The 72,089-nt window shown below is 40.3% G+C and overlaps 4 protein-coding genes across 7 annotated transcripts; 3 read left to right on the top strand and 1 right to left on the bottom strand.

Annotated features, from left to right (window-relative positions):
- The first annotated feature begins 16,518 nt into the window (after positions 1 to 16,518).
- On the top strand, positions 16,519 to 23,600 carry LOC124151489 (cysteine-rich PDZ-binding protein-like). Its single transcript, XM_046523979.2, has 4 exons — positions 16,519 to 16,567; positions 17,999 to 18,119; positions 21,039 to 21,121; positions 23,466 to 23,600. Exons 1-4 carry the CDS (start codon positions 16,552 to 16,554, stop codon positions 23,546 to 23,548), a joined length of 303 nt encoding a protein of 100 aa, XP_046379935.1. The 5' UTR covers positions 16,519 to 16,551; the 3' UTR covers positions 23,549 to 23,600.
- A 6,199-nt stretch (positions 23,601 to 29,799) lies between these two features.
- On the top strand, positions 29,800 to 38,627 carry LOC124151487 (sororin-B-like). The gene is made up of 6 exons (XM_046523978.2): positions 29,800 to 29,985; positions 31,857 to 31,942; positions 33,057 to 33,083; positions 33,980 to 34,769; positions 36,880 to 36,953; positions 37,668 to 38,627. The coding sequence occupies exons 1-6, from the start codon at positions 29,928 to 29,930 to the stop codon at positions 37,749 to 37,751; spliced, it is 1,119 nt and encodes a 372-aa protein (XP_046379934.2). The 5' UTR covers positions 29,800 to 29,927; the 3' UTR covers positions 37,752 to 38,627.
- A 5,097-nt stretch (positions 38,628 to 43,724) lies between these two features.
- On the bottom strand, positions 43,725 to 50,204 carry LOC124151486 (enhancer of rudimentary homolog). 4 transcript variants are annotated; one of them, XM_046523974.2, is made up of 4 exons: positions 50,125 to 50,204; positions 47,253 to 47,343; positions 45,672 to 45,795; positions 43,725 to 44,763 (listed from the first exon to the last, which is right to left on the bottom strand). In XM_046523974.2, exons 1-4 carry the CDS (start codon positions 50,125 to 50,127, stop codon positions 44,670 to 44,672), a joined length of 312 nt encoding a protein of 103 aa, XP_046379930.1. In that variant the 5' UTR covers positions 50,128 to 50,204; the 3' UTR covers positions 43,725 to 44,669. The 4 variants fall into 4 exon arrangements, with proteins under 4 accessions (XP_046379930.1, XP_046379932.1, XP_046379933.1 ...); XM_046523976.2 differs by having other exon boundaries at positions 47,253 to 47,340; positions 50,125 to 50,200; XM_046523977.2 differs by having other exon boundaries at positions 45,672 to 45,792; positions 47,253 to 47,340; positions 50,125 to 50,200.
- Positions 50,205 to 50,349: 145 nt separating this feature from the next.
- On the top strand, positions 50,350 to 68,262 carry LOC124151485 (zinc transporter ZIP9-A-like). The gene is made up of 7 exons (XM_046523973.2): positions 50,350 to 50,524; positions 59,043 to 59,145; positions 60,257 to 60,478; positions 64,097 to 64,174; positions 66,419 to 66,504; positions 67,048 to 67,182; positions 67,546 to 68,262. Exons 1-7 carry the CDS (start codon positions 50,429 to 50,431, stop codon positions 67,789 to 67,791), a joined length of 966 nt encoding a protein of 321 aa, XP_046379929.1. The 5' UTR covers positions 50,350 to 50,428; the 3' UTR covers positions 67,792 to 68,262.
- The last annotated feature ends 3,827 nt before the right edge of the window (positions 68,263 to 72,089 follow it).

The raw sequence follows: 72,089 nt of genomic DNA, 5'->3' as shown, positions 1-72,089 counted from the left end.
TTTTAATTCCTTTTTTTTCTGTCATAGCACTCTTTAGTTTTTTCCGGCGGTGGTTTGATTTCATCTCTAGTGTACAGAAGAACCACACCTTGTAAGAAACGCATAGCTGAAATCTGTTTTTCAAACTTGACTGTTATTAAAGACGAAGGCTTGAAATTCAATATAAATGTCATTGCTTACTATGAATATTGACCTTACACTAACTTATTGCACCCGAACACAACATTTGGTGACTTGTCGCCAAAATACAGCATCTTGAATCCAAACTGGGAGAAATTTCATGGAGAAAAAGCTGTAAGCATGCTGCACGTGCAAATATTGCTACTTAACCTTTATACCGATGGATATAAAAAATTGGCAGTCCTGCTGCGAATCACTCTCCGATGTTCTGTATACGTGACTTTCATGATGCCAAGACTGAATGAAGACTGTAGAAACAGAGCCATTGGACGTCTGGAAGCTGGAGAAAGTCAGACATCAGTAGCCAGGCACTTTAACGTGAGGCAGAGTACCATTTATCGTCTGTGGCAGCGCTACAGACTCAACAACTCTACAAGAGATCGACCAAGAAGTGGAAAACCCAGGGTCACAACTGCGGCGCAGGACCGCTTCATCCGGGTGTTGCATCTTCGCAACCGGACAATCAGTGCAGCATACACAGCTGACAATGTTCCTGGTCTTCGTAGAGTCTCAGCGCAAACCATCAGAAATCGTCTAAGATGGCATGGGATACGGCCAATGAGACCATATACAGCGCCCGTTCTGCGGCAACATCATCGTCGTGCACGTCTGCAATGGAGCAGAAATGTTCGACCATGGACCATAGTGCACTGGAGAAAGATATGGTTCAGTGATGAGTCGCGGTTCAAGCTGTATCGCCATGATGGTAGGATGCGTGTCTGCAGACGGGGAAACCAACGCTACACTCGACACTGTATTCATGAAGTCGACCGATACGGCGGTGGAAGTGTCATGATGTGTGCAGGCATATCCGTGAATTGTAGGACAGATCTGGTGCACGTGCAGGCTGTACGCTACCGTGATGAAATCCTTCAACGTCACCTTATTCCCGCCATTGACGTCAGAAAAGAGATTTTCGAGCAAGACAATACAAGACCGCACACTGCACGTGTTACCGTGGATTATCTTGCCCACAACAACGTTACTGTGCTGCCATGGCCCTCCAAATCGCCTGATCTAAACCCCATTGAACATTTGTGGGATCTGCTAGACAGACGTGTACGACGCCGACAGCCTCAACCACAGACGCTTCAACAGCTGAACCATGCATTGCAGGATGAGTGGAGAAGGATTCCACAACGCCAGATTCGACGACTCATACAGTCCATGCCCAGGCGGTGCAGAGCTGTGATCGATGCTCGTGGTGGTTACACCCGGTACTGACTTTGGCACAGTGCCATCACAGACACAGACGTCCGTTAGAACGTTAAAAGACTGTTTGTAGTGTAAGAAACATGTGCCTCATCCTGTGTAAAATTTGGTTGTTGTATCTTCATTATTTATTGTGTAATCCTATTTCATTAAACATGTAATGAAACACTGATTATTCTGTTATGCGTTTCTTTTTTTGGCCAGTGTATTTCTTTTGAAGAAATATAGAATAATAATGTATAACGTATTGTAAAGTGGGTGGGTGAGTATGGTTTTACGCCGCTTTTAGCAATATTCCAGCAATATCACGGTGGGTGACACCAGAAATGTTCTTCACACATTGTACCCATGTCGGAATTGAACCCGGGTCTTCGGCGTGACGAGCGAATGCTTTAACTACTAGGCTACCCGACCGTATTGTAAAGAACAAGTAGTTTATTTTTTCCATTGTGTTTCGCTTTGTGGCTCTGTTAGCTTGGTTTTACGCCGATTTAAGCATTATTCCGTCCTTTTCTCGACGGGTGCACCCAAACTAGCTTCACACATTGCACGCATAGTCGGAATACAACGCCCTTCTGTCTGTATAATTTACATAATGTTGTCGTTAATCAATAGTTTACATATAATATTCATGTATTGTGAACTGCCGGGCAAAAGAAAGTATACACCCCGTCTATATAATATATAGTGAGTGAGTGAGTGATTGAGTTGTGTTTAACGCCGCTTTTAACAGTATTCCAGTTATATCACGGCGTGTCAGCTTAATGTGGGAGGAAAGCCCCAAGTGATGCAAGTCTCAGACGTTTACCACTTCGGTGAAACCCACAAGCAGGGGTATGGTGCTGACAAACATAGAAACATAATTGGGGCGAACCGGGATTCGAACCCACAATCATAGGTTTCTGGTGTGCCCAAGGGACACAACTCTACACAGCGAATCGCGGCGCCTAAGACGACCCCTATATAATGTATAGACATGAAACTAGAAATGGTTATCAATAGTGATGTATTTGATGCGGGTATGTATCCAAGTGTTTTGGGCCTTACGGTTGCGGTGTTTCGGCGACTGTTTTCAACCAAGAAACGTCTTAATAACGTTTGTAATGTTTTGGTAAAACCCAATTTTCAAGTGTGTACTTTCTTTTGCACGTCGGTTTCGTTGTTTTGACCACGGTATACATCAGATACAATATTTATATAGATGTATCTTTCATTTTTATATCCCCAAAAGATAGAGCTTTCGGGAAACGCTTTAATACAGTTTGTAATTTTTGGTCAAGTCTGGTTTTTAAGTGTATACTTTCTTATGCCCGGCAGTTTATGTTCATGTCAGATCATTCGTATGGGGGCGGTGGGGTAGCCTAGTGGTTAAAGCGTTCGCTCGTCACGCCGAAGACCCGGGTTCGATTTCCGACATGGGTACAATGTGTGAAGCCTATTTCTGGTGTCCCCCGCCGTGATATTGCTGGAATATTGCTAAAAGCGGACTAAAACCATACTCACTCACTAACTCATTCGCATGGGGCTGCTATAGCCTCTATATCTAATATAGTTGTGGGTTATGTACACTGCTTTTGTCTGTCTCCGCACACCTCGTAAAACAACGCAATATGTAATACAGTAAACTACGGTTATAACGAACTCGAAGGGACTACTAATTTTAGTTCGTTATAACCGTAATTCGTTATAAGCATATATACAGCACAGCTACAGCATATAGTCGGGACTAAAAAGTTAGTTCGTTATATCCGTTAGTTCGTTATAAGCGTGTTCGTTATAACCGTAGTTTATTGTATATCTTCGTTTGTTCGTTGTTTAACGCTGCACTCAATAATATGACGGCAGCCTGGAAACACCTAAGACCATTCTTTATATATACAACAAGTAACTGTGCTTCATATAAAGTTAAATAAAAATATACCTATTCTGAAATTTAATAATGCACTTTTGAATACATATTCACGAAGACATCTCGACTTTAAGGTCGTGATTCACAATGAGCACGTGCATGTTCATGCACGGCGCACACTTTGGATGTTGGGTGGTATGTGATACTCCTATACGTGGTTTTTGGATGTGAACAGCACACAATGATTGTTTAGCTATTAGGTGCTCTAAAACACTTTTGTTTAACTGTAAATAACGCTTACGCAATTTCAAGGCTTATTGAAAATCAACGTCCCCGCGCTGTGGGTATGCTGCAAACGGAGATGGCGCAAACGAAGCTGCCAGACACTTTGATGTTCACCGAAACAAAATACTATCTCTCTGGAGACGTTATCTACAGCAGGGCAACACTCATTACTTGCGACGGGCCGGTCGTCCACGTGTGACGTCACGTCAACAAGACAACCATATTCGGTTGGTGCATCGACGGAATCGACACCAAACTGCAAAAGTTCGGACATTTCCTGGATTGAGACCAATGAGTGGCAGAACCCTACGTTACCGCTTGAGGGAACACAACATGCGCCCCGACGTCCAGCGACACGCCAAATGTTGCTTCCACATCACATATAGGTACGCCCAGCTTGGTGTAAACAGCATCTGAGATTCAGAAACACGACTGGGACAATTTCCTGTTTACAGATGAGTCCAGGTTTCATCTGGACAACTCTGATGGTCGTGCAAGGGTCGTACAGGCGTTCAGGAGAAGGTTTCAGCGACGCTTGCGTTACTCAACGACGTCAGTTTGGGGTGGAGTGTAATGGTATGGGGTGGCATCACAACTCATGGGAGAACACAACACATCAGTACAGTAAAGTACGGTTATAACGAACTCAAAGGGACTACTAATTTTAGTTCGTTATAACCGTAGTTCGTTATAAGCATACATACAGTATAACTACAGCAAATAGTCGGGACCAAAAAAGTAAATTCGTTATATCCGTCAGTTCGTTATAAGCGTGTTCGTTATAACCGTAGTTAACTGTAATTTGAATGGCTTACGTTACCGGGACGAAATCGTTCCCGATCACGTTCTACCCTTTTGCCAACTGCAGAGACGTAACGTGACGTTGCAGCAGGATAATGCCCGCCCACGTTTTGCACGTGTTGTAACAGACTTTTTGAGGCAGCATAACACTGCTTTACTGCCGTTTTATTTTCTCCAGACCTCTCCCCAATAGAACCTGTCACGAATGAGATGGACGAACGCCTACAACAGGTTTGGTTTGGTTTGGTTGGTTTGTTGATTAACGCCGCACTCAGCAATATCCCAGCTATATGACGGCGGTCTGTAAATAATCGAGTCTGGACCTGACAATCCAGTGATTAATATCATGAGCATCGATCCACGCAATTGGGATCGATGACATGCATCAACCAAGTTAGCGAGCCTGACCACCCGGTCCCGTTAGTCGCCTTTTACGACAAGCAGAGTCACCTGCCTACAACAGGACCACAACCAGTAGGTAACGCTAGCTCAATTTGACACATATTTGGTTGACATTTCTAAAATATGACAAGCGTAGGGAGGGTCATTATTTTCAGCACTTTAGTGCATCAAAAACGTCTGCCTGACGTTTAAGGGGAAACAAGGACTGGTCGAGTGGAGAAATCATGCTATGCGACGAAATGTCAAAGCTACATGTTAATATTCGCTAAAATTATTTGTAAACTTGTCTTTAACGAACTGGACAAACGTTACTATAACTAACGAGGTGTGTTTGTTCCAATCCACTGCTAGTTTCCAATCCAGTGAACAATGCTCCAAACCATTCGCTGGGTTTCTAAACTGACGTCTGTTTCAGATAGGAGAACGTCATAGGCGTAAAACTTGTACATTCTAAGCGAGATGTTCAAATCAACCAAGATATTCTACCTCCAAATCCGTGTGACTGGATAGTCTTTCGACATTACCATGATAATTTGCAGTGGTGGTACGCGCAATTCTGAATATCGGAAGACAGATGTCGCGTCCAATCAAAGTCTCAATATTCCAGAACAGCGCTTGAAAGATGAATGCACTTCTTGCAGAGCTGTCCAGCATCAATATCAACATCTTACATTCTTGTGTAGTTTCTTCTACTGAGGTGATATAACGTGTCAAGGTGAAATATTGATTGTTTGTTTTGTTTTGTTTTTGTTTAACGCCACACTCGGCAATATTCTAGCTATATGACGGCGATCTGTAAATATCCTAGTCTGGACCTGACAATCCAATGATTGACATCATGAGCATCGATCCACGTAATTGAGATACGATGACATGCATCAAGCAAGTCAGCGAGCCTGACCACCCGATCCCGTTCGACGCCTCTTACGACAAGCATGGTCGACTTTTACGGCAAGCATGGGTTGCTGAAGACCTATTCAACACCGGATCTTCCAAGTAATTGGGATCAATGACAGGTATCAACCAAGTCAGCGAGCCTGACCACCCGATCCCGTTAGTCGCCTCTTACGACAAGCATGGTCGCCTTTTACGGCAAGCATGGGTTGCTGAAGACCTATTCTACCCCGGATCTTCACGGGTCCGGATAAAATAAGGCATACATATATTACACAAGGTATATTTATGAAATATTGTTTAACGCCGATATTCCAGCTGTTTGACGGCAATCTGTAAATAGTCGAGTCTGGGCAATCCAGACAATCCAGTGATTGATATGACCACCGAGCAACGCAATTCAGATACGTTGACATACATCAACAAGTCGCCGGTCCTAACCGCCCGGGCCATTTAGACGCCTCTTACAAGCAAAGGTTGCCGGTGCCTATATTCTCACCCGGGACCCGTACCGAGTGCACGTCACAAGCTCACCTGAACATTTGGTTCACCTGAACTCGAATGTGAAAACTTTCAGTAGTTCGCTACTTATAAAACCACCCGTGAAGATCCGGGTTTGAACTTGTCTTCAGCAACCCATGCTTGTTAATGCTTCCAAATTGAGTAGATCGATGCTCATGATGTCAATCATTGGATTGTCTAGTCTCGATTATTTACAGATCCTCGTATGACAGCTGGAATTGCTGAGTACGGCGTAAAAAAAGCAAACAATACAATAAACTACGGTTATAACGAACTCAAAGGGATAAAAAAAATGTGTTCGTTATATCCGTAGTTCGTTATAAGCGTTTCAACTAAAGGTTATCGCAAATGACCGGAACCAAAAACAACAGTTCGTTATAAGCGTGTTAGTTATAAACGTAGTTTACTGTACTTTTAAACCAGCGATGCTGAATTAAATAATCATTGGTATTTTCATAGCGTTTTGATGCGCGTCAGGAGAATGGTCCTAATGGGCATGAAATATTTGTATTATGCTTTTGGGGAGTGCGAGATTACGATGACGGGAAGATCAGAGGATGTTTAATGCATTATAATGCACTAAATACGTTCGAAATTGTTTTCGTTGCATAAAAAGCACACATCTATACATAACCGTAATTGTGAATTGGAGATGATGCGTTGTATATGTCAATCGGATTTCCACCGTGTGTTTGCCCATCAGATGCCGGTGTCCGTTTCAAATCATCACCAGAGACGTAATTCTATCCGTCTGATTGTGTCCGAAAGTATACACGCTTCCTGGGTAGAATAAATATTATTCTGAATGCAAATTCATGTGATATCGAAATCAAAATCGCCATACGAAAGGGCAAATAAAACCTTAAAAAACACAATGCATGGCTTTTCTTACTGTTTTGTTCTTTATCCGTTTGATTAGTTGAACATAGTTTTGACAGATCCGCATGTCCTCAAATATTTGCTTTAGATCAGCCTCGGCGGGAATTCTATTAAAGTCAACACACCAAACAGGCGAGCAGACGACAAGCGCCGCCATTTTGATTACAAGATCAAGTCCTGAAATGGAGAACAATTCCAGTAATGAACTGGATCTGCCCATGGTGATTGCAGGACTTGAAATGATTGGAAAGGGGGGTTGAAGGCATTATGCTGTAATTTAGAAAGTACTTGATGTGCTGGGGTGAATTCAGTCGCTTTATATCATTAGGCATACCTTCAATCGTTTGGTTTCCACAGGTATAAAACTTCTTGGCATGAAAGGATGCGATTATGCGTAATTTTGCGTACAGTATGCGTGGCCATTGCTCGAATGCGTGTGCGTCTGTTCGGGCTTATCAATGTCGGGCTTTGATATGCATTTGAATACAATCGTTATCAGCCCCTTGCCTCTGACGGTCTCCATTGGTGGATGGTCCGGTGCTGTCTGGAAGCTGTCGATGATCGCATCAAAAAGTTATGATTATTATGGTTGTTTTGGATGATGCTAAGTTTTTCGGTTGGAGTGGTGATGATTGGTTTGGTTGGTTTGTATACCCCAGCTATATGACGGCGGTCTGTAAATAATCGAGTCTGGACCAGACAATCCAGTGATTGATATCATGAGCATCGATCAACGCAATTGGGATCGATGACATGCTTCAACCAAGTCAGCGAAACTGACCACCCGATCCCGTTAGTCGCCTCTTACGACAAGCATAGTCGCCTTATTACGGCAAGCATGGGTTGCTGAAGACCTATTCTACCCCGGATCTTCACGGGTTTGGAGGTGATGAGGTGAGGTGGGGTGAAATGGGGTTTAACGTCGCGTCCAAGATTATTGCACTTATATAGCGAGGTGCATGCACGTGTGTGTGTGTGTGGCTGTTTGTACTAGTCCGGACTGATGCCGATTTATAGTGCTAGCACACTGAGTGAGTGAGTGAGTGAGTATGTTTTACGCCGCTTTTAGCAATATTCCAGCGATATCACGGCGGGGGACACCAGAAATGGGCTTCACACATTGTACCCATGTCGGGAATCGAACCCGGGTCTTCGGCGTGATGAGCGAACGCTTTAACCACTAGGCTACCCGACCGCCCCGCTAGCACACTGAGATACCATGCCGCAGTTTAACATGAATACCCCACTCAGACACAGTATACTGACTCCGAGCCGACCAGTCCTTGTTTTAGCCCCTTAATGCCGAGCGCCAGACAGGGTAAAAACAAGTACCATCTTTTAACGTCGTTGGGTATGACGCGGCCGGGGATTGGAGGTGATGAATGTGACCTTGGGGTAGACACCTATAATTATTATATTTTCATAACGCTTCTTTCGTGACACTCCGTAAGCCGAACGAAGGCCTTTGTTATGGAATGGCGCATGTGGTCCCAAATGAAATAGACCTCCTCCGTGGTCTAGTGGTAGAGCGATCACCCGGAGAGAGGAATGTCGGGGGTTCGATCCCCGGACACGTCATAACAAAAGACGTTAAAATATGGTACTTGTTGTTACCCTGCCTGGCGCTCGGCATTAAGGGGCTAAAACAAGGACTGGTCGGCTCGGAGTCAGTATACTGTGTCTGAGTGGGGCATACATGTTAAACTGTGGCATGGTATCTCAGAGGGCTAGTTCTATAAAATCGGCATCAGTCCGGACTAGTACAAGCAGCCCCCCCCCCCCCCCCCCCCCCCCCACACACACACACACACACGCGCACGTACATGCACGTCGCAATTTAAGTGTAATAATCTTGGAAGCGACCTTTAACCCCATTTCACCTCACTTCACCAAATGGAAAAGTGCTATCGCATTCATGACCACTTGAATCACCAGTCTTGTCCTGACAGGAGTAGGCAAGAACGTAGACGCCAGTGCAGCGTCCAAACCAAAGCCGTGATGACCACATTGAAACATATCGTGACATTCAATTCTCTCTATTGTCTTTAAAAAAAACCATCCTTACTATTTTTTGATCGGGTATTAGACCCAACTGCCATCGAAGACGTGTAACATGTAAACTGGTTCGAAGCAGCCACGGACCCGTGAAGATCCGGGTTAGAATAGGTCTTCAGCAACCCATGCTTGACATAAAAGACGATTATGCTTATCGTAAGAGGCGACTAACGGGATCGGGTGGTCAGGCTCGCTGACTTGCTTGATGCATGTCATCGTATCCCAACTGCGCGGATGGATGCTCATGATGTCAATCACTGGATTGTCAGGTCCAGACTCGATTATTTACAGACCGCTGTCATATCGCTGGAATATTGCTGAGTGCGGCGTAAAACAACAAACAAACAAAGCAATCAGTTATGATAATCCGCGTGAGTCTTGGTAATGTGATCTACTCTCTTCCCATTCAATACCGGTGTGCGTGGATACCAAGCTGGAATATTGCTGAGTGCGGCGTTTAACAACAAACCAACCAACCAACCAACCAACCAACCAAGATTCCGTATGATCCATTTTAACGCCCCTTCTTCTCTTCTCTGAAGCCAAACGAATTTCTCTTCGGGGTCACCGTGACAAACCGTTTTCAAATCCAGTGTAGTCATTTTCAATTAAGGAAGTGTATGGTGTGTGACGTTCGCCACGTGTCATTCCTACTGAAGGCCGGTATCGACTGACAACATGTGGCTGTCGTCCCAACCAGAACATGATCAAGGTGAAGGGTTCGTGCCTCCAGTAGGATTTTGTGTTGCAACTCGTCAGCACTTGAGTCTGATTGTCTGAACTCAAGACTGAAATAACCTTGGCTCTGTTCAACAAGGCGACCTTAGTGTTTTATTTCTAACAATCAATGTGATTGAGTGGAGAATGTTTTACGAAGTAGACTATCACGATGACCGGAAATATACAAGCCTGTGCCAGGCAAACCAGTGGTTGATAACATGAGCAACGACCCACTCCGTGATACACAAGGCATACATTGCAACATCGACGACTGCGACCTCTTCTGCGACTTACAACTGCGGTTGATGCTTCTAAAGCTCTGACTACCACGAATATTTCTACTCTACCACTGCGACCTGTACTTCCACTACTGAGACAAAAACTTCTACAACAACGACGAATACTACTACCACTACGACTAATACTTCTACTACTACTACTACGACTAATACTTCTACAACTACGACGAATATTTCTACCACGACAAATACATGTACTACGACAAATACTTCTACAACGAATATTTCTACCACTACCATGACGAATACTATTACCACTACGACACATATTCTTCTACTACGACTAATACTTCTACTGCAACTACGACCAGTACCTCTACAACTACTACAAATATTTTAACTAATACAACTAATACTCCTACTACTACGACAAACACTTCTACAACTACGACGAATATTTCTACCACGACAAACACATGTACTGCGACGAATACTACTACAACTACGACAAATACTTCTAAAACGAATATTTCTACCACTACCACGACGAATACTTCTACAACTACGACGAATACTTCTTAAACTATGACGAATACTACTACGACAAAAACTTCTCCAACTACGACAATGTACTATGTACTATGACGAATTCTTCTGCAACTACGACGAAAACGTATTCAATATTCAACTACGACGAATACTTCTACAACTACGAGTGATACTTCTACAACTACGCCGAATACTTCTACAGCTATGATGAATACTACTACAACTACGACAAATAATTTTACAGTAACGATAAATACTTCTACAGTTACGACAAATACTTTTACAATTACGACAAATACTTCTACAATTACGACAAATATTTTTACTAAAGCTACTAATACTTCTACAACTACGACAAATACTTGTACTACGATGAATACCATGTCACACTCCCGTCCACGACACAAACATGGCGGCATCGCATCAACTAATTACCATGTTTATTCGGTGAACTTTGATTCAATGCAGGCACGTGGTGGTTCACTGGAGGTCATGGAGACAATATCGGCCCAGTGACCTCATTGTCAGATCAGCGAGGAATGGTAAAGCAATGAGGTTTACTGACGATCTCACTGGAATCTTCATTAACGCCACAATCTCCGTTCCTGGAGGGGAAAGCCAATTAGTGAAGTGGCACATCGCTGACATTTCGGCCGGGGGTTGAGATACCAGCAGCCCCGAGCATGGGGGTATTTCCCGATAATATTTCGTATCTGGTATCACGTGCTGTAATATTTGTCATTTCCAACGTTAATCTTCCGTTGCTTTCACAGAGACGAGGTTTCAAAGTGGTAAATGATGGCACGGCTCGCGTTTTGTATGCTCATGTTAAAATAAAGGATTAAGGTGGATGCACGCCACTTCTATTCAGGTTGAAATAAAGGATTAGGTCGATGCGCACCTCTTCTGTTCCTGTTGAAATCAAGGATTGGGTGGATGCACCTCTTATGTTCATGTTGAAATCGACCGCCTCCGTGGTCTAGTGGTAGAGCGTCCGCCTGGAGAGCGGAAGGTCCGGGGTTCAATCCCCGGCCGCGTCATACCAAAAGACGTTAAAAGATGGTACTTGTTGTAACCCTGTCTGGCGCTCGGCATTAAGAGGCTAAAACAAGGACTGGTCGGCTCGGAGTCAGTATACTGTGTCTGAGTGGGGTATTCATGTTAAACTGCGGCATGGTATCTCAGTGAGCTAGCACTATAAATCGGCATCAGTCCGGACTAGTACAAGCAGCCACACACACACACACACGTGCATGCACGTCGCTATATAAGTGCAATAATCGTGGACGCGACGTTAAACCCAATTTCACCTCACCTCACCTCATGTTGAAATCAAGGATTTGGAGGATGCGCACCTCTTCTGTTCCTGTTGAAATAAAGGATTTGGAGGATGCGCACCTCTTCTATTCATGTTGAAATAAAGGATTTGAAGGATGCGCACCTCATCTGTTCCTGTTGAAATAAAGGATTTGAAGGATGCGCGACTCTTCTATTCATGTTGAAATAAAGGATTTGGAGGATGCGCACCTCTTCTGTTTCTGTGATGGATGCGCGCCTCTTCTATTCACGTTGAAATAAGGATTTGAAAGATGCGCGCCTCTTCTATTCATGTTGAAATAAAGGATTTGGAGGATGCGTGCCTCTTCTGTTTCTGTGATGGATGCGCGCCTCTTCTATTCACGTTGAAATAAGGATTTGAAAGATGCGCGCCTCTTCTATTCATGTTGAAATAAAGGATTTGGAGGATGCGTGCCTCTTCTATTCATGTTGAAATAAAGGATTTGGAGGATGATCGCCTCTTCTATTCATGTTGAAATAAAGGATTTAGAGGTTGCGCGCCTCTTCTGTTTCTGTGATGGATGCGCGCCTCTTCTATTCATGTTGAAATAAAGGATTTGGAGGATGCATGCCCAACGCTTAGGATAAGCGTCTTTTGTACGGTAATGGAATGTATGGATGCACCCATGTGTCATAAACTTACCCCACCTTCACAATCTCATCAACATCGGATAGTTTACTCCGATACATGCATCCGTCAAGATCTACCAACCCACCCAGTAGATGTTGAATCGAAGAAGAAAAACTTATCTTAATTAGATTAATTAAACCACGAATGTATTAAACGTCCTTCAAACAAACAGCGTTTGTACAGCAGGTGTGCATCATCCGCCCCAAGTATCAGCATCATTCCAAACGAAGCTGACCTGGCCTGGGAGATATAGGGCTAATTCCATGTCATGGCCCGGGGGCCCGGGCGAGGCCGTAATGATGTGACAAACACCCCCGGGCCCGCTCCGCCCCGGGGCCAAGGGGATCACAGGGCCGTGTTGTATGCAGCGGCTGGTGGGAGACCTGCCTAGGCACTGCTACATGTTTAGTGCTTCTTTCCTTAATTAACTTATTTCGTAAATGACACCGCCAACGTGTGAATATCTATGTAATTGGCGACACTTTCATCGCGTGGTGAAACGGTCACATCACTAAAATGGTTACTATGACGGCGATCACGATAATGATGACGACGACGACGACGACGACGACGACGACGACGATGATGATGATGATGATGATACAACGAACTTTAAGTTACTTTGAGTGAGTGAGTTGAATCATGAAAATACAAGTTGGGGACAAGTGATACTTGTACAAATATCCAACTGGATAGGATTTAAAATGTGAATTTTTCCATCTGTGTAAATTCTTTATTTTCATTGTGCAACATTATAAACATCAGAATGCTCGTATGATTTCAAGTTCTTCGTCAAAGAATCCCTCAGAAACATTTTTTTTATTTAGATATGTCTTACATCTAACAATATGCCCAAGACACAGTTAAATGTGTTCAATCATACTGTATAATTCCGCATGTCCCGATGTGCTTTAAATTGCATCTGAAATATATATAATATATGGGGAAATATATGTGAACCATTTTGCCAAGTAGTACAATTTGTTCGAAATATTAGGGCTGCTTGCATTTTCGTATTTTAGTTATAGGACTTTTTTCTTTACACTTTTCCTTTTGAAATCTTTCAAGGATTATAATGTAGGATAGAATTACTGAGAGTTTGCGACTGTGGTGTCATACTGGATCTTTTTCTGAGTTTCTTTACCATTGGCCCCCGAACAACCTGTGCCCGTCCCCGTGAAGATTCGGGGTAGAATGGGTCTTCAGGAAACCCATGCTTGTCGTAAGAGGCGACTAACGGGATCGGGTTGTCAGGCTCACCGACTTGGTTGATACATGTCACCGTATCCCATTTGCGTAGATAGATGCTCATAATTTCAATCACTGGATTGTGTGGTCCAGACTCGGTTATTTACAGACCTACGTCATATAGCTGGAATATTGCTGAGTGCGACGTTAAACAACAAACAAAACAACCAAACTATGCTTGTGGTAAGAGACGACTAACAGGATCAGGTGGTCAGACTCGCTGACTTGGTTGATGTATGTCATCGTATCTCAATTGCGTGGATCGATGCTCATGATGTCAATCACTGGATTGTCTGGTCCAGACTCGATTATTACAGACCTCCGTCATATAGCTTGAATATTGCTGAGTGCGGCGTTAAACAAAAAACAATCAATATTTCATCCGGACACGTTATATCACCTCAGTAGAAAAAACTACACAAGAGTGTAAGATGTTGATATTGCTGCTGAACAGCTTCGAAGAAGTGCATCCATCTTTCAAGCGCTGTTCTGGAATATTGAGACTCGGATTGGACGCGACATGTGTCTTCCGATATTCCGAATTGCGCGTACCACCACTGCAAATTATCATGGTAATGTCGAAAGACTATCCAGTCACACAGTTTTGGAGGTAGAATCTCTTGGTTGATTTGAACATCTCGCTTAGAATGTACAAGTTTTACGCGTATGACGTTCTCCTATCTGAAACAGACGTCAGTTTAGAATCCCGGCGAATGGTTTGGAGCATTGTTCCCTGGATTGGAAACTAGCAGTGGATTTGAACAAACACACCTCGTTAGTTATAGTAACGTTTGTCCAGTTCGTTAAAGATAGGGTTTACAAACAATTTTAGCGAATATTAACATGTAGCTTTGACATTTCGTCGCATAGCATGAATACTCCACTCGTTACTCCGAGCCGACCAGTCCTTGTTTCGGCGTTAAATAACAAGCAACAACTTTTACCGAAGAAAACTTGAAGCGTAGATCTAGTCTAAGGGGCGTAACTCTTGATAAAACGTCACAGATGTCGAGGCGAATATTGGAATGCGATTTACGTCGCTGTTCAGTATTATTCCGGCCAGAAAGCCGTAAACCTCACGCAGCACGGATGAACGAATAACATTCTTTAAAACTAATTATAAGCCACATGCTTAATTTAGTTCCCTTTTATCTCACCAGGGTTGGAAATAAAATGAAGTTATTCTTGCGTCTGCAGCTGTAAAATACTCACCCGGAAGTAATCCATACAATAAACCCGAAACCACCACTCATGCTCAATCCACGGGGTGTGCATTAGCCTGAGCCATACTGAAAAATATATTCGATGCCGTTATATTCCGTATAGAACAATGACATGAAACTTGGTATGGTATGTTCCTAAGTATCAATAAATGTGTCACCAAAGTATGTTGAAATTGCTCTTAGTGAGTGAGTGAGTTGGGTTTAACGCCGCTTTTAACAGTATTCCAGTTACATCACGGCGTGTCAGCAATGTGGAAGGAAAGCCCGAAGTGGTACAGGTCTCAGACGTTTACCACTTCGGTGAAACCCACGAGCACGGGTATAGTGCTGAAAACCCTAGAAACATAATCGGGGCGAACCGGGATTCGAACCCACAATCATAGGTTTCTGGCGTGACCAAGAGACGCAACTCTGCAAGCGAACCGCGGCGCCTTAGACGACTGGGCCTCCCGTGCCCCCAAAATTGCACTGATCAATATATTACTCTGTTGAAAATGGTGAAAACTATTTATGAATCTGAAATAAAGTAGCGAACCGAAACTTTCAGTCAGGTGAGATAAAAATGAAAGTTTCGATTTTGTTAACTGGAAAAGTGTGACAGTTTTGAACAACAACATTATACTTTCTTGCAAATCAACAATTGTTTCAATTAAGTTGTTGATATCAGTCTTTTAGGAGCAAAATGATTATTTATTGTGTGATTGGTGATGAAATACTTTCTTCGTGAAAATATCAACTTTGTCAGATCCCTGACATGTTATTTGGCCAAATATTATGTACATATCGTCTATTTTTAATAAAGATATTAACATAGAAGCATGACTGGATCGGTTATCAGCTAACACATTGACAGAGAACCCTAATGATATGTATAACGAGGCGGTTCACGTTTGTTATATAATAGATCTATTATTTTAACTCAAAATAACTTAACACACATGTCCTTAATAAACCTTTTTGAAATATGTCGAAATATTCGGTCGTTCATTATCTTAGTTCAGCGCCTGGTGAAAATGATGCCATGGTCGATAAATATTGCCTTTCAGAAAACGAACAGCAGCCATGCAGCTTGCTTTTGATGTTGACAAATGTTGTAAGAGGTACTGATTTGTTCAAAGCAAAAACGACTGGACGTAATGAGCTTTTTTCTTTCTTTGTCGTATTAATTTGTAATATGTTCTAAATCTAAATCGTAAAGTCCCTTATTAAACACTAAAAATCCACTGTCCAACAACCCATGCAAGTCTATAATAGTTTAGCAAGTCTAGATCTTCTGCATAGGTCTGAACATAAAGAGATTCTCTGGACTCCTTTCCATTATATTGTCAGACATTTTTCCATTATATGTTATAAGACAATTCAACGAAATTAAAAAAATCTATTTTCATTTCAGAGTCTAAATATGCAAGCATATCTAAAGAAAATCCGTTTTAGTTTACGACATTGGCCGCTATGAGAATATTACGACATTACCACTTCCGGAAATGCGACTGCTTCACGATACAAACAGTTGTGAATAACAAAATGGTCTGCGAGAAATGTAAGCATTTAGTTTTTGAGAACTTTTGCGTATGTGTCAACACAACATTCATGTTCATATGGTTTGATTAATGGTAACATAAATAGGTAGCAAATAGACTGGAGTAGGCGTTGGAATATCCTGTGCATGTTGCGATCCAATGTCGTTTGTGAACAGTACTTCGCTCAACATCCTTCTGTAGACTAGTTCTCAGTGAATGGGCCTTCCGAGTGAATCTCACAACATGTAACTAACATTCTAGGTCTGTACTAACAGGCGAGGCCGCTCCTCTTCGACACTGCTGGCGAGTGTGTTCGTATGTGCGGAAAAGGCCCAGAATATTATCTGTATAGTCCGGTGTTCTTACTGGGTTGTCGTCAAAACGGCCTCAAAACACAAAAGTCAAAACGTCCACAAACCCATAGTCAAAACGGCCACAAAAAAGTCATAAGGGCTACAACAAAAAATAATAATAATGTGAGCAGGATGTGTACAGAGTATACATGTAAGATATTGTTGTTATTAATAACAAATGAATATCCAATATGAGTAGGGGTTGTTATATAGAGAATCTCACCCGAGTGTCTTTTGATATCAAATATATCAACACTCGTTGATATATTTGATATCAAAAGACACAAGGTTGAGATTATATTTATCATCCAACATCATTCTTCCAACTTTTTCCGTTTGTAGACAGTAATAAGCAGTGTCTTAGTGTAAAATGTACTGCTTACAGCTACAGTAGCAGATCCATTAGTGATGTAATTTGATTGTAACGTCATTGTAACCAATGACATCACAATGGTCTGCAAAGCATTGTGATGCAAATTCATTGCAGCGATATCTACAATGTAGATATCGCTTGATCTCACCCAAGGATATCTACTGTGGGAGCCAGTTTTGGATGATAAAACAATGTATTATCTTCCAGTAGGGTTCACATGTTTTAATGTGTGATATGTGATGTGTAGTTAGTGCTGAAGATCTGTGTGTATAAATTAATATGATCTGATCTGATCTATGAACTGTTTTACAATGAATAGAATACATTTAATGCATAGGGTCAGCTGCAGGTTTTGAGTCCCGACTTCGGGGGTTTCCGTAGTATATAAGCAGCACGCGTAAATACCCAATGACATTTTTTCAGCATGCGTACAACGGAGCTAATTTCTGAAACACAACTACGAGGTTTTCTTTCTGAGTTAAGCCTATGAGTAGAACAATTTTATCCTCCAAAATTATTTCATTTTTTTTTTAATTTTAAAATGTTTACTCATTTGGGGAAAACTCAACAGAGGGATGAATAGGTATGAGAAAATATATTGGTTACCCAATGAAAAATGTAATAACTCGATTCAAATAGAAACCGTCGAGTAAAAACTCAATTGCTCAAAAAGTTATTTGGAGCTCTGCTTATGTTGTATATATTAAATGTCTGACTGACTTCAGGCCAGAAGAAGCTGGGGAAGGTGATAACTCCTGATCCCTGGAAGAGTGGAGCGCGGAACACGACTGAAGGCGGGGGTCGCAAAGTAGGGGAGAACAAAGCTTTGACAGCAAAGAAAAACAGGTAAGTGTGTATGTATGTGTGAAGTGTGAACATCATGTTTGTTTGTTGATTAACGCCGCACTCAGCAATATTCCAGCTATATGATTTTAGTCTGTAAATAATCGAGTCTGGACCAGACCAGTGATTGATATCATGAGCATCGATCCATGCAAGGAAAACAAACCATTTGTTATACATGTGTCTATCTCCGGCAACAGAGTGAATAAAAAACAGAAACCATCTTCATGAGAAAGTTATTGAGTATGTTGATAGGGAATCTAAAATACTTGTAGAGGTGTGATAAGCTGATACACATGATATTATCTATCATGATAGTATCACTATTTATTATTTATAGTGTTATTCCACGGTTGAATAACCCTCTTCTATTCCCATGACACTGTCATCAAAGTCAAATGAAGTATTGGTTTAAGCAATAATATTTGTTTTGCTCATATCACATGCATTGATTTGTTCATAACATGAGTATATTTATTTTCCAATCATGAAAGCAAATAATATGATGTAAATAAGGCTAGATTGAGGAAGCGTAGTTTTCACTGTGTTGTGATTTATACCAATATTGGATGCAATTATGGTTATTGTTCAGAAAGCTGTTATGGATGCTTTGAACAACTTGCTCCCTTCTGTCCATCTTCTTGAGGCAAGGGAGTTAGCTGACTGTTAAAGTCCAGTTTCCACCCTTGCAGAACTAGGCTGGAATTTCTGGGCTCGATCATACCGCCATCACTGGCTATTATGAGTTATTTTCCTTATATGGCCCTCCTTTTGACCAATCAGATTCCACTTCTATTATCACTTGCATTTGCTTCAAACAAAATGACAGCACCCAGTCAAGACACTCTGATCGATAATCAAGATCTATGTTGTAATAAAATGGGTCTTCTTCCCGGAGTGCATCACATCACTAAGCACCTTGATTAAAAACATTAAATATTTGGAAAATATAAGTTGACGCCGAGTTGGCAGTACACATGCTTTGCAAATCCTGCAATCAACCCAAATCTGCATGGCAGTTGACGAACGGGATGTTGATTTTGTAACACAATTTTTATTAGACTAGTCTTAGACTCCTTAGTCCAGCCAAAATATGACTCCATAATTCCAGACTAGTTCAGCAAGGGTGGAAACTGGACCTTTACTGTCAGTTAACTCCCTTGCCTCAGGAAGATGCACTCTGTCTCATTCGTTATGTTCATAGCGTTTAAAAGGAGAGAAGATACTTTTACATACTGTCCAAGCAGCTGCTTGTATGTCTGTTTTCCTACCATGCTATATTTTCTGTTAGATTACCGGTAAGGTATTGGTGCAGTGTCTAGTATTTGCCTTACAACGACACTACAAATATTCAGTGATTTCCTTTGCTCTGTCTAGTTCCTAGTCCAGGGGACTTTCAGTCACTTTTGGGGTCTGAGTCTGCCAACATGTGAAACACTTTACTTGACTTCCTAGAAATGCAATCATAGAAATGTCACATGGGTAATCACCATTGGTCATGTCCAACTAGTCGTCAGCTCATTCCGGACGCAATGTAAAATAACTAGATATTGGAATATAACACCTAGTCAGACTAGATTGTTACTTGTCTTGGAGTAGTGGCCGTATCTATCCATGCTGTCTTATTGTTGCACATGCTTAGGCGCCTTAAGTCTTTTTTAGATGCGGATGTGGGGGCACGGATGGCACAGTCGTCTAAGGTGCCGCGATTCGCTGTGCACAGTTGCGTCACTTGGGCATGCCAGAAACCTATGGTTGTGGGTTCGAATCCCGGTTTGCCCCAATTATGTTTCTAGGTTTGTCACCACCATAGCTGTGCTCGTGGGTTTCACCGAAGTGGTAAATGTCTGAGACCTACATCACTTCGGGCTTTCCTCCCAGTACGCGTTATAACTGGAAAACTGTTAAAAGCAGCGTTAAACCCAACTCACTCACTCACTACATGAGGACGTAAAGAAGAATATCACCATTGACCCAGTGTTCGAAATAAAAACATGCCAGGCGGCCATCAGGACCCACAGACTTTAGAAGCTTCAGGCCCTGACTAAATCTTCAGGTCCTCATTAACAAACTGCAGCCTCTTGTAACAAATAAATCAACACGTAAATTTACTGCAGGACATAAGGACCCATACAGATTTGAAGCTAAGGGTCCGACTCGTACTCCACCTGCCTCGGGCCTATAAGCAGGCGCTTATTTTGAACACTAGACCACCTCTGTGGTCTAGTGGTAGAGCGTCCGCCCGGAGTTCGATCCCCGGCCACGTCATACCAAAAGACGTTTAAAGATGGTACTGGTTGTTACCCTGTCTGGCGCTCGGCAATAAGGGGCTAAAACAAGGACTGGTCGGCTCGGAGTCAGTATACTGTGTCCGAGTGGGGTATTCATGTTAAACTGCGGCATGGTATCTCAGTGGGCTAGCACTATAAATCGGCATCAGTCCGGACTAGTACAAGCAGCCACACACACACACACGTGCATGCACGTCGCTATATAAGTGCAATAATCTTGGACGCGACGTTAAACCCAATTTCACCTCACCTCACCTCTTTCGAACACTGCATTGACCCCCTGATACGGAATAGAACAGTCACTTACATGTAACATGCAATCTACAGTTTGGATACATTTTGTATTTAAACCCCGATACTTTTTTGCGACCCACAGAACAATGTGAATTAATTGTGTCAATCCTCGATTTGTACATGTTGTATGCTTGCATTACACAATTGTGTGCCCTGAATATTTATCTATGGTGATATGCTCATTAATAAGACATTCTTAATTTGTTTTGAAACAATTCTGAACTTGTCCAATAACATGTACAACAGTATTTTCATGCAATGCAAGTTATCCAGTTCACTAGTTTGAATCATGTGTGTTTTTGTAGACCCCGAGTAAGATGGGAGATTTGTGTTTCAGGTTCAACCCCTATTCTACAGGATTTGACAAGTGCCGCATCTGTAAATCCTTCGTCCACCAGCCTGGCTCTCACTACTGTCAAGGTGGGTTCTATGTTACACAGCCACGTGGACATTCCCAGACGGAACCCATGTTTGCCTACTTCTGGGTGTTCCAGGGCATAACTGGTCATAAGTAGCCCATGTATGTCTTCGTTTTGGAATTCTGGGCAGAATAGGTACCCAGTACTTCATGCTTGTCATCTTCCCGAGGCAAGGGAGTTAACTGATGATTAAAGTCCAGTTTCCACCCTTGCCGAACTAGGCTGGTATTATGGAGTTATATTTTGGCTGGACTAACGAGTCGATGCATAGCCATATGAAAATTGTGTAACGAAATCGATATCCAGTTCGTAAACTGACGTTCAGATTTCAGTCGATTGCAGGATTTGCCAAGCATGTGTACCACCAACTTGGCTTCAACAGATATTTTCCAAATCTATTCATGTTTTGAATCAAGGTGTTCATGTGATGTGATGCACTTCATGAAGTAAGGCTTGTTTTATCACAATATAGATCTTGATTATCGATCAGATCGTCTTCCCAGGACGCTGCCATTTTGTTTGAAGCAAGTGTAAGTGATATGAGAGGTGGAATCTGATTGGTCAGCAGGAGGGACATAGAAGGGACATAACTTGTAATAACCACTGGTGGCGCTACAGTTCAGCAAGGGTGGAAACTGGACTTTTCTGTCAGTTAACTCCCCTGACTCATGAAGATGTGTGCTTGTCACCTGGTGGAGATTCCGGGGCTGGACGGGTCCCAGTGCCCAATGGTTTGTCCCATGGGGTTTCTGGGGCAGAGTATGTTATCCAGTGCTTTTTACCATGTGGACATTTCAAGACAGAATACAAGTACTTGAAAAATACATTCTTAAAAGCATTGTGATTTATCAGCACCTCTGTAACCTTGTGGTACACTCACTGGGAGACAGATACGTGTTCGATCTGCGGGAATATAAAGAAAACATTTGTAATTTGATTTTACATTTCATTACTTTGTGTTCAAAAGCAAAATAAAAATCTAGCGAGAAGCATTTATTCGTTACATTATAAACGTAATTTGTATTAATAAGATCCCTGTTAATGAGATTTAACCCGACTGGAGAACAATAGGATGACATCACTGGAGGTGTATAATGGCAGCTTTGAAAGAGCCAGATTCTCTCACGACACGACCGCCTCCGTGGTCTTGAGGTAGAGCTTCCGCCTGGAGAGCGGAAGGTCCGGGGTTCGATCCCATACCAAATGACGTTAAAAGATGGTACTTGTTGTTACCCTGTCTGGCGCTCGGCATTAAGGGGCTAAATCTCAGTAAGCTATCACTATAAATCTTGATCAGTCCGGACTAGTACAAGCAGCCCCCCCCCACACACACACACACACACACGCTATATAAGTGCAATAATTCTGGACGCGAAGTTAAACCCAATTTCACCTCCCCTCTCACAACACATCCTGTGCTTACATCATGTTCTGACTGACGGTGCTTGTGATTCCATATTGAATATTGAGGGTTTCACCTGTGAGGTGAGCTATGGAGAATTCCAGATGATCTGTCCTGAGTCAATTATTATATCTGTCCCGAGCCTTGGCGATGATTACTGAAAATCATTGCACCAGTATTCTTCCTGTGGGTAATATTGATGTCAAATACTTATCAAGAAATGTTTTTGGTATTTTTCAACTCGGTTACTTCCTCTGCTTGTTTTGGTTTGAGGCATCTTCCCGAGGCAAGCGTGTCCACCAGCCTATACCAAAGTCTAGTTTCTACCCATGCCACATCAAGGACACTTTTCTTGGCTTGACCCTGGTGCCACCTCTTGTAATAAAAACACGATATCCAATCAGATCACTTTTCTTATGTCGTACAGCTTCCAAAAAATGGCGACTACCATAGGCATGATAGGGGACGACCTCATTGATCAGATAACAAAAACTTTTGCGATTTCATCCCATAGGCAGTCGTTGGGAGGATTAAATGATGAAATTGACATTCGTCAACAAAGACAGGCAGTGGTAAGTCACTGTCATAAGAAGGTGTTCCAGTCGTGGATGTTGATTTTGTGAAACATTCTCTGATTGGACTATCGATGTGTGCGAACGTCCAATCATATTCAGCAAAGGAAAGGGGGCTTGATGGGGCAAGGGTGGAAACAAGACTTTGATAACAAGGCTAGTGGATGCTCTTGCCTCGGGAAGATGGGTTGGAGGTGGCTTAGATACAAATTATAAACATAGTGAACATGGTTAATAAAATATTAGAATTCACTAAACTGTTTCTACTCTAACATACACTGATATATATGTGTCTCAAGCGCAGAGAGCATTGATACTGTAAACCAGTAATGAAAGCACTACAGTTACCATGGTTACCTTCTCTTTTGCAGGCTGTGCCTATAAGAAGGGAATCTGCGCCATGTGTGGCAAGAAGATCATAGACACATCCAACTACCGACAGACTTCAGTTTGAGGAAGACTATGGCGTCAGGACAACAAATTTTGTTTGGGAAGACATTTGAAAACAAAAAAAGAGACCTATTTGTTTGTTTTCTATATCAGATGGGATCAGAGACGTAGGCGTATCAATCATTAATGGAGTCTGCAATTTGGACGCAGGCATGTGCAGCATCCCTAAGTGGATTGTGGAAGGCAGCTATTGGCTGCCAGAATGAGGATTGGGTGGTCACAATGGCTGCTGATTATGACTCGTACTCAGGGTGGAGCCACGATCTTGCACTGATGTTTGTCTGAGGCATCTCATCACCTGTCGGCCATATCATCCTTGCTGGAATGTATCTGTATGTTCCTGTAGAATCTATGTTATTCATTCAGTCGATATTCATGAGCATATCTTTGGCGAAGTGTTGGCTTGTCACGCCCAGAGTCCACTCCCTACATGGATAAAATGTTTGAAGCATTTTATGGCTGACAACCCAACTCACTCACTCACTCACTCTCGCACACATTCACTCACATCTTTATTACAAATATTGTATCCGTTTTTTTCTTTTTATTTATTTGTATAATATTCTTGGTATAAGATTATGAAAATTATTGCCAAAGAAAAAGGCAGATACAGTGATCCCTCGCTACAGTGCTACCTTTGGTTGGTTGGTTGATTGATGAGCGTTATAGACGATCAGCGGTTTATTCGAGGTGGAGTCGTAGGTGGTAGATGACCAACACAACAGTACATGCTCTGCCTACCTAACACAATCTACGCTGCACGTTTCAGAGTTTAAAAAAAGATTAGAATAGTTTATGATTCATAGTGTAAAAAACGATTTATCGAGTGTTGTGCGCTTTAAAAAAAAAACACAACGTATCCCTTCAGCGAATTCTGGTGAACAAACAAACAAACTTGGTCAATAAAAATATGAAATTTGATATAAAACATCACTAGACATGATAATTTACCTTTTGAATTGTATTTCCTGCACTCCGAGGCATTGTTTTATATGCAGAGATTAAGATTACCGTGTGTATTTCCTCGTCAACTGAGCCGGAAATAGCAATCAGCTATGCACAGGTTTCCTCCCGTATCTACCGGTGATTCAGTTCAAAGGTACCCAGTGATACAACTTCAAAGAATTTTGATGCAATGGTCGGAAGAAATTGTATCTGTAATTATTATTTTATCAGGAATAACATATTCCAATATCGCGCAATAGCGAGGGAACACTGAAGTGTTATTTTCCTTGTAACACGGTAGATGTTTTGCATATTACAAATGTTATGCAATAACTAATCCATTTGGTAGATGAAGAATCCCTGTAGCTTCTCTTTGGAATGTGCTTAGAACAAGGACTGGGGGCTAGAGAGGGTCCATAAGGAATGCTGAGATTTTCAGTATTCTGTGTCTACCCTGGTACTATCTGGGTCTATTTGTTTGAATCAGAAGTCCTAGTGGAAGAGAGCTTAAAGATTTCCATCTGCATCAGAAATCTACATAACTTGATCCCTCTCTGACTGTATTAGCTAGAAATTAGTATTTAAATATGATAGGGTTTCATTATCAAGCCCAGAAACCTGATTGTGGGTTCGAATCCTAGTTCGCCCTGATTATGTTTCTAGGTTTGTCAGCACCATACCTGTGCTCATGGGTTTCACCTAAGTGGTAAACATCTGAGACCTGCATCACTTTGGGCTTTCCTCCCACATTAAGCTGACACGCCGTGATATAACTGGAATACTGATAAAAGCGGCGTTAAACCCAACTCATTCACTCACTCACTCATTATCAAGCACTCATCATATTATTAATTGGTCTGTTCCAGCTGAGAATTGAGTATACAGTCAAGTCCCGTTAATCCGACATGGCTGGTTGTATATGACTCTGTTGGATTAACGAGTATCTCAGATAAACAAAATTAAGTAGTACCAACGTTCCTCGGTCATAGTTCGCGAATGCTTCTTCTGACGTGACCTGTAATGGGATGTCCTCGGCGATAGCGAGAACTTGTAACTGATTTTAATGAGATTGTGGTAATCTAAGCATGTGATTAATACTGTTTTCTTTTTTAAAGCATTAATTGTTTATTGTTAAGCAAAGTCTATCTCTGCAGCTTTGTAATATGCAGATACCAGCCGACTCGTCTCGCATTAAAACACAGGCTTTGTACTCGCGGGCAGATAACCACGGAGTACGCTGATCACTGTGTCGGATTAACGAGACTGATTAATGTGTGATTTCGGTAATTCGTTGCAAATTAGGTGTGTCGGAGTCAGAGTGCGAAACTGTCGGATTAACAGGTCTAAATAGCACTGATTTAAACGGTTCCCATCATTTGTGTCGGATTAACGAGTTTTGGATTAACGAGACTTGACTGTAGTTGTATTGATTTATGTGAAGTGTTTTCTCCAGGAAAAACATGTTGAAATACCTTTTTAAGGCATTTGAAATGTCAATAATCTCACCCCCATCTGTTGTCCATCTTACTGTATGTGTGTGTGATCATGTGTAGATTTAACATGTTTTTTGAATGGTTGAATATTTGAGAAAAACAAATTGTTTGTAAATAACTTTTTTCTCCTCAATAATTCTTGGTAACAATTGATAACAGAGCATGTGATCAGTCATTATTCAATCAACAGAACATCTTGTCTATAAATTGTACAGATCACCTTGCACCTTGTTTTTCCAGTGTATCATATCTCCATTCTCTTATGATAAATACCTTGACCCGTTAGCCACCATAGCATCATTTGGAGTCAAGTTTGAGTGACATGATGCCAATAATAACCTCATGATCAAATTTGACCTGTGAAGATCAGAGGTAGAATAGATCTTCAGCAACCCATGCTTGCCATAAATGGCCACTATACTAACAGGATCGTGTGGTCAGGCTTGCTGACTTGGTTGATGCATGTCATCGTATCCCAATTGTGTGGATCGATGCTCATGATATCAATCACTGGATTATCTGGTCCAGACTCGATTATTTACAGACTGCTGTCATATAGCTGGAATATTTTGCTGAGTACGGGGTTAAACAACAAACAAACAAACAAACACAATCAAATTTCCCTGTTCTTTCATGACTAAAATAAGTGGAAATATCACTAGTACTCAACTCGTGTGTTGCAAACTGTCTCCCAATAAAACGAAGAAAGTCTGATCTTAGAAACCCTTTTCCAGCACTACAAGATGGTTTATGACAGTCATCTGCATCAAGGGCATACTTGTCCAAGGACAGAGTTTTCTTATCAGATGTATGTGGTACTCTTGTTAAGAACCATTTTGACTGGTTGTTGCCATCTTCCTGAGGCAAGGGAGTTAACTAACTATGAAAGTCCTGTTTCCACCCTTGCTGAACTAGGCTGGAATTATGGAGTTATATTTTGGCTGGACTAACGAGTCTATGCAGTCCAATCAAAAGTGTAACAAAATCGACATCCAGTTTGTAAACTGCCGTGCAGATTTCGGTCGATTGCAGGATTTGCAAAGCATGTGTACTGCCAACTCGGCGTCAACAGATATTTCCAAATCTTTTCATGTTTATAATCAAAGTGCTTACTTGATTTAATGAACCCTCACGAGGTAAGACCCATTTGATTACAATATAGATCTTGATTATCGATCAGATTGTCTTGACAGAGCACCGCCATTTTGTTTGAAGCAACTGCATTTGGAATGAGAGGTACCTGATTGGTCAATAGGAGGGACATTGAAGGGACATAACTCGTAATACCCACTGGTGGCGCTATGATTGAGCCCAGAAATTCCAGCCTAGTTTGTCAAGGGCGGAAACTGGACTTTCATAGTCAATTAACTCCCTTGCCTCGAGAAGATGGCCGACTAATGGGAGGCCTAATTATGACTTGAATGATATCTGATAGAACTCCTACTCCACTTTAAACATTTGGAAGGTATTCTGGTAGTAACACTATATTAGACACTTTGAACACCACACACAATTGTAGATTTCAAGCTCATGAGGGCGGTCCGGTAGCCTAGTGGTTAAAGCGTTTGTTCATCACGCCGAAGAACCGGGTTCGATTCCCGACATGGGTACAATGTGTGAAGCCCATTTCTGGTGTCCCCCGCCGTGATATTGCTGGAATATTGCTAAGAGTGGTGTAAAACCATACTCACTCACTCACTCAAGCTCATGAGTATCAATTCTGAAGTTGGTGATTAAAGAGAGGCGGGTGGCGACGTCACCTCCGAAACAAAACATTGGTGGTCAATAAGTCCAAGGTATATGTCGTAATAAACTGGAGATACTGGCCAACCTTGTGAATACTTTGGAAATTTGGACTCCCAAATGAGTCCGAGACAATCAGGAATTCAGACATCCAAGTTCGACCCAAGGTTTGACTCTATAATACACTGGTACATCGGGGATTCATCACAATGACATCTGTGTGAATAACTCTCTTTGTATGATCAACAGCAGCATTAGTGAGGAAGTTTATATTATGTCCAATCTGTAAGATTAAGATTATTTTTGGAGCTTTTGAAAAGATATTTTTTCAGTGGTCACCATTGTAACTACCATATAATTGTGAACATTCGTTATTTGTCCATACACTGTTGATGGAGAAATCAGGTCCTGACTTGTTACCATGCCGTGGTGGTACCACTGGTCCATGATCTAAAAGGCGAAACAATATGTTTGTACCAGGGTACGATTGTTATCACAAAATAAATTTGACTGAATTTGTCAGAAAAATATGTCTATGTCAGTATTTATTTCAATTATTCGGCCTAGTGTATTTCTATAATAAATCACACTAATGTAGCATTTCATAAAACCAGTCCTTTTAACATGCTGACCCTACTCTTAAATAATATTTCATGTACAAAACATGAAAAATTCAACTTTTACCGTAAAGTTATTCAAATTTCATTAATATATAGATTATCAGGTTTTTTGACTCGGAATCTTAATCAGTCTTAGCGTTCACATGGGATGAGGACACACATGCACTGTTTGGAAGTACCAGTGAATAGTATTGCTTATACATGTACATCGAAAACATTATTTCATTTTTTTTCAAATCTCAAAATGCTTACTCATTTTGGGGAAAACCCAACCAAGTGATGATTAGATGAGTGAAAAAATATTGGTTACTCAATAAGAAAATTTAATAACCCAATTAAAATAGAAACCTTCGAGTAAAAACACAATTGCTCAAAAAGTTATCTGGAGCTCTGCACTTATCTCAGGCAGGCAGGAAAATATGGAGTTCTTTATTCATTGGCATGATTGTCAGGCTCTGCGTTTATAAAAGAAATTCTAATTCTAAAAGTGTATATTTTATTGCTTATATATATTTTAGTCAGCTGAACCATAAACCAAATAATAAAAAATAAGGTTATTCATTATTCAGACTTGTAGATTTGTTGAACCCTCTTCCAGATTACGATTAAATTACATGACAAAATAATATGTTATACATGATATATCAATATAAATACGTGAGCTACTACGAAACATGGTATATGTGGTAAATATCAGTTTGATTTACACTGATAACCAGTACAAATATGTTTATGATGCTTGTTATATCATGGACTGAAGGGTCACAATCTATTTGTCTATTTACCCCTATTAATTAATGCATGTATGTTTCTAGTTACTATGGTGTTGATATATATATTTTCCATATTGTATTTGAAGAAAAATATGCATGTACTATTTTCTGAGGAACTGGTCATTTTCATATTATCATGTTTTATTTAAATAAATTGTGTTTCTATCTTATCCTGTGTCAATGTTTTTTATGCATATGGGAAAACTTTACAGAATGACCTACAGCAAAACCGCCTGAGAAAGGTTTCTTATGCAATTTAGGGTGGCCGGATACCCCAGTGGTTAAAGTGTCCGCTCGTCACGCCAAAGACCCAGGTTCGATTCCCGACATTGGTACAATGTGTGAAGCCCATTTCAGGTGTCCCGCGACGTGATATTGCTGGAATATTGCTAAAAGCGGCGTTAAACCATACTCACTCACTCACTCACTCACTTTTATGCAATTTAAGATATACTAAAAAAAATTTTCCCACAGTCTCTGAGTTTTTGCTAGCTTGAACATTATTAGTGGCACCTCATGTAAGATTATATTATATATTAGTTCCCCAAAATAATGCAGAGAGCAATGATAAATGGTCCCTGCATAAAATCACCGAAGACAAACAAACGGAGTCATTCCGATATTACTGGTGGTCTAAGGGGGGTAACTCTGTATCATGAAGAGTTACCCACCCCTTTTACGACTAGATGGCAGCACCACGCACTTGCTCATTGGTACGATGTGATTGGCTCGCCTTTGAACGGAAGCCCGCCAAGTTGGATTACAGAAGAAGATAGAAGATCAACAAGGGAAACATAAATATATTCAGTATGGCACCTAAACGCGGCCAAAGAAGAGTTCGATCCGGTGACACAGTAATGTTATCAGGTGCATAATTATGTGACGATGTTTTCACAAGATATGCGTACGAAAATACTGCATATTATTCTTGCACATTTTGACGGATTCACTCGTGTAGTCCGTCGACGGTCTGTTTTGGTTTTCAAATACGACTTTAGTGCATAGATAGATGAATGTTGATGTGGCATGAATGATACAAGTCATGCGATGTCAAACGCGTAGATTCTACAGCATGCATCCTAGCCTAGAGCCGCGTTTGGGTGGGACAGTCAAGACGGATGCGTAGGATCATGTATTGACTGTCGCGTTTATACAAATCGGGGCAATATGCATCCCTGTATGCATGTTACTGAAAAAGGGATAGAAGGGTCTACGTGTGCCGAAAACTGTGTCAAATCACCATGTCACTGATGCAGGCGAAATCAATTTATAGCCTTCGAACAGTAAATATATATACCGCGAATATCTAGTTGAAATACAGGAAATTGCACAAAGTCCTACCCTGCACAGCTGCCATGCTTGAAATAAAAATGACTTTTTTATCATCCTTCAATCACATAACTGCATTAAAATGACACTGCTATTTTAAGTGTGACAATACTATTCAATGCATAACTTGTTTGAGGCATTAATGAGAAATAGAAGGATGACAAAGTAGACCAAAAAATATATGAATAACATCATCTTTATTATGCTGTAATAGTGACGTTTTTGGTATAGATATGTATACCGCAGTCGAGCAGGACTGAATAATGGACATGGTACAGAATTATTAGTTCCTACGTAATCACCAGATGCCATTAAGCATCGATGACCCAACAAACTGGGTTTCAGAGCAGCAATCGAGGGAGGACCTCGTTGACAGCGATAGGGAATCCCCTTGAATCATATTGCATTTGATTGAATGATGCTTGCTAAAACCTTAACCTTGTTGATTTGTCTGCATGCATGAATCTGTATGTACATTTATATGGTTTAGTATACAACAGATATGTGTACATATAATTTTTGCAACAATGAAGTTTAGTTCAAATTTATAGGATTAATTGCATATTTAATGCATCAATTACTACTCCGTTCTTTTCATTCATGTTTAATGGCATAAACTGTACACTTTTATTTGTCATGATTCACTTGATTCTTAGTTAATGACTTTATTTTTATAGGTATAATTAGTGCCAAAAGTGGCATAAAACCACACTCACTCTCGCTGAGATTACCTGATAAAGACTATGCAAAGTATCTCAATAACATTCACCCCCGCTTCTGAGGGAGTCACATATATATAGCAATCAGTGGTTAGTATTTGGCATTTCTTGTGTCTTGGGAATATTTGTTTAATCTAAGGTTGGGTTATACATCCAGGTCTGATGTGGCGAATGTATTACAAATGGTGTCTGATTTGTGTTCCTGTAATTTGTGGAGAACCCATGTTAGATTATAACTGAACTACTACTAGTTTGTTCTAAGACAATTTGTGAATAGATACAAATAAAGTAGTGGTGGGACGAGACACCGATGCATTGGTGGATCGAGATACTTTATTTCCTGATTAAATGTTTACTTTAGTGGCTGTTACACCAAACACTAATGAGTAGTGAAAAGTAAATATTTTGATACATGGCGCCATACTTGACACTGCCAACTGTAAATCGTCAGTGTGCCAGTTACTTGACTATCCTGACCATGAAAAATATTGCTTAGGGACCACAGATAAGAGCACATAGATGTATAGTGTTACGTATCGAATCGTGAACAAGGTATCGTTATACGTATCAGATCGCACAGATGGTGTACCGTCCCAGCACTATAATTAAGTGTCGTGTGCAGAAACACATACTAAATAATTTGGATTATTATGATGGGTTTCTAATTCTGTTTTTTTTTATGGTTTGCAGAAAGTTCTAGTGGAAGTGATTCCGAGAAAAAACAGAAGTGTACAGCGAACAACAGCAGCAGGAGGAGGAGATCAGGACGACTGAAGGTTGGTGAAAGGCAGTTTCCCTTTTTTTGGTTAGGGAACCAAGAGACTCCAAACATGTGTTTTAGAAGCAAAACCTGAATTTAGGAGCGGCAGGCAATATATGTTTTGAACGGATATTGTTATCAGTTATGGTGAATTCAGGGTAGGCAAGTGGCGAGCAGTAGATAAATTTAGGTCGCCAATCATAGACTTAACTCGCATTTGGCCACCAAAATGGTGGCTACTTGGAGGGCTAACAGGCCCTGTCAAGCAGGGATTTATCTACATCTGCAACCAGGCCAATATTCAGCCCAAAGTCTGCAGCATGTGTCAATAAAACTTCCAAATTGGAATTAAACATTTGCCAGTTCATGGTGTTACATGTAGAAACTATTGTTATGACTTTGTGGGGTTAACTTGGATATCACTGATAATCAATGTAGAGGAAGAGGGGTTAATGCTCAGTTTAACATTATTTCAGTGAATACAGTGTTGAAATCCTATGGTAGAATACCTCTGAAGTTAGGAAAACAATAACTTTATAAACAAAAGAATTTAACTTTTCTCACATTAGCTGTAAAGGGCACTGTGGTCCATATGTTCATATGTCTGTGTCCTGATGATAAGAAGTATGTTCCTTGCTGGAGGTGCTAGAGGATTGAAGATGAAGACAACTGGATTATTGCTATTAGCATGATTAGAGGGGTATACCGAAGAAAATAAATTGACTAGCCAACATGCCTAGCTGATGTTGAAAGTAATTACCTGGCTTAGTTTGATATGAGATGATCACCTTAAAATAATAGAATTATGTAATTTAAGCTAGCTGTTAACAATGATTAAGACATATTGAAATGAAATTTGGCAGGAGGCCACATTGAAATTTTGATTTCTCACAATTTACAGTTTATGACCCTTGTTTTTCTTAAATTTAGATTTGATAATATTTCATGTTAGCCGAAGTTTTGTTGTTTTTTTTACATTAACTCACTCACCTTGTTTGATAAAAACTTCGCTAGCTAATAGCCCACAATGTCAGGCAGGGATGGCAGAGGATTCCCGTATTGTCAGCGAGGTCATGTACATTATCTTTGTCTGAAAACTTACAATAATTTTGTGTTGCTTCTTCTTTCAGAAAAAAGACTCTGATTCTTGCACTTCGGTGAGTATAAAATGAGACAGTATTAATTGTTGTAAGAGTTGTATAATGCCAAGACTTCAAAGATATTGTAGACTTAATGCATGACATACCATGGTTAGAAATTGTGTTGAACTAAGAAGCGCCATAATGAAGGTGTTCGAAGGCATGATACTAGACGCCACCCCGTGTATTCCACAGACACCTTCATTATTGATAGGTATTTTTATATAGGCACCGATTACCAAATATTTGGACATTTTGCAAATGTGTCCATATAAGGGACATAAATGGGTTAGTTTCTTCTTCAGCAAACCTCTTTTATTTGAAAGATTGCTTATACATGGTGTATTTAAGGAACTCCTGTCATAGACAGCACCCCTTGTGTAATCCAAGGATCACTAGGTCTCCTCTTTGTCTTAAGCTTGACCTCAGTCTGCAGAAGAATATCCAGGTTGATTGTTTGTTGTTTAACGCTGCTGTCCGCTATATGACGGCAGTCTGGATTGTCTAGTTCAGACTCAATTATTTACAGTGATTGACAGCATGAGCATCTATCCACGCAATTGGGATACGATGACATGCATCAACCAAGTCAGCAAGCCTGACCACCCGATCCCGTTAGTCGCCTCTTACGACAAGCATAGTCGCCTTTTACGGCAAGCATAGGTTGCTATTCTACCCCAGATCTTCACGGGTCAGAATATTAAGTGGTCAGGCTACGTGACTTGGCTGATGGCATGTCCTAGTGCCCCACTGACATGGTCGTTCATGATGCTTTCAGTAACTAGTTTTAGTCCAGGATTGATACAGCCTGCTTTGATACGTCTGGAATATACGGACAGCGTCAATTTCAATGAGTTCATGCATGGTGATATGTCTTACGATCATTCGTCTTCAAGGGAGTCTTCTTTCTTCAGATTGATTCCGCCTATGACGGCGATGGGGAGACGACAAACAGCACCCTGGAGTCCAATTCGTCCAGCGGCTCCGACCAGACTATGTCCTCCCCCAGCAGTGACATGTACGACTTTGACGAAGACGACAACCCACCAAGCCGAGGCATCCTCTCACCCAAACAACCAAAGGTCAAGAAAAAAACATCTAAACGAAAACAAACCTCCAACAAAAAGTCGAGCTCCACTAAACCCAGTAAACCGAGGAAGCAATCCCCTAAAATGGAAACTGTTTCAGTGACTCCTGTCGTAAGTAAAGGAACGTCAGATGTCGAGAATAAGCCAGTCAGGCGCCCCAAGGGCATGAAGACGCCAGGAGTGTCGCCCATACTATCGGCAAGTCGCCTTGATTCTAGTGTGAACAGTTCGGTAGAAAACAAAGGCAAAAGGAAGATACCAGGTTCAACGCCAAATGTCACGCCACAGATAGGCTCAAAGAGCAAGAATCCCAGAATTGATTCTATAAAGAATGACAGTGGTTGTTTTATTTCCCCACCACCCTTGAAAGTCCCCCGACTCCTAGCCAAAGACACTTCAACACCCAGTAACACGAAGGACGATATTCGGGTTGGTGTCAAGGATAAGTGTTTTGGTTTTGACTCCCTCGGTTCACCGGCGCATGGGATCTCGACGTCAGACTATGGGTCGGCGGTGATGGATTTGTCCCAGATCTCTATGGACGACACGGCTCCTAGTGTGGAGAAAGACTTTGAGGTGACAATGTTCTCGGAGCCGGAGATGGAGCCAGAGCCAGGTAAGACTTGATCTAGCTATAAATAAACTCAAAATAAAACATGAACCATAGAAACTTACAGAGAAGAATGTACGTTAAGAAAAGATGTTGCCACTGTGTACCACTTAATGACAAAACTACCAACTCAGTCAACTGTTACCACAGAGTGTCTATATTGTTATATTCACGATACGCTGCTTGTGATTTCGAAAACTACACGCTAATCCTGCACGAGACAAATGGTGCATCTCTTGTCATTGATCTATGACGTCACATGTGATGGTTCCATGAGAGTCGGTTCAGACAACATACAAGTATGTTTGTTTGTGTGTCGAACTAATCAAATATCTCTTGAATATGAGTAATTCTTCAAATATTCACCACCATATATGTTAGTGTTTCTTTTGGCGGTGTGAGAATACAATGTTATCTAGTGACCATAGACAATCCCAGGCACTCCACTTTGTCTCTCTTCTCCTGTCGCCATGTATTGTGTCACCATGACTACAAGCTATTATAATTATCTTCCTGTCGGGTGAAAGTAATGGTATTGATAATATTTTTAGATTTTGTTCATCATTAGGTATGACAAGTATACGTTTTTGTATTTTCTTGGTCAAGAGGTAAAACATGGTTATCAGAGTTGGTATGAGGATAATTTACTGTTAAAAAATTTGAATAAATTGTTTAACAAAAATTCAATTAAAAAGCTATTTTCAGTTGAACACAATACACAGATTTATCTAGGGATCTAAACTAAGTACCTTTGGCAGGCAAATTGGGGGTGGAAATCATATCGTTCAAAATTTGATTTGTTTAATGTTTTTATTTTTGTAAATAATGAGGAATTGTGAGTTTTTAAATTCCAATTCGTAATTGCACTGTCATTTGCTGTAGACTTGGGGCCGATTATCGGCTACTGTTTAGGTCTAGATTAATCCATGCAGTATGGAGGGGTTAGAATCTTCAGCGGATCTGCAAATTTTAGTGACCCCAAATTTGTTAAAACCTGATTGCTTCTCCCCCTGAACACGCCAAAATTATGGAACACGCTCCATTGCAAAGATGTTTCAGCTGAAAAGGAAAACATACATTCTCATCCTGGAATATGAACATGGTCTAAGATTTACATTCCGTTCATGCCACCATGATATGGCTGTTGTAGAACAGTGATGGCTGCACAAAACAACACTGGGTCTTCAGTCATAGGTGCAACTTATCCTGCAACTTTTCCAACCCAAATAGTGATAATGTGTACACAAAGGTTGAGGTGCGTGGTATTACCGGTACACCATGATTTGAAATACAATCATGACAATAGAACACGTATGTCGGTGTGTTTGGAAAATACTTGTATATTGCGTTTTTGAAACTTTTACAGATTTTCATATTGTTTGCAAAGTTGACATAAGTGACATGTCAAATTAAAATTATGAAATTCAAAGCTATTCGCGACCTCAAATATATGATGTTGTAATACACTAGCCTGATGACCATCATTACCATAGCAACATCCAACAAAATGTCGGACATCTACAAAGTTGTCAAAGATGTGCAGAGGAAGTCAAATGTATGGGGCCATTTTTATTCAGATGAATAGAAATTACAGATGGAAGAAGGCATGCACTTTATTGTGGCACCTATAGCAATACATTAACCATTATTGCAATAAATTGTAATGTGGTAGTCTGGTCAATACTCATCTCTACTTGCTTACAGGGACTGCCTTGAAAAGGCTACACTTCTAGACACGACGATAGTGTGTCTGTGCCAAGTTAGTTCCAACTCAGGCGTCGAAAAATGATACCCTGTCTATGCTGGACAAAAAAGTTTAGGGATCATCAATATTTTGGGGGATATTTTTTGGTAGTGAAGACTTTCATTCTTATTTTCTCCTGACGTGGGTACAATGTGTGAAGCCCATTTCTGGTGTCATCTGCCGTGATATTGCTAGAATATTGCTAAAAGTGGCGTAAAAATCAAATTCACTCACTCATTCTTATTTTCTAACACTGGACTTCTTTGTTGCATACAAAGAAGTTGATACACAAACACTTCAGTATCTGTATCATCAGATGCTGGAAGCATGTTTGTTTCCTGGTACTTCATTTTATTCATTTTTATTTTTCAGAAATGTCACTGAATAAGAGCTTATCAATTGCCTATAAACCCTCAAAGCAAAAGAGACCGAAGGGACGCTACTCTGTAAGTATACATGGTTGCCATAGTTACATAGTTGAGCAATACCACGCATGACGAGTTGCATCACCTGTTACCATGACTACTATAGATGACATAATACCAGAGTTGAATGGAGGTGGTATGTGTGTACCAAGACCAAGGTGTCCGGAAAGAAAATACTGCATCCCCAAACATGATCTGATCTGCATCAAGCAGGGAATAAGATGCCATTCTGGTGTGTCGGTGTCGGTTCTAAATGTGTTTTGAAGGAATCAGTTTCCCTTCAATCAGGAACATCAGACATGTGCACGATATAAGCCATTTAAGTTTCTTTTGAACACTTGCCGAAGAAGATTTGTTGATATTAAATAGAGACAGCCTCAATAGTCCAGTGGTAGAGCGTCGGCTCGGAGAGCGGAACTTCAAGGGTTTGATCCCCGGCCGCTTCATACCAAAAGACGTTAAAAGATGGTACTTGTTGTTACCCTTTCTGGCGCTCGACATTAAAGGTCTAAAACAGCGGGTATACTTGTTCTGATAGGGGTATTCATGTTAAACTGCGACATGGTATCTCAGTGGGGTAGCACTATAAAATCGGCAATATTTCAGACTAGTACAAGCAGCCACACGCCCACATTTGCATGCACCTCGCTATAGAAGTGCGAAATCTTGAACACCATGTTAAACCCCATTTCACCTCACCTCACCTGATATTAAATGGACTTTTTTTATCTGCAGATCAGCAAGGTTGATGCTTGGGCAGAGAAGATGAACCAGGAGTTTGATGACGCAGAACATTTTGAACTTAGCATAGAGGGATAAAACCTCTAGAGCACAGTGACATTTGGGCACTGCTCTGTGTTAGGCAAGACTTCTTTTTTTTTTATTCTGTTTGCCCTTAGAAAATAAAGCGGAAAGGAAGAAGCTGTGCATTTTCATATTGCAGTTACCTGGTTTTCTTCGAAATATTTAGACTACGAACATCAAACTGCAGGATAATATGTTTAACAGCAAGACAAGATTTACTAACACTGCCCACAATCTATTCAGATAACAATACCTGTACAAGAAAAATAAAAATTAAATGTCTTTTCTTTTTTTCCTCTGCCCCATCTTCTGACCAGGGCCCATTTGCACAAAGCGTTCTTAGCGCTAAGATGATCGTAACTCCCATTCTTCAGCATAGGCTTACAATAGTCTTAGCGCTAAGATAGCTTGTGCAAGTGGGCCCAGGATTTTAACATAAAATATCCACACAAAAAGAAACAAGGAGTCTGTCCTTGCCATGTGGATCCTGGATACCATGTGCAGTTTTCAAAACTAACTGGTGGGTGGAGTCTTTGATGTTTAATGCCAATGTATTTGAATCCAGGGGCCCCAACACTGCACTGATGTGTATACTGTGTTGAGAAGAGCAGCAGCTTTCTAAGTCCTGTGTAACCCTAGCAACGTTTTCTGTGCCACTGTGAAGCCATTTGTTCATGTTAGATTTAGAATGCGACAATAAATTTGTTGGAGTATGGAAGAATGATGTAAAATAGTATTTATTCCATCTGATGAATGTGTGCATCATTTTCATGATAACATGTTGTCAATCTTATTAAAATCAGATCTTAGTTCTCGCTATCGCTAAGCAAAGATCTGAGGACGTTCCATTACGGGTCACGTCAGAATGACCTTTCATCTGACCAATCAAAGTGTCGCTTACCAGATCATGAAAGTGACAGTCGGAATGTGTTTTCTAATCCTGCAACCTCGAAGATGTTAACACGGGGTATTCCGAACGACAGTTACAGACTGTACGACTGATTCTGTCAAAATTAACGGAGGAGGCATTGCACAGTACATGGGAAGCACTGCTATACAATCTCAACCATATATTAGACATTCCGGAATGTTGGTTTGTTCAGTTTTCAAAATTTTAATCGAGAACTTTGTCAACATATTTTTCACACGTAGTCTGAAATGGAAGTCACCAGGTTGAAACAAGTGCCGTAAAGGTTGAGAAAGCTGCTTTCTTATTGGCTGATGTTGACTTCTTGTTAGTCATTTCAGTTGTCGGTCAAAGTTCACGAAAGGTCGTTCTGACGTGACCCGTAATGGGATGTCCTCAGATCTTCGTTTAGCAGCAGCGAGAACTTAGATCTGATTTAAATGAGATTGACAAATTGTCTAAATATTTCAGTGATGTTTTAGAACGTATCAGTTTGTCATGTTGTCGAGTACATGTTCCTTAGCATGCGTGCTGACCTTTAAGACGTACGTGACTTCATCTGTATATACAGTATATAAAATCCATTAGTTTACCTGTTTTCCAGTTATCCCTGCTGCCTGGACAGTTACTATTAGGGACTGTGTATATATGTAAATTAAAGTAATGTTGCTGTGTGTTAATGATATGATTGTCCAGTGTGTTTGATATTAATATATTAACACCAGTCGATAAAAGTTTTAAACTTTTATTGACGAGTGTTGATATATTTGATATCAAAAGACATTGAGATTCTTTTTATTATCCAAAATCATTCAACCAACCTTCTCGGTTTTTTAGCAGTAATGACCAGTGTTTTGAGAGTAAAAAGTACAGCTATTCAGCTTTAGTGGCAGAAAATAGTCATTAAATTTTGATTTTGACAATGGTCTGCAAAGTACTGATGCAATTTCATTGAACCTATTACTCTCGTGGAAGTGGGTTTTCGATTGTAAATCTCCATTCTACTATATTAAGTGCCCTTGACCTATCTACCCGTGAAGATTCCGGGGTAGAATAGGTCTTCAGGAACCCATACTTGCCGTAAAAAGCGACTTTGCTTGTTGTAAAAGGCGACTAACGGGATCGGGTGGTCAGGCTCGCTAACTTGGTTGGTACATGTCATCGATCCCAATTGCGTGGATCGATGATCATGATGTCAATCACTGGATTGTCTGGTCCAGACTCGATTATTTTACAGACTGCCGTCATATAGCTGGAATACTGCTGAGTGCGGCGTTAAACAACAAACAAACAAACATCTACTGTAGTTCCGCTGTGTGCCTGATCAGGGCTTGATTTAATGAACTTTGATTTAAAAATGTGCACCAGGTGCTTGTTGAGATGAAAGCCAAGTTGCACCATGTTGCCATCAATCTGAATGTTATTAAGACTTTCACTGGTCCTCAGAGCTTGTAGTGCTACTTGAACAAGACAAAAGCGTTCACTATGTTTACATTTTTTGCCATAAAAAGCCTTAGCTTGTCGAAAGAGGCAACTAACGGGATTGGGTGGTCTGGCTCGCTTACTTGGGTGGTGCATGTCATTGAATCCCAATTGCATCGAATGATGCTCATGATATCAATCACTGGATTGTCAGGTCCAGACTATTATTTACAGACTGCCGTCTTATAGCTGGAATATTGCAACAAAACAACAAACAAAACATTTTTTTGTCAGTTTAATTCAGTTCAAATTTATATCAATGTTGTACAATCATTGTTTTTTTTATTTGTCTTCATCACAATTTAGTCAGGGCAAGCAGCCTGGTGTGAATTTCAATTGATGGGGAAGGGTCTGAGAGGTTTTGCCTGTTTGGCAACATGTCTTTTTATTGTCTTGTCAAGGGGTTACCTGGGACTGATGTTTTCAATTTCAGGCAGTTAAGTAAGTTTCATGTTTCTCTTGTTACCCATTTTGTACAGTGGTTTTATGCAAGTACCTATTATTGATGTTAATGATATTTGTCATTTGTGACACGGCCATTTCTGCCTTGTTCACAAGGTGTGTACGTGTCAGTTGTGTGTGGTGTTCAAAGTGTTCAATATAGTGTTACTACCAGAATACCTTCCAAATGTTTAAAGTGGAGTAGGAGTTCTATCAGATATCATTCAAGTCATAATTAGGCCTCCCATTAGTCGGCCATCTTCTCGAGGCAAGGGAGTTAATTGACTTTAAAGTTCAGTTTCCACCCTTGCCGAACTAGAATGGAATTTCTGGCCTCGATTGTAGAGAAACCAGTGGCTATTGCAAGTTATGTCCCTTCGATGTCCCTCCTATTGATCAACTAGATTCCACCTCTCTTATCTATTGCATTTGCTTCAAACAAAATGACGACGCCCAGTCAAGACGATCTGATCGATAATCAAACTCGGGCATTACCTTCTGCTTAGAAATTGATCTCTCTCTCCCCCTCCTCCAAATCCTGCATTATCATTGGCTAACAACATACTTGAAATCTTGTCTCGCTTATATATTTACGTTAGTTTGTCAACAGAATCCGAATGTACCACACGAGGTCTTTGGATGATGGCGGCACACTATCATACCACTACTTGTCAATTCTACAAATGAGTAGTGCGGTACTAATTTTCCCAATTTATCTAAGAGAATTGCAAAATGGTGTTTCTGTTCTAATGACTGTACATGAAATTTTAAAGTGTAGATGGGCGAACTCATTAGGAATTATTGTAGAATAGTTCAATCAGTGCAGTAATGAAATGTAATTGTCAATGTTGAAAGGTATTTTGTTAGCGTGTTGCCTGTTTTAGATTGTTTAGCAGGAAAAAAATGGAAAATTAAAAATACATATCTGAAAGCAAGTTTGTGTTGTTTTTATGACAGGGTGAGGTTCAACAGTTTCACGGATATATCTGTATGTCTGCTTCATGTGGGAGGACAGGCAGACAATTGGCCCTGGTGCCAGGACAAACGGATTCGTCTAGGACCTGTGAGGGTTAAAATAGGTCTCAGCAACCCATGCTTGTCGTAAGAGGCGACTAACCGGATTTGGTGGTCAACCTCGCTGACTTGGTTGATGCATGTCATCGTATCCCAATTGTGTGGATAGATGCTCATTCTGTCAATCACTGTAAATAATCAAGTCTGGACCAGACAATCCAGACTGCCGTCATTTAGCTGAAAGCGGCGTTAAACAACAAACAAACAAACTTGCAGACTGAGGACAAGCTTAAGACATAGAGGAGACCTTGTGTAGATTGATGCTGATTTACAGAACGCTGGTGCTGTTGAAGCAGGGGGTTAAGTATCAGTCACTAGATCGTCTAGTCCAGGCTTGATTATTTACAGCGCGCTATCATATAGCTGAAATATTACTGAGTGCGGCATTAAACAAACCAGACAAAAACATAAACGGTTGGGACAGTCTGCAGATATGGGACGTAACAGTGAATCGTGTTACAGCTTAGGTTGCAATGAGTGTCCCGAGTCGAAGATGAAGCAATCCTGGGCTGCTGTGGTGAGGCGGTTTTCCCTATCTTTGGATGAACTGAGCAATATTGCCAAAGTTGGAAATATGTGGATACCCGAACAGCCTCTAAATAGACCCCTAAATAGACTGTGTACCAAAAGGCGGGTTGGCAGCCTCATAATACCCACGTCATGAAGTTACTAGGGCAAAACCATTGTGTCAGATGCCCCAGTTAGACAGTGGAGTGGAGATGGCTTGTCAAAACGTGTGATTTACCTGTCGGTCTTTCCATCTGCTTCTCAAAGGGGACAACCTTTCTCAAAAACTATTGGTTAGAGAAATAAAATTTTACACTGATATTAATGAGTTTGAAAACTGGCTCGAGTTATGGCTCTGCTCTGTGCACTTCATCTTACTGCCTGAAATGGGTCAATTTTTCTCAGAAACTACTGAAATTTTATGAATGCAAGTTGGCATGCTTATGTAAGAGATACTTGTCACGACTTAGTTCTAAAATTGGAGCCACGAATTATTATTTTATCCATAGAGGGGGCCTTTTGTGTGTATTAATTTCACATTTTGTCATGTTTTTGTAACAAATGACCCTCATGCCTATCTCTTCTTAAGGCTTTATAGGACTCTTTAAATAGTTTTTGAGATGGGCCAGTTTGTCAGGGTTAATACAGGGTTTCGATTTACCGGTAATTGTTAGTAATTTATAGGTAGAATAGATTATGAAAAATTGAAAATTTAACCCTATCAGTCCACTGGACTGGCAGTAGATATGACACTATTATCATAAAACAGAAATCTTGACCAAATCTATGTACATTTATGAATAAATGCTGTCTAAAACTGACTGAATGATGTCTTGAATTTGTTTTTGTAAGATGTTTTGTTTCATTAACGCTGCACCCAGCAATATTCCAGCTATGTGACAGTGGTCCGTAAATAATTCTGAAGTCTGGACCAGACAATCCAGTGATTGACATCATGAGCATCAATCTACACATGTGGGATACGATGACATGCATCAACCTAGTCAGTGAGCCTGACCATCCAATCCCGTTAGTAACCTCTAACCACAAGCATAGGCGTGTCTTAGAACAGGTTTGTTATTGAAAGAGGTTGGGAAGTTCCTAGTCTATATTTAGCCAAGCTTAACCATAAGTTGATATGAATCACATTGACTGAGACAGTAAACTAATTATCAGGGGTGAGAATCTTCCGCGGATCCACGAATTTTAGTAACCACAAATTTGTTAAAATCTGATGGCTTTCCCCATAAACATCCCCAATTTATTGACCACGCTCCATTGCAAATAAGTTTCAGCTGAAAAGGAAAATATCCATTCTCACTCCTGAATTATATCATTATTTCTTAGTGCTGCCCCTTAATCTGTATACTGAATGGGAACACCTCATGAGTGAGTGAGTATGGTTTTATGCCGCTTTTAGCAATATTACGGCAAGGGACACCAGAAATGGGCTTTATACATTGTACCCATGTCAGGAATCGAACCCGAGTCTTCAGCCTGACGAGCGAACGCTTTAACCACTAGGCTACCCGACCGCCCCTTAATACCTCATGAAAATTACAACACTAACAAGAAGGTATGAGAAAATGGTAGTTTATTGATGTTAAATGAATATATAGCTACAAACGCTGTCACAAGACAGTATCAGACAGCCAGAAATATGAATTTCTCAGTCACACCAATGGAACACAAAATGAAGGTAAAAAGTTATCTCCCTTGATGGAAAGTCAGCATGTCAAGTACAGCACCCAATCTATTTAATCCTACACAGTAAGCAGTTGACATACACTAACATCGTCAACAGTCTGCATGCTTCCAATACTGCAGCTAGAGTACTCATGAAGGGAAGGCATTCCAAAACAAACTTCCGGCTTCCTACCCAAGGGAGATAACTTAGCCAAGTGAATTGAATGAGCAACTTGTTGGCGTCATCATAAATACAAAGCAGAAAAGGAACCCAATCAGGTTTTGTGAGTCTGTTCCTCCATGTTTCTGTAACTAGAGATTTAGAATTTTTCTTGAAAGGCAATTTTTATTATGATGATTATTGTGAATAAGTTTTAAAAAACTACTTGTAGTAAAGATTAATCTTGATTCTAACACTTGAGTTTCATACACAAACAGAAATATGAAACAGAGAAATGAACTCAGCCACACAGTGTGGCAAAACAAAACACAATTACTTCACGAGGCTGATGGTTAGTAGCATCTTCATCTTGAATGATTATTCACTTAATATTTGGTCCTATAACTATGCTATTTCTATAAAATCGTTTTTTTCATACCAGATTCCAAAATTCTAAAACATTAACGCAAATGACCTGAAAAAAAACCAATTATACAAATGAACATACTTTTTGAAAAAATTGTAAATGTATTAAAATGATAATCTATGGGGACTGTCTTCATCCCTGTGTATCAGCCTCAGCCTGGTATAATAGACATGGTTGAAATAGACATGATTTCCACACAGTCGTCACAACAAAGATCAAGTGTCTCTATCACAAGTTGTCCATGCTTGTCTATTTCCCTGCCTGCTTCCTCAGCATGTTGTAGATCTTCTCCTTGATCCAGTCTTTGTTGTGGGGGATGTATGTGCCAGTGCTTTTTTGGTACCTGGGAAGATTGAGTGAGTGAGGGGTTTATAGCCTGGAAGGTAATTTAAGGTGCCGACGTTTACTACAATATCTGAAAAACTATTGGACCTACTCCAGTCAAAATTGGTATGAGATTATTAAACAGTCATACATAACTGGATATTACATTTAAAGACAATCGGTGCATGAATAAAAAATCTGTCTATTTAGCTATCACTATATTTCATCAACAACCAGACCTGTTCGTCACCGGTGGAACGAGCATTCATTGAAACAGCCATCTGCATAATGCTACCCCTGCGTCACAGGGCCATATGACACAGTTGAACCAATCAACTCAACTTGAAAGGGTGCACGGGAATCACGCACGCACGGATACGGTGTTAGCGTTGGGCGTCAGGGTAAGGGCACAGAGTACACAGGCCCCTGAAGCAGGATAGTGATATTAATAAAACACCAACCTTATATATAGACAAGGTACGTCACTCACCATCTTGGCCGAAGTTGAAATTTGCTGTATCGTTTACATTAAATGGAAATGTACGCATGTCATGTTCACAATACCTCCCTCCACATGTGCCCGCAACAAACCTTCATTTTTTGTAACATATAACCTATATTTGGTAATTCTAGCGTAATATTGGCTCAATCGTGGCCGTCAGTCACGGAAGAAAACAAAAATCTTCGCTCTCAATGGTGTCAAGCGCTCTTATAGGTAAACGTGTAGAGGGAGGTGGGGAGGTATTGTGAACATTACGTGTTCATTTCCATTTAATCTAAACGATACAGGTGATTTCAAATTCGGCAAAGATGACTTGTGACAGACGAGTACCATGTCTATTTTTATATATGGTTCCAGCGTTTCAGTAAAATCGCTATCCTGCTTCAGGGGCCGGTAACTGGGTACGCTGAAATGTAGACACTTACACTAAACAACTGAGGTCAGCCAGGTCATCCACGAAGTCGAACAGCTGACTGATGTCATAGGTGATCTGGGATGACTGGGGATTGCTTCTTTTTAGATGCTCCTCGAATATCTTACAGATGCCTACAACATGCCCAAGAAATACAGCTGCACATAAATGTTGTCAAACAGTGTACAAGTACTACTAGGGAAAAATGTCTGTTGATTTAACTTCTAATGGAACATTTTTATGCTCTTCAAAAAACATGTCAATCTCATTAAAATCAGACCTTAGTTCTCGCTACCGCTAAACAAAGATCTGAAGACATCCCATTAGGGGTCACGTCAGAACGATCTTTCATCCGACAAATCAGTGCGTCGCTTACCAGATTATGAAAGTGACAGTCGGAATCTGATTTCTAATCATGCAATCTCGAAAACTTTAACATGGGGTATTCCGAACGATAATTACGGGTTTAACGACTGAATCCTTACAATCTAGACCATCTATTAACCATACCAGAAAGGTTTTTTTGTTCAGGTTTCAAATTTGTAATCGAGAATTTGTTAATAAATGTTTCGAAGCGTAGTCGCCAATTTGAAATTTGTGCTGTAAAGCACAAGAAAGCTGCCTTCTGATTGGTCATTCAATTGGTCGGTCAAAGTTCGCGCAAGGTCGGTCTGACGTGACCCGTAATGGGATGTCCCCAAATCTTTGTTTAGCGGTAGCGAGAACTAAGATCTGATTTTAATGAGATTAAAAACATGTAGGACATGTTTAGGCAAATCTGTCAAATAAAGACTCCTTAAGACGCGTGGGGCTGTTTGTACCAGCCCAGGTTAGAGTCAGTGTTATGGTGCTAGCCCAGAGAAATACCATGCCGCAGCACACCATGGGCCTAGTCTGCACTTGCAGAACAGGAGGTATCAGGGACCTTATCTGAACAAGAATCCACAAGATATAGTTAGAATCCTCAACATGTTTAATAATCATTATGATGATAATTTTTTTTCACCTTCAACTTCAATATCAGATTATCGGATCATAAGCCAGAAAAAGTGGCCATGGCTCTCAGAAGGCTGTGGAGTGGTTGGATCACAGTACTCTAAACAGTTAATGGTACTGGTAGACTTGGTAGAACAACTCAGTTTGCAGCTGATGCCCAAACTTGGCTCTAAGCATCAATTTTAGTAGACCTTAGTGTTATCATATGGACTATTAGCTGACCCTACTAAGCAAACAGAATCTTACAAGACTCTTGCCCTTGGGCCAGTGGCTCAAGTCACAGATTGATTATGTCACACATCATATTTCCTACCCTAGTGGGGTAGCCTAGTGGTTAAAGCATTTGTTCATCACACCAAAGACCCAAGTTTCATTCCCCACATTGGTACAATGTGTGAAGCTCATTTCTGGTGTCCCCGCCGTGATATTGCTAAAAGCGGCATAAAACCATACTCACTCACCCCTTCCATCAAGTATCAAAATGAAAATTGTACCAAAGTGACAAATCTCAGGGCAGATGGCCTTCAAGAGCCGTGACCATTACCTTTGTTCAGGTGAGCTAACTATTTTGATGGCACTTGTCCTAATGTAAACCAACCTTCCAAACATTCGTTGAGAGACTCATAATCTGAGTATGTTCTTGTCTCTGGTCTGATGGTAGGCTGGACGAGTAGGATTGTGTGTGACTGCAACAAAGCACAGACAAGAAAGGTAATTATTATTTCAAAGCACCATCAATAAACAGGATTAGATATCATAGTGGTCATCAGAGCTACAGATAAGCTGCATTTATGCGTAAAATAACCCCCCCCAAAAAAAATATTCAAAACCCAATTACTTTCAATTAACTTACGTACAGAAATGTATGCATTAAATAAAAAACTCAAATGTATAAAAACAGCTTGCGTAAAATACCCAATGAAGCTTTTTCAGCTTGTGTACATAGGAGCTAATATCCAAAACACAATTACAAGCTAATTTACTCTCCTAGTCAAGCCTCTATATTTAGAACAGTTATATCTTCTAAAACATTAGTTTATTTCTTTTAAATCTTATAATGTTCACTAATTTTGGGAAAAACCCAACATGCCCAATAGAGTGTTGAACAGAAGAGTGAAAAAATATTGGTTACCCAATGAAAATAGTAATACCGTATTCGACGTAATAAGCACCCCGCTCTTATTAGCGCCCACTAGTGAACAATCCCCATTGCACCCCTTCTGATTAATCAATGTACACAAGACTTATTTATTTGTGTATAATACACACTTGTGTGTTATATGCACCCTTAACTATTGGCAATTAAATTCTGGAAAATTATATCTGTCGTATATAAACATTTCAGGCTGTCAGCATAAACCACGAAATTAATATCCAAAACACAATTACAAGCTAATTTACTCTCCTAGTCAAGCCTCTATATTTAGAACAGTTATATCTTCTAAAACATTAGTTTATTTCTTTTAAATCTTATAATGTTCACTAATTTTGGGAAAAACCCAACATGCCCAATAGAGTGTTGAACAGAAGAGTGAAAAAATATTGGTTACCCAATGAAAATAGTAATACCGTATTCGACGTAATAAGCACCCCGCTCTTATTAGCACCCACTAGTGAACAATCCCCATTGCACCCCTTCTGATTGATCAATGTACACAAGACTTATTTATTTGTGTATAATACGCACTTGTGTGTTATATGCACCCTTAACTATTGGCAATTAAATTCTGGAAAATTATATCTGTCGTATATAAACATTTCAGGCTGTCAGCATAAACCACTTATTACGTCGAATACGGTAACCCAATTAAAATAGAAACCCTAGTGTAAAAACTCAATTGCTCAAAAAGGTATCTGGACTTCTTGGTCATAAACACCTTATGCATGAAAATTTTAACCACTAGGATACACCACCTCTGGAGGAGTAACAATGCAATGGGGTCACAATGCGATACCTATCCAAATACTATGTTGTGCCATACGATTTGTACTTTGGTATTTATGTTAATATTCTTAATTTTTGCATGTGGATCCCACCTCTGAATCAGTGGACAGCTGTTTAGAACTGGTGTGTCAGCATTCATTTACTGAGGAAGATATCTTTATGACAAAATATTAATTTGTTTAAAAAAATTCAGAGATTGAAGATGGGACAATGTTGGGCAGAAACAAAGGCTAGAGGGCACTGTGAATGTTATGCTATGTACAGCCAACTGAGAACATGGAGAAAGACCAGAGAATCTATGTAAACTGGTCACGGAACAGTTTTGTTAAGCTTTATAAACCTGTTGTTATTCATGTCTTTACATGAAAATAACTTGTAATAAAAAGCATCACAACACTGGTTGTAGATCGATGTATTATATTATTGTGGGCATCCTATTGGTATACAATACTGTATCGTTACACCACTATTCATCACCCAGGGGTTCACAATTCAATTCCTGGTACACTCTGTTAGTAATTCGCTCTACAATCTTCATTTCAAAATAATAAATAATTTCTTGGTAAATCACAAAAATTTATTGTAAGTCACCAGTTCATCAAATTTGTATCAAAATATAGGAACTGAAACCAGAGCTTCAGCATGACATGCAACATCTATACCCATCAGCATGATACCCCACAATCCTGGCTGGAAAAATAGTATTAACCATGTTAACTCTGAAGACATTTCTTTGGCATCTGGGTAAATACCATAAGGAACATGGGAAGAAGAAGGCTCCAGGAGATAACATAATCCTTCACACCAAGGCCTGTTTACTACCTTGGGCTTTTTTACAGTCAATACAACAATGTGGGTGTTAACTGTACAGTATTAAACTGTGGTTATGATCCTAGAAAAGTGGCTTGCACCCCAAATTGATACGGTCAAATCTGACAATTACATCATGGGTACTATGTTTGAAGCCCAGTTTCTGTTGTCCCCCGCCGATGATAGTGCTAAAAGCATTGTAAAACCATAATCACTGAAAACAACACGAACAAGAGAAGATAATGATAAAGTATCATTCCAACAGAAAGGATATCTTTATGTTTTGACACAGACGACATGATATCACAACCCATGTATTGTACTATTGCATACCTCTGTCTCATTACATTGATTGCCAAATTCCATCAACACCAAAATCGATAAGGATACATACACAGGAAGAAGACACAGGCACCTGTATAAATATATTTTAGGATAACATTCAACCGGCTAACTTCAAAATGCGTAATGATTTGGCTTTGAATGTGAGTCCGCTCTATCAAAACTGCAAACGATAGCAGCAGCGATCACAAGTTCCATTTCGTCGTGGCACATGTTGAACGAAGCCAATCTTCAGCTGAGGTTCATTTTCAGGCAATGAAAGGTTTACGGCAGCCATATGGTTAATTGTGCACAATAAAAAACAAATAAGCTAAGCCATGTCAATACTTTCAACTGAACAATGTAAATATATAAACACTAATGTAGTCAATACCATTGTTGCAAACTTGGATGATGTTTCTGAGCTTGTTGGTGAATGTTACCGGAAGTTGTTTCTATCTCACGAAAACGAGATTTTTTTGTTTCGAAAGGATTTTTTAATTTGATACATTTAACGACTTTTACATTATTTTCAATACGAAATATGCTAAAAGTTATTGAAAATAATTCGTTAATTAAAAAAATACCTTCCATTTTGCGCCACCTGACGGGAGTCGGCGTCATCAAAACATGGTCGTACGTGGTAGGACAGCTGTTTGAGTGTCATTTGGAGCTATTGAATATTGAACTGCACGATCATGGACGAATTATGGACTTTGGTATTACTGTCACTGGCAATGTTGGTGGGCTGTTATCTTGCTGGCATAATTCCACTAGCGTTCACATTTTCAGAGGTTTGTATGCTTTGATTTAGATTTCGAAGTTGAAGGAGTTAATCATGTTTCTGAGTCAGATAGGCCTGGTGATATATTGTATGTCTTGGTGTCATCACGTCATTTAAACATGAAGACTATATAGAGTGTGTGAAAATATGTAGTTATTCTTCTTACGAGTCAACATTCTGGCTGCTCCATTGATCTGTTGTATTGTCATTGGTATACATGACAACAAACATTCAAGTTTTTAGTCACGTTGACATTGATAGATCTATATCATAGGGACCTATGTTGGAGATGTATGATCTTCTGTATTATAAATTATGCAAGACAGCAATATTATCCTTTTCAGAGTCACTGCCTCATCTTCTACAAATTGAAAATATTATTGATGACAAGACACAACATGGATGATCAATTTCTTTATTTTAGTTGAGCTGATGTTTCTGTTCAATTATGAAGCAAGTTCTCAAGCAATGTCGCTACACTTGTAATAATGTGTTGATCATCTGTCCTATCCTGTCATCAGACTCGATTATAAACAGACCACCATCATATAGCTGGAATATTGCTGTTTGCAGCATTAAACAACAAATGAATAAACAAACAAACCTTGCCAGCATGAAACTATCCTGGGATAATGAGCCTGATAAACCAACACCCTACCACAGGACTGACCTCGGGTGCTTTCCCGAATCATTCACCAAGTCAACAGCAATCGATTGTGTACCTTTATGCCTATGCACAATAGCCATTTTTGCCACGAAACTTGATTAAAATTGTACTTAGTTTCTTTAGATTACATTGGATTTATTTGTTAAAAGAGATAGCTAACCCATACCCTACCTCACAACTCAAGGATCGTAAGATTTGTAACATGTAAATACGTCTGAGGTTACTAGTCATGAGGTGAACCATCCCTTGCGTTAAAATTGATTCGATTTGTGCCCCTGATCGTTAGTACTGTAATAAAATGGGTATCATATCACTTGAGTACCTTAATTAAAAACATGAAACGATTTGCAAAATATCTGATGATGCCAAGCTGACAGTACAAATGCTTGGCAAATGGACTGGGTGCCGCAAATGCAAATGAAATTGGAAGCAAATACAAGTGTTATGTGAGATGGAGTCTGATTGGCCAATAGGAGGGACATAGAAGGGACGTAACTCGTAATAGCCACTGGTGGCGCTAAAATCAAGCCTGGAAATTCCAGCCTCGTTCGTCAAGGGTGGAAACTGGACTTTTATAGTCGGTTAACTTCCTTGCCACGGGAAGATGTTTGTGATGAGGAAATGATGAGTGAATTAAACAGTAACCACCCCTTGCAAGAAGATTCAGAAGAACGTGGGTGTGCAACTTGCAAGGTGCCTCAACTCATTGTGCAGAGTTGCCTCCCTTAGGCATGCCATTGTTCCATGATCATTTTTCAAATTGATGATTATGATCAGTGGATAGTTGTCAGCACCACACCTGTGATCATGGTTTCTTCCAAAGTGGTAAAAGACCTGCATCACAAGAGGTTTCCTCTCACATCCATCTGACTGTGTCAATATTTGATATAACCATTATAACTGACAATGAAATACTGTGGCATACAACACAACACGACCCGTGAAGATCCAGGGTAGAATAGGTCTTCAGCAACCCATGCTTGCCGTAAAAAGCGACTATGCCTGTCGTAAGAGGCAACTAACGGGATCGGGTGGTCAGGCTCACTGACTTGGTTTGAAGCATGTCATTGATCCCAATTGCGTGGATCAATGCTCATGATATCAATCACTGGATTGTCTGGTCCAGACTTGATTATTTACAGACTGCCGTCTTATAGCTGGAATATTGCTGAGTGTGGCGTAAAAAACAAATCAACCAACCTAACTACGCAGACCAATGCTCATGATGTCAATCACTGGATTGTCTGGTCCAGACTTCATTATTTACAGACCGCCGTCATATAGCTGGAATATGCTGAGTACAGTGTTAAACAACAAACACAACTCACTCCTGGAATCTTTTGTAGACAGGAATAGGTGTGAAATTATTGTCTTTGAAAGTGGAAAGGCATGGTTTTTTTATGAAATTAAATATACTTTGATAATAAGACAATCTTGAAGAAATTGAGTGTGTACACTGAAAACAAAATATTTCTCTATCTTAGTATGCAAAACATCAATTAGGAACAATTCAAGAATGACCTACACTGTACATGTCTCCTTTTCAAGGTTATTTAAAAACATGAATATCCTGAAATCTTTGTAAACAAAGAAGACTCATGACGTTTTCTACTTGCACAACAGGATGCATATGTGGTAAACACGTGGTAAATATGCAGGAAAATGTTGTATCCTAAAAAAATATACCAGGTAATATATCTTCAGTGTGTTCCCGAGTCTAGTCACATTTATTAATATAAAGTTTATAATACCACTAGAATCTACTGAAAATGATATCCTGACACTTTGGGGCAAATAAGACCAAGAAGTGTCACCAAAATGTGCTGAATTTGATGGAATGTTTGAAAATGGTGGCAGTGAAAACATGTTTATTTTCAAAATCTTGAATTTGAAAGTTTTGATTACCGATCAAGGAATTATCTAATTAACAAGATTATTTTTTTCTGTGGTTTGAGGAATATTTTCATTTTTAAGTCCAGATAACTGGAACAACACAGCAAATTAAACTTATATTTGAAATATCATTGATTGAATGAGACAATAAAAATGTCAAATGTTGATATAATTTGGTTCTAATAAGTAACAGAAATTATATCTTGTTGCATAAATTTATCTGTGAATCCTATTGTATTACCGGTATATGTTGTTGAGGCAAACCCATCCGTCACACCTGTCATTGTCTGGAGTTACGGGATGAGGCTCTGTGTGTGTAACACATGGAAAAAGTGACGTGTCACAACACATTATGCTCCGTTTCATGTTTTCGTACAACTAGCTTGTGTAAGTTTGATTTTTCATACTTGCCAGTATGGCTACGACCATAATTCAGATTAATAATAAGTTGTTGTTTGGATTGTGTGTATATATATATGCCCCTAATCATTGTGTTTAAGGAACTGACCATCATTTGGAAGCCCCAACCCTGAATCCAATATCTTGTCGAGTTCCACCATAGCTGTTATTACTGTAGACTGTGTCTTGCAGAGCTCCATATAACTTTTTGAGCAATTGAGTTTTTACTCTAGGGTTTCCATTGTGATTGGGTTATTACATTTTTTATTTGGGTAACCAATATTTTTTCACTCATCTATTCATCATTCTATTGTTTTTTTCCCCAAGTTGGTGAATATTTTAAGATGTGAAAAAAATGAACTAATGTTTTAGATGTGTGTAACTGTTCTAAATATATTGGTTTGGCGTAGAAATTAAATTAGTTCATAATTGTGTTTCGGAAATTAGCTCCTTTGTACACAAGCTGAAAAAGCTTCATTGGGTATTTACGCGTGCTGTTTTTATACATTTGAGTTTTTCATGTAATGCATGCGTTTCTGTACGCATATTAATTGAAAGTAATTGGGTTTTGAATATATATTTTTTTGTTGGGGGGGATATTTTACGCAAATATGCAGCTTATCTGTAGCTCTTGTCTTAGTAGTCACTAGTTTATACCATTAACATACATTTATTTGTGCTTCACTGTAGATAAACCTGTCATCTTCATTTCACTTTTTCTGACATTCTTCAAATGAATGTTTTCAAAAAAAAATTACTAAAAGAAATAAACCTGACCTTCCTACGATGTATTTGGATGGGCTGAAATTACGGTGCATACCTCGACAACCCCAGGCACACCCCCTCGCTCCCTTGAATAATGACTTGAGATTTGCCAACTATTCATATTGTAGCTAGTTGTACAGAAGGTAGTATCTTTCTAGGGTTGTAAACTGTGTATCCCTGGGAGACAAATTGGGAAAAGAAATAGTCTTATTACCGGTTTGTCAAAAATGGGATTTTTTATAAAGTTCTTATTTTCTTATATTTAGAGGTATTTTAACATTATATTTTGTGATTGCATTCATTGAAATAATATTAAACCTAGCAATAAAAGCTGTTGCTCTTTGTTGGGCCTGTTATCAGTGAAATCCAGATTGCCGCTACAGAGCCGTACATTTAGTTGTTGACATGAATTGGGAAATTTTTAATTTCAATTTGGGAATTTTTTGGTAACATTTGCTGCAGTTTTGGGCCAGAATATCGGCCTTTGAGCGGGTCTAGATATATTGCTGCAGAGTAGGTAGTTTCCTGTCATACAAGTTTATGTCACTGTTAGTATGGCGGAAAGCTGTCAGGGTGATGCAGGAAGAGATGACGCCATCTGCAGTGGGAACACCTGCTGTGTTGATAATCCCCTTGTATGGTTAATCTGGGATTAGCAGGCTAAACCTTGAGGAACTTGACACAGCTGTGCTGGAGATAGTGTACCATACTTCCTCTAATAGATGCCAGATTGCCAATACAGGCCGGCCTCTAATTTGCGCCTGGCTTTATGCTCTGTCCAAAATATAGAAGCTGGACCTCTGTTAGATGCTGGGACTCTAATACTTAATAATGACTGTTTCTTGTGAATGTACTCTTGGTATGACTAGATTTGGGGAGGTAGTGAGTTACCACTACTTAACAGGCCTGTCGGTTAGCCGTTAAAGCGTTTGCTCGTCACGCTGAAGACCCAGGTTCAATTCCCGACATGGGTACAATGTGTGAAGCCCATTTCTGGTGTCCCCCGCCGTGATATTGCTGGAATATTGCTAAAAGCGGCGTAAAACCATACTCACTCACTCATTACTTAACATTTAACAGAACAGACACAGGGCCTGTAACAGATGCCAGGTCAACGGCTTTCTTGAAATTATTGGATATCCGGTTGTCTATTAGAGGAAATACAGTATTTTGATTTTATTGCACCTTTTTTTTTTTTGAATGTGTTTACTGCCTCTATGAAAAATAAATCATCTGATTTGGGAGGAAAGGAAGTGATGCAGGTCTTTATACTTTGGTAAAACCCACAAGGCTGGGTGGTGCTGACAAACCTAGAAACATAATTGGGGCAAATTTGGATTTGAACCAATGATTCTGGGGTTTTGGTGTGCCCAATGGGGGCTTTGCTCAGTATTGGGCCACTGGTGCCCCTTCTTACACCTTAGCTGTATAGTGAGTGAGTGAGTGAGTTGGGTTTAACGCAGCTTTTAACATTATTCCAGTTATATCGCGGCGTGCCAGCTTAATGTGTGAGGAAAGCCTGAAGTGATGCAGGTCTCAGACGTTTACCACTTCGGTGAAACCAACGAGCATGGGTATGGTGCTGACAAACCTAGAAACATAATCAGGGTGAATCGGGATTCGAACCCACAATCATAGGTTTCTGGCGTGTCCAGGGGACGCAACTCTGCACAGCGTATCGCTGCGCCTTAGACGACTGGGCCGCCCGTGCCCCCCCTTAGCTGTATAAATACACTCAGTATGTCTTATAGATTTGTAATCCAAGGACATGTTTAATCTTCTTACCCAGTTCTATGTTGCTTCAAGATCTGAGGACATTACTATTATTAATCAGGTTCTTAATGAGAAGTGTGAGGGTCCAACCGTTGGCGCCTTCATGTGAGACCAACACCTGAAGTTTCCATATTCATGCCAGTTTGATATGTGTAAAATTAAAAAAACACCAACTAAATATACCTAAAACATATCATGTATAACACCATCTAAACCTCCTGATTTTACTGTCCGAGATATCAACATGATCAAGTTACTCTGCCCATGGAATTTTCATTAACTCTACAATTAGCCTCCACTGATTGACATGGCATCACATCCATGCCAGGTCAACGACACAACACCGACATCACCGAATCTCCCCACTTTAGACTATTAAGAACTGCTAAAGTCATGAAAATGTCCCCGTGACATTTGTCTCAAACAAATTTTGTTTATGTCAAACTTATAATTCTTCCTTACCATGAAGCGGTTTAACTTAAACAGTCGTAATAAGCCTTTTTTTTGTAAGAGTCTGGGATTTAATCATGTTGACAATGGGGAATTAATATTTAAGTAGAATGTGTTATTTTTTCTTATGTTTGTTTGTCCTTGTTTATCTAGTTTCTATATCATGTTACTTTTGGCATCCAAACCCATCTTCCCAAGGCAAGGTAGTTAATTGACTTTAAAAGTCCAGTTTCCACCCTTGCTGAACTAGGCTGGTATTATGGACTTACAGTTTGGCTGGACTAACGAGTCTATGCATAGTCCAATCAAAATCGCAGAACGAAATCGAAATCCGCTTCATAAACTGTCATGCAGATTTCGGTCGATTGCAGGATTTGCAAAGCATGTGCACCGCCAACTCGTTGTCAACAGATATTTTACGAATCTTTTCATGTTTTTAATCAAGGTGCTCACAAGATTTGATGCACTTCACGATGTAAGACCCATTTTATCACAATATAGATCTTGATTATCACTGAGATCATCCTGACTGGGCCATTTCGTTTTAAACTAATGCAAGTGATACGAGAGGTAGAATCTGATTGGTCCATAGGAGAGGCATGGAAGGGACATAATCCGTAATATCCACTGGTGACGCTATAATCGGGCCCAGGAATTCCAGCCTAGGTCGGCAAGGGTGGAAACTGGACTTTTGTAGTCAGTTAACTCTCTTTCCTCAGGAAGGTGTCAATACCAGGCACTTGTGCATACTGAACGCACATAAAACCCTGTATCATATATACTGGTAAATGTTGCACGATATTGTCCATGGTTCGATGATAAGATTTTGTGTGTTCATTGTTTTTTTTAAAAATCTGATTGGGTCTAAGAATGTCAGACCTGGATATATGGGTCTAAGAATAGGAAACCTGGATATATGGGTCTAAGAATAGGAGACCTGGATATATTGGTCTGAGACTATAAGACCAGGATATATGGGTTTAAGAATATCAGACCTGGATATATGGGTCTAAGAATAGGAGACCTGGATATATGGGTCTAAGAATAGGAGACCAGGATATATGGGTCTAAGAATAGGAGACCTGGATATATGGGTCTAAGAATAGGAGACCTGGATATATGGGTCTAAGAATAGGAGACCCTAATATATGGGTCTTAGAATAGGAGACCTGAATATATGGGTCTAAGAATAGGAGACCTGGATATATGGGTCTACAGATATCAGACCTGGATATATGGGTCTAAGAATAGGAGACCTGGATATATATCGGTCTAAGAATAGAAGACCAGGATATATGGGTCTATTATTATTAGACCTAGATATATGGGTCTATGAATAGGAGACCTGGATATATGTATCACAACATTTACAAGATGCGGATAATTTTAGAATCTGTTTCTCAGACATCACAAACCCTAGATAACAATAGATGAATCTTAAGGTACAAGGACTTTAAAACTTAATTGTGTGTGCCGTCGGCACTCTGATACAAGGAATATGAGCCTTGTTTGTCTGTGCAGTCTGCATTCTGATATAAGGACTATTAGCCCGTATTTGTGTTTGTTTGTGTATCTCTAAGCCAGTCTTTGTGTATCTCTAAGCCAGTGTTTGTGTATCTCTAAGCCTGTGTTTGTGTATCTCTAAGCCTGTGTTTGTGTATCTCTAAGTCTGTGTTCGTGTATCTCTAAGCCAGTGTTTGTGTATCTCTAAGCCTGTGTTTGTGTATCTCTAAGCCAGTGTTTGTTTGTGTATCTCTAAGCCTGTGTTTGTGTATCTCTAAGCCTGTGTTTGTGTATCTCTAAGTCTGTGTTCGTGTATCTCTAAGCCAGTGTTTGTGTATCTCTAAGCCTGTGTTTGTGTATCTCTAAGCCTGTGTTTGTGTATCTCTAAGTCTGTGTTCATGTATCTCTAAGCCTGTGTTTGTGTATCTCTAAGTTTGTGTATCTCTAAGCCTGTGTTTGTTTGTGTATCTCTAAGTCTGTGTTTGTGTATCTCTAAGCCAGTGTTTGTGTATCTCTAAGTTTGTGTATCTCTAAGCCTGTGTTTGTGTATCTCTAAGCCTGTGTTTGTGTATCTCTAAGCCTGTGTTTGTGCATCTCTAAGCCTGTGTTTGTGCATCTCTAAGCCTGTGTTTGTGTATCTCTAAGTCTGTGTTTGTTTGTGTATCTCTAAGTCTGTGTTTGTGTATCTCTAAGCCTGTGTTTGTGCATCTCTAAGCCTGTGTTTGTGTATCTCTAAGCCAGTGTTTGTGTATCTCTAAGCCTGTGTTTGTGTATCTCTAAGCCTGTGTTTGTGTATCTCTAAGTCTGTGTTTGTGTATCTCTAAGTTTGTGTATCTCTAAGTCTGTGTTTGTTTGTGTATCTCTAAGTCTGTGTTTGTGTATCTCTAAGCCTGTGTTTGTGCATCTCTAAGCCTGTGTTTGTGTATCTCTAAGCCTGTGTTTGTGTATCTCTAAGTTTGTGTATCTCTAAGCCTGTGTTTGTGTATCTCAAAGCCTGTGTTTGTGTATCTCTAAGCCAGTGTTTGTGTATCTCTAAGCCTGTGTTTGTGTATCTCAAAGCCTGTGTTGTGTGTTCCAGGAGAAGCTGAAGCTGGTGACGGTGCTGGGGGCAGGGCTGCTGGTGGGGACCGCCCTGGCTGTCATCATCCCTGAGGGAGTCCACGCCATGTACACCTCAGGAGGTCAGTTGACGCATGTGACACATCCTCGATAAACCAGGGAATACACCTCCATGCTACTTAACTGGACCCATTCGCTACCATAGCCTCGTTTAGGAGGTGACATCACCAACGTCTCAGACTTTCTAACACTTGTGACTGTAACTTGATTGGACAGTAATTTTTAGCATTGCATATTTATAATCGAATTTGAATTTGTCGTTAAAGAAGTTATGTCAAAATCTCTGTCAGTCTTATCAGTAATTTTCTTGGATTTTGTCTTGCTGATGACTGTATTCTAGTAAGGCAGCTATTTTTAGCATTGAACCTATGATGGCAAATGGGTCCAGGGTATTTATGGTAATAGAAGGGAGGTATAATACCCTGGCTCGTCGAGGATGATTTTGAGACTGGAACATAATTACTTTAGAGATCAGCTGAACAATTTCAGAGCTTAATGGCTTGTTTATGGGATGTGCTGTACCAGCAGTTAGTTCAGCATGTTCTGACTGATGAGGCCACATATACTCCAGGAACCGGCAAACCCCACTGTATACTAGAATTCCTGTTTAACTCATTGGTGTAAGAAAACATGATACTCTTTAACACATGAAAAATATAATCTTCAGTGGGGTTCATCGAAATCATAGTTGCAAGTATTACCCTCAAGGGTAGAAAGAAACAGTTACCAGTAACAACATTCCGATGTTTGCTCATGTGAATTTTGGCTATTATCAATGCTGATTGGTCAGTTGTTGCAATATGACATTACGTTATTGTTGATAACTGAGATTTGACTTCATCAGAGCGATAGGGTTTCTCAGTGAAATTTCTGTGTGTGGTTGAATTTCATATATTTTCTGATCTTATAGCAACATATGGCTTAATTAGGAACATAGGAATTACAAATTGTCTGTCACATATGAATGAGAACCTCACCAAAGCTTCATGGCCTTCACTATTCATTCGTCTAATTGTGTAGGGGGCTGTCGGGTAGCCTAGTGGCGTAAGTGTTGGCTCGTCACGCCAAAGGCCTGGGTTCGATTCCCCACATGGGTGTAATGTGTGAATCTTTTATTTCATGTCCTTCATAGAATGTTTTACCTATTAACGAAACTATAACATGTCCCTTCAGAACCCCATCTACATGCTCACAATGAGGTCAAGGCCATTGACGCATCAGACGCCCACAAGGAGCCCCAGCATGGGGAAGGGGAGGCAGGGCACGACCATCACCATGACCACCAGCATGACATGTCAGAGGAACACTCGAGGATCGGCATAAGTCTGGTGACTGGCTTCATCTTCATGCTCCTGGTGGATCAGATCGGAGGCTCTCACATGCATGGAGCACCAGGTAGGTGTTTCACATTGTGTGCTGGTGGATCAGATCGGAGGCTCTCACATGCATGGAGCATCAGGTAGGTGCTTCACATTGCGTGTAGGTGCTTCAAATTGCGTGTAGGTGGATCAGATCGGAGGCTCTCACATGCATGGAGCACCAGGTAGGTGTTTCACATTGCGTGCTGGTGGATCAGATCGGAGGCTCTCACATGCATGGAGCATCAGGTAGGTGCTTCACATTGCGTGTAGGTGCTTCAAATTGCGTGTAGGTGGATCAGATCGGAGGCTCTCACATGCATGGAGCACCAGGTAGGTGTTTCACATTGCGTGCTGGTGGATCAGATCTGAGGCTCTCACATGCATGGAGCATCAGATAGGTGCTTCACATTGCGTGAAGGTGCTTCACATTGCGTGCTGGTGGATCAGATTGGATGCTCTCACATGCATGGAGCATCAGGTAGGTGCTTCACATTGCGTGTAGCTGCTTCACATTGCGTGTAGCTGCTTCACATTGCATGCTGGTGGATCAGATCGGATGCTCTCACATGCATGGAGCATGAGGTAGGTGCTTCACATTGCGGTAGGTGCTTCACATTGCGTGTAGGTGCTTCACATTGTGTGCTGGTGGATCAGATCGTAGGCTCTCACATGCATGGAGCATGAGGTAGGTGCTTCACATTGGGTGTAGGTGCTTCACATTGCGTGTAGGTGTAGGGAATTTGGTGTTTATTTACAGGCCAGTCACCTGTGCTCACAAAAATGTATACAAAGTGCATTGTAATATTTGACTCATGATATTGTATAACAGCATTGCGTGCCACTGACTACTATTTGTGAATATTTCTTAATTCTAAGTTTTTTTCATAAACCTTCATCATGACCTTGAAAATTTTAGTATTATGAAAATCAATTGTAGAGATTATTGTTCTGATGGGTGTTAGTATTATGAATATTATTCAGAAGGAATCAAAAACTATCCCTAACAGCAGGTGTGTATGAGACAGCTAGGTTGTTAGCACATCAGTGAATCGTGTAGCTGCCTGCTGCAGTAACAGCTGGCTCCACTCCTGCTGCCACGGTATCTCCCACGACAGACACAGGCAGGGGTCATCAGCTGTGTGTATTGTGTACAGAGCTTCAGATAGGATAAATACACAATATACATCACCATTACCCAACCAGGAGATAAACATTCTGTGTTTACAACGTAGGGGAGGCGAAATGGGGTTTAACGTTGCGTCCAAGATTATCGCACTTATATAGCGACATGCATGCACGTGTATGTGTGGCTGCTTGTACTAGTCCGGACTGATGGAACCCGAACCTTCCGTTCTCCGGGCGGACGCTCTACCACTAGACCAAAGAGGGTTTTCAATGCAGAGCTAGGTTACCAATCGTTATTTAAATATGCCTGCCGTCAATGTCCGTAAATGAAGAACTCTTCTAAAAATATTTCCTTCCGTCATGAAGCCATCAAATCGGCTGTTTCAATGAGAGGGGGTTTATTGTGATTTGATAACCAGTAAAACTTATCAAGTATTTTCCAAATTTATGGTAGAATTAGTTTTTGAATTGTTTGTGTACAAAAACTCAAACATTTAAAAAACAACTCTGCATAATTACCCAATGTAACCTTTTCAACTTGCACACCTGTATTCTTTTCAACATTTAGTTACTGATCGAATGCTGGCGTCACATATATGAACTCTACAGCAGTTGATAATAAAGACTGGCTTGTTTGACAACGGTATAAGGATCTATACCGAAACGTCACCTTTACAGTATTAAAGTTGTTATCCATAAATTGTGTCTGCTTTGTCATCCGTCAACTTCTAAGTAATGCCTGTCAAACAATGCAGTTAATAATGTATGAAAAAGGCGCTACATAATTTACTTCCTACTTTTTGCTAATGAGACATGTGTATCGCTGTTGTGAGTTTATGCGACATGTTGCACACTTGGAGAAGTACACACACAGATGCAAATAAGAAGTCATCTTAAACAGTATTTTAAGCGGAATTAAGGAAAATGTTTGCTCGGTGGTGTAAAAATACACAACGGACTGGCCCCAAGAAAGTAAAACTATACTGAATACACAAAGAAATCTAGCAATACCCAATGTGGATGACAGCACGTGGGTAAATACTCAATGGCTGTGTTTTATTTATCTGGAGCCCTGTGGTAATAGGAATATACACTGGAATATATATAGTTTAAATCTTGAAAATTGAAATTACTGTATCCAACATAATAAGCGCTCCGCTCTAATAAGCGCCCACGGCGATATTTGTTAATATATTGGCTAGTGAACAATCCCAATTAGCACCCTTTCCGATTGATCAATGTACACAAGACTTATTTATTCGTGTATAATACCCACTTGTGTGTTTTATGCACCCTTATTTAAGGGAAAATTAAATTCTGGAAAAATACTTTAGTATAAAAAAAACATTTCAGGCTGTCAGCAAAAACCGCGAAATGTATCTTTCAACTCTGTTTTTTTCCCACCAAAATACTATTCTAATAAGAGCCCCCTATTTAAAATTTTGAGAGCGCCCTGGGTGCTTATTACGTCAAATACGGTACTTTTAAAAAAGGAAAATCTCATTTACAATTTGTTTCATCCTGTTGTTTGGTCTTGCTGGGATATTTTGGCAAGCATAGGTACAAGGAATATCAGCTTTCTTTATTTGTAGAAAAGGCTTGTTTATAAAAACCAAAGTATTTAATCAGGTCTCCATGAGGGCTCTGACAGGTACTAGAGTACTTGAGCACACATGTTTAGATCGGTTCAAGTCCGACATCAAGAATTGCAGTACCTTACCAGGGGAGGTAACTCACATCTTCATTTCTCTAACAGATATGGTTGAGAAGTGGTACAGCAGGGTTTTAGTTGACTAACAATAGTAGGGGTCCAGGGATCCTTTATAATTAATTTTAAGGGTCCTTGCAGGCAATATGAGGTCCTATAAAGTAATGTAATGGTGTGTACCATTCATTTTGATATTTATGTTAGAGCCTGGAATGAATCAATGATCATGTGGTCAGTGGTCATGATTGATGGTTGAAATGACACATGCCCATAACTGCTTTTGATGCAGAGTAGGTACAAATAATATTATTGCATGTCCCCTGGGACGAAGTATATTCTTTTTCTGCATCCATTTTCAACTACTGCGCGTACTGAACACACATTTGTGTATCAGGTTTTGTGATGAGACTCCCCACTTCAGAACAGATGAAGATGTCTGCAGATGTCACCTGTTGGGGTGCCAGAGTTGTTTGCATATGCTGCATCCGACTAAAATAAATTGTGACCCGTGAAGATCTGGGGTAGAATAGGTCTTCAGCAACCCATGATTGTCGTAAGAGGCAACTAACGGGATCAGGTGGTCAGGCCTGCTGACTTGGTTGATGCATGTCATTGTATCCCAATTGTGGGGATCGATGCTCATGATGTCAATCACTGATTGTCTGGTCCAGACTCGATTATTTACAGATCACTTTTATACAGCTGGAATATTGCTGAGTGCGGCGTTAAACAACAAACAACAAATAAACAACCAAACAAATAAAATAAATTGCCTAGCTGTTTGTAGCTGAAGCTGTATGTTTGTGTTTCCGTTGTCAGATGCTGAGAATGGTCAGGGCCAGATCCAGAACCGGAACAAGATCACAGCCACCGTGGGATTGGTGGTCCATGCAGCAGGTAACTGAACTCACACACTGAGTTGTTAGGTTTTATCCCCCACCTGGAAGGGGGATACAGGAATGGGTGCTGTCTGTCCAGCCTTCAGCCTGTCCGTCACGTTTCGTTTCCGGAGCAGAATTTAAAAACCATGAGACATATCCTTAACCAAACATGCCATATAGATAGGTCGTGTGATGAACTGCTGCCTTTCTATAGTTTGTGATTTGGGGGAAAAAATATTTTTCTAGTTCCTGTGGCAACGACTTTGACTTTGACTGAAGTGCTCCTTTCCGGAGCAGATCTTGAAAACCGTACAATATTTCTTCACCAAACTTGGTACATAGATAGGTCTGGTGGTAAACTGATGCCTTTTGATAGTTGGGGATTTTTGAAAAATTTATCTTTTGGGTTTCCATAGCAACAACTTTGACTAAAAATTGGAGCAGATCTTGAAAACTATACAAGATATCTTGCCTTGCACACAGCCAGACATGTCATATTGGCAGGGGATATGAGTATTTCATGCTTGTTGTTTTTAACATATTTAATTCACAACAGTGAATTGGATTGGGTGCAAGTTGGATGACAAAGTACTGAATCTTTTGTAAAACAATAAACAGCCATGAATATTCATTGGTTTTCAATCACTGATAATTCTGCATTGCCTTTCAATAATGATATGTGACAGACATTTGTTTACAACTATGTCATTTAAAGTAGTTCATAACTCATTGCATTGGAAGGCATACAGTTTACTTAAAAAACGTAATAACTGAGTTTTCACATGATTCAGAAAAGAACACTTTGAATCGATATTTGTACCCATTCTGTATACATCATAATATACTCATCGGCAAAAGAAACGTGAATACCATACATGTTGGTTAATTTATGAAGAATTACTCATATTCAAGAGATGTTAGTTTGGCTCTTTGCACAAATGAACATACTGGTGTATTATGTGAATTGACGCTCATGAATGCATGACATGTGACGTCACAGGTCCAGATGCACCATTTGTCTTGTGCTGGATTAGCGTGTAAAGTTTGGAAATCACGTGAATATCATGATAAGAATAAGGACACTGTGGTAACACTTGACAGATTTTCAGTGTTGTCATTAATTGGTACACATTGGAAACATCTCTTCTTATTAACGTACATTGTTCTCTGTATGTTTCTATGGTTCACGTTTCTTTTGGCGGTGAGTATATTTGGCTTGTCACATACTGCCTGGGTTGAGAGATACTGTAAATCTTGAAATCAATGCATCTCCAAATGAATGCGACTACTGACCCTTAGCCATAATGCGACTCAATATGATTTAGGGCTGGGACGAATCCAAATTTACTACCCGGGTACCCGACCCCCTATTACCCGACCCAACCCGGGTACCCACTGCAAGTCTCAAGAGTTAGGAACAAAATGTCTGATTGGTAATTGTTTTACCGCAGCCCTGGCTAAAACTGTTTAGATACATGTATCAAACAATCAGATCATGCGTACACTGAAGTTGACTGAAGCTTTATCTTTACTCAAGCATATACAAGTCAAAAGGAATGAGTCCATCGTCAGAAAGAAATGCGAACATTAGCGACTTGTAGTGTAACCACTGAGCTATAGTGAGTTTTTGTCATTAAACAATATATCACGTGACTAACCATGGGTCTGGGTAGTCCTGTGGCTATCCGGGTCCTACTCAGGACCCACCCGACCTGAGTACCCGTGTTACCTGTCCCAGCCCTAATATGACTGCGACCCCTCCCAAACCCCAGTGGAATTATATATAGAGAAAATGGCTTCTGTCAGGTTAATCCAACAATACCTAAATCCAATCAAACAGCAAATAGCACCGCTTATTAGCGTTGAGTAGAGTACTTCCTCTAAAACAATACATCTGTTGTTTCCTAAAAACAACAGATAATTTGTGTGTTTATTCTGTTATCTTGGAATTAAGAAATTTCAAAGGGAAAAAAATAATTGAAGCAAATCAAGTTAAATTTTTCATCTCCAATGTTGGGATAAAAATAACTTGACTAAATATGTAATCAATGCGAGCTAAGACCACTCGCAGTTTTCTCATTTAATCCATGTTGTGTTAATTTCAAGATTTACAGTATTAGAGGTGTACAGTAGGTGTGTATGAGTCGGGGTCTAGATGTAGCATGTGAACGAGTCACAAGGAGGCTGAGATTAACCCAGATTCAGTGCACTTGCCACTGTCACATGTGAGACGATGATGTTTGAACTCTGACCTTCCCAGCTGACGGCGTGGCCCTTGGTGCTGCCATCACTTTGGCCGAAGCTCACATCACCATGATCGTCTTCATCGCCATCATGCTGCACAAGGTGAGAATGCGTTTAGATGCCTGACATCGAAGGCTGCGTATGTTAATTGTTAATATGATCATAGAAATATTTTAGTTAATAATGCTTGTGTTAACAGTGACTGATTTAGAGTTGTGATGGTTGTTGTCATGACATCTGGTGAGGTGAAATGGGGTTTAACATCGCGTCCAAGATTATTGCACTTATATAGCGCATGCACATGTCCGTGCTTGTACTAGTCCGGACTGATGCCGATTTTATAGTGCTAGTCCACTGAGATACCATGCTGTAGTTTAACATGACTCAGACACAGTATACTGACTCTGAGCTGACCAGTCCTTGTTTTAGTCCCTTAATGCCAAGTTCCAGGCAGGGTAACAACAAGTACCATTTTTTAACGTCAATTGGTATGTCGCAGCTGGGGATTGAACCCCGTACCTTCAGTAAATACTGCTGAGGTGTAGGTATCCAGTCAGCTTATCATGTGTAAGCAGTACTATAAGACTTTGATACTCAGAGTCGTCAATCTAGTAATTTAGAAGATAATGTGTTTCTGTTTTTCAGGCTCCAGCTGCATTTGGTCTTGTGTCTTTTCTCCTTCACGAGAACTTTGACCGACCACGCATCCGGCGCCATCTTCTGGCCTTCTCAGTTGCAGCGCCCCTGTTGTCTGTCATAACATTCTTCGGTCTAAGTCAGGTAACAGGAACTGTTATGCTTTGCTGTGCTAGGTCACTGTTATTTAAGAAACTATTGTGATGAAATAGAGTTCAGATTTACCAAAACAGACTTGTTGTTGTCAAACATGTCAATTACCGAAGACAAAAAGCAATTTTTCTGTAATATCTCAAATGCCCACAAAGTAATCCATTCTTAAATGTGTCATTGTTCACCAGTGGTGTGAAATATGTTGATTTCTTTCAAGTTTTATTTACATATTTGCTTAAAGTTACTTCAACAATATGATAATTGATCAATATTTAGTTAGCCATTATCAAGATCGATGATCTATGTCGATATCCATCCCTAGTTCTAAGTCATCACTTTCTTTTTTTCTTTTAGCAAAGTAAAGAGCAGTTGTCTGACATGCACACGACGGGAATCGCCATGCTGTTTAGCGCAGGGACGTTTTTATATGTGGCAACTGTCCACGTGTTGCCGGAAATCCAAACAGAGCATACCCGGACAACTGCCCCCGACGGCACCGTCATCGTCCGGGAACACAAAGGCTTCAGAAAAATCGAGCTATTAGCCCTGGTCGTGGGCTCCTTGATTCCCGTGGCGTTAGCCCTGGGTCATAAACATTGAGGGACACAGGCGGTGTTGAAGGGTACCAAACTTGAAGAGAATAGCACCTCCTTTGTTTTAGTTTTGCTAAGTCATTTGGAGGAGTTAGAATATCTCCTTCTATTTGTGCCACTAAGACCTAGAGAGAGGAAATGAAAATCACTTCCATTGTATAGTCTCGCTAAGTCAACGGAGGAGTTGTTTCATTGTGTTATTCTTACTAAGGCATGGAGAAGATTTTTTTCTGTGAAAGTCATTGGAAAGTCATTGGCTGTGAGAAGGCTATTTCAGGTTAAATGTGGGAAAGGTGGTATCGATGTGCAGAGTTGTGTCCCTTAGACATGCAAGTATCCGCTGATGGTAGTTTGAATCATAGATTCACCTTGATATGAATCCTTGGTATCTTAAGCTCGGGTTTTCTTCGTACATAAAGCGAACATGCTGTTATAGAAATGGTGTTCAGAACAGCATTAAATCCGACACTCTCTCTCACTCATAATGATTTGTTTCCTCAATACATGAAAATAAATGTTCAAATTGTTACCATATTTTCTTGCGTATAGTATATATTTTCCAGCTGTGTGGAGGGGGATGCTTATAATATACACATACATTAAGTTTTTGTATTGTTTTAACAATCGAAGTACCAAGGTTGCAGAAAGCTTCATACGGGTGACTCGTCAAACTGTCCAGACATTAATAATATCTTGAACTATATGATAGTTCGCATGCTTATGGTTATTATTTTAGATATGAATAGTTCAATGCAACTAAACTAACACAGCATAGGAATAATCAATCCTGGGAAGACTACAGTTTTGATTGAGGATTCATATTTTTCAGTTTATCATTGGAGAGGTAGAAAAGAATCTAGTTTTATGAAACATGAATTGGACTGATATCTCCATCTGGGTTATTTAACAGTGGCATAAATGTGGCTTGCCTGATGTAGTGGTAGATCCGGCACCTGGAAACTTACTTGGAATATTATGGTTTCAAGAACCTGAGTTCTCAAACAGAACGTTCTGTGTTTGGTAGAGTCATCATGGTAGAAATAAGGTTTTGAATGATGAAGATTATTGGTCCGGGGCCACACTGCTTCGTCCATCACATCATGGCCCTCAGCGACCTACTATGCTAGCCCCACCTTCACACCTCAACGTGACATCTTCCTGAGTCAAGGGCGTTTACTGACTTTCAGAGTCCAGTTTCCACCCTTGCCGAACTAGGCTGGAATTTCTGGGCTCGATTGTAGCACCACCAGTGACTATTACGAGTTATGTCCCTTCTATGACCAATCAGATTCCACCTCTCATATCACATGCATTTGCTTCAAATAAAATGGCATCGCCCAGTGAAGACGATCTGATCGATAATCAAGATCCATATTCACCTGATGAAGGAGTAACTACCGGTATGTACTCCAAAACATTGTGTTCCTCATAATAAAAAAGTTGACATCCATAAATTCTCTTCCTTTTGAGTATCACTTCTAAATGCATTTCAAAGACAAGATCTATATTGTAATAAAACAGGTCTTACTTCATGAAGTGCATCAAATCACGTGAACACCTTGATTAAGAATGTGAAAGGATTTGGAAAATATCTGTTGATTCTAAGTTGATGGTACACATTCTTTGCAAATCCTCCAGTCGATTGAAATCTGCATAGCAGTTTACGAACCAGATGTTGATTTCTTTACACGATTTTAGTTGGACTGTGCATGGCCTCGTTAGTCCAGCCAAAATACAACAGAATTCCAGCCTAGTCCAGCAAGGATGGAAACTGGACTTTTATAGTCAGTTAACTCCCTTGCCTTTGCAACATGAGGACGACAGGGTTGAGAACATAAGAATTCCCCTCCCCAATGTTCCCCCAGTTGTGAACAGTTGTGTCCGTCTCAACACTGGGGGACTCTGTTAATCCTCACACTACCTCCACTGTCCTCTGAGTTCCCCCATCCAGGCACCTGTGCTCAACTGCATTTATATGAGGTATTTAAAATGTGGGATTCTGTCGACCTGTGGTTGCCAGATTGTTGAGTGTGTCTGAAATGTACAATAATGTTGTCATATGGTGTCATGTCCAACGGACTGGTAGAGATCCGGGATAGAATACGTCTTAAGCAACCCAAGCTGGAGAGATTTTCTTCTTCTGTAGGGGGCACAGGTGGCCCAGTCGTCTAAGGCGCCGCGATTCGCTGTGCAGATTTGCATCCCTTGGGCACGCCAGAAACCTATGATTGTGGGTTCAAATCCCGGTTCACCCCAATTATGTTTCTAGGTTTGTCAGCTCCATACCCGTGCTCAAGGGTTTCACCGAAGTGGTAAACGTCTGAGACCTGCATCACTTCGGGCTTTCCTCCCACATTAAGCTGACACGCCGCGATATGACTTGAATACTGTAAAAAGCAGCATTAAACCCAACTCGCTCACTCACTCTTCTTCTGTAGATGCTTGGTGACATTAAATGAGGTGAGGCAGGGGGTTAGGTAAAGTCCTTTGGTCTGTAACATGACTGAGACCCAGACAGCAGTGAATGCAGTCAATGTCATCAGTCCTGTCACGACCCATGAGGATCCGGTCTTCAGCAACCCATGCTTGCTGTAAAAGGGGGCTATGCTTCTCGTAAGGGGTGACTAACGGGATTGGGTGGTCGGGCTCCCTGACTTGGTTGGTGCATGTCATAGTATCCCAACTACGTGGATCGATGCTGATAATGGCAATCACTGGATTGTCTGGTCAAGACTCGATTATTTACAGACCGCCATCATATAGCTGGAATATTGCTGAGTGCAGCGTTAAACAACAAACAAAAAAATGTCATGTACTTGAGATAATATCATGTCCGGGTGTCGTGACTAATGTCATGTGTGGGGTATCTTGACCGATGTGTTATGTCCAATATAATGTCATGTCCGATAGGTCCCATCAATGTCATTTCCTTGCTTATCATGACTCAGGTGTCATGCCCAAGCTAATTGGTCCAGTCATGTCTGATGTTCATTTTAGATGTTATGTCATGTGTGAGGTGTCAGTGTGGTTGTTAACCGTCTAGCACCTAACAGGCAGTTTGGGTTGTATACTCCCCAGGGAGTGGAGAATGATTCTTAAGTGCACACTGATCCAGTGATCGGGATAATAATATCACTTGGAGCATGTCCCTGAGTGGTGTGGAAATATGTGTAATATAAATGGTCTATTATTATTATTATTAATTTTATTTTTATTTTTTTCAAGGGGACTTCCTTCACAGGATGTTACTCCTGCTCTGACATTATGTGGACCATCAGGTTGTGATGTCTCTAAATTTATATTCTTTCCCTCATGACGTGAGGGGGCACAGGTTGCCCAGTCGTCTAAGGCGCCGCGATTCTCTGTGCAGAGTCGCGTCCCTTGGGCACGCCAGAAACCTATGATTGTGGGTTCGAATCCCGGTTCGCCCCAATTATGTTTCTAGGTTTGTCAGCACCATACCTGCGCTCTCGGGTTTCACCGAAGTGGTAAACGTCTGAGACCTGCATCACTTCAGGCTTTCCTCCCACATTAAGCTGACACGCCGTGATATAACTGGAATACTGTTAAAAGCGGCGTTAAACCCAACTCACTCACTCACTCACTTTATGACGTGAGATGTGGTATTTATAGAAATTCAATGTTTGTAGACATGCCATAGAAAGATCTACTGTAGATACATCTCAGTCCTCCCCCTGGATCTGAACGTTTCAAAAATACCCATCCGTCTTACTGCTTTGTGCCAAGCTCTGTAGCTTGTAGTCATGGTTACCAGGAAATGTACTAGTCATCCCTCATTGATGATGCCTTACAGCTTAAGTGAAACTTGATTCTTGGTAGATATTGGATTCTTGGTAGATATTGGATTCTTGGTAGATATTAATACATATCAAACATTCGACACCCCTATTTCCAGTGCTTTACAGTTCTTGAATATTGGTGTATAGATATTATGTATTTTGTTCAACTGGTTACTACAGATTACTTTTGTTATTGCATTAATTATCGTTGAAGGTTTTGGGGGACATTTGACAATGAAGACAATTGTTTTTCTATTGGTGTTTTGAAATATTTGGTGACGTAACACAAAGTTTGGTCTTGCTATTCTTGATATCCAATCACATGTGAATAACAGTTCCACCTTTGTTGTCAGGAAAATAGCAGCTGTTGTGGTTTGGTTTGTTTCATGTGTTTTAAAACAAAATTAATGGATATTTTTTAGTGGTGGGACGATGCATCGGTGGATTGCGATAGTTTACTTCCTGACACATGTATCGATATTAGTCGCGCTCTAAGTACAAAATA

The sequence above is a fragment of the Haliotis rufescens genome, unplaced genomic scaffold (assembly GCF_023055435.1).
Source record: "Haliotis rufescens isolate VD_foot unplaced genomic scaffold, xgHalRufe1.0.p SCAF_3, whole genome shotgun sequence".
Classification (NCBI taxonomy): Eukaryota; Metazoa; Mollusca; class Gastropoda; order Lepetellida; family Haliotidae; genus Haliotis; species Haliotis rufescens.
This window is presented reverse-complemented; position numbering and strand designations above follow the sequence as displayed.

Bases quoted from the DNA above. Each gene is read 5' to 3' on its own strand.
- LOC124151485 (XM_046523973.2), top strand. From the start codon at position 50,429: ATGGACGAATTATGGACTTTGGTATTACTGTCACTGGCAATGTTGGTG. The intron at 60,479-64,096 runs GTAGGTGTTTCA...TTCCGTTGTCAG, and splicing joins TCACATGCATGGAGCACCAG to ATGCTGAGAATGGTCAGGGC. The intron at 67,183-67,545 runs GTAACAGGAACT...TTTTTCTTTTAG, and splicing joins CATTCTTCGGTCTAAGTCAG to CAAAGTAAAGAGCAGTTGTC.
- LOC124151489 (XM_046523979.2), top strand. The intron at 18,120-21,038 runs GTAAGTGTGTAT...TTTGTGTTTCAG, and splicing joins TTGACAGCAAAGAAAAACAG to GTTCAACCCCTATTCTACAG. The intron at 21,122-23,465 runs GTGGGTTCTATG...TCTCTTTTGCAG, and splicing joins TGGCTCTCACTACTGTCAAG to GCTGTGCCTATAAGAAGGGA.
- LOC124151486 (XM_046523974.2), bottom strand. The intron at 45,796-47,252 runs GTTGGTTTACAT...TTGGGCATGTTG, and splicing joins TCTCAACGAATGTTTGGAAG to TAGGCATCTGTAAGATATTC. The intron at 44,764-45,671 runs GTAAGTGTCTAC...CAATCTTCCCAG, and splicing joins GCTGACCTCAGTTGTTTAGT to GTACCAAAAAAGCACTGGCA.
- LOC124151487 (XM_046523978.2), top strand. From the start codon at position 29,928: ATGGCACCTAAACGCGGCCAAAGAAGAGTTCGATCCGGTGACACAGTA. The intron at 33,084-33,979 runs GTGAGTATAAAA...TTCTTTCTTCAG, and splicing joins ACTCTGATTCTTGCACTTCG to ATTGATTCCGCCTATGACGG. The intron at 36,954-37,667 runs GTAAGTATACAT...TTTTATCTGCAG, and splicing joins GACCGAAGGGACGCTACTCT to ATCAGCAAGGTTGATGCTTG.